The sequence below is a fragment of the Pollachius pollachius genome (assembly GCF_949987615.1).
Source record: "Pollachius pollachius genome assembly, chromosome: 2".
Taxonomy (NCBI): domain Eukaryota; kingdom Metazoa; phylum Chordata; class Actinopteri; order Gadiformes; family Gadidae; genus Pollachius; species Pollachius pollachius.
Window position 1 is genome coordinate 42,284,018 of NC_136935.1, and position 72,089 is coordinate 42,356,106.

General features: G+C 43.9%; 1 protein-coding gene across 1 annotated transcript; it reads right to left on the bottom strand.

Moving 5' to 3' along the window:
- Positions 1–6,433: 6,433 nt before the first annotated feature.
- On the bottom strand, positions 6,434–49,478 carry mad1l1 (mitotic arrest deficient 1 like 1). The gene is made up of 18 exons (XM_079730811.1): positions 49,373–49,478; positions 48,517–48,681; positions 48,272–48,412; positions 47,935–48,114; positions 47,021–47,145; positions 46,807–46,888; positions 46,596–46,726; positions 46,052–46,166; positions 45,877–45,938; positions 39,304–39,390; positions 36,358–36,502; positions 32,996–33,136; positions 32,135–32,191; positions 31,278–31,369; positions 30,932–31,022; positions 24,363–24,591; positions 17,250–17,443; positions 6,434–6,952 (listed from the first exon to the last, which is right to left on the bottom strand). The coding sequence occupies exons 2-18, from the start codon at positions 48,658–48,660 to the stop codon at positions 6,803–6,805; spliced, it is 2,166 nt and encodes a 721-aa protein (XP_079586937.1). The 5' UTR covers positions 48,661–48,681; positions 49,373–49,478; the 3' UTR covers positions 6,434–6,802.
- Positions 49,479–72,089: the final 22,611 nt, after the last annotated feature.

Consider the following 72,089-nt stretch of genomic DNA (forward strand, 5'->3'; position numbering starts at 1 on the left):
GAGACAGGGAGTGAGGGAGAGAGGGAGATGGGGAGACAGGGAGTGAGAGAGAGAGAGAGAGAGAGAGAGAGAGAGAGAGAGAGAGAGAGAAAGAGAGAGAGAGAGAGAGAGCCTCCAGCCTGCCCCTGCCACAGCCTTACACTTCAGACACTTGTCAAGACAAGTCTGTTAAAAGCGGGGGGGGGGGCTGAAGATGACAGAAAAAACATTAGTTTTACTTTTTCTTCCAGTGAGGGTCTCTATTCCTCACCATGTCTCCTGTCACTCTGCGTCGGTCGACACTGATGTTTTGTTTTCCCCCAGAAGGGAAAAGTTAAAGAAAATAAGAAATAATAAAGAAATTACAAAATTATATATCTATGGTAGAAGAGTGGGTAAGGGAAAAGCCCAGCTCACCTCAGGCACAAACATCCACCCCTTCTTCCCTACATGCCATCTACTCAGATGCCTAGGGCAAGGAAGACGGGCAGGGGAGAGAGAGGGGGAGAGAGGGGGTGAGGTCGGACTCTGATTCAAGGACAGGGGTGGAGGGAGATGGAATAAACCACAGGGAGACCAGGGTGGGCTCCACTTCCGTGGCACACTTTCCCTGCTTTTCAGTTCTCTTCAAGCCCCGGGGTCCTCTTTGTAAAACTATTCCCTTTTTAGAAGCAGAAATTAGACTCTTTCTTACCCAGGGATCCCAGTTTAATTTGGGCCAGCTAGCCTGAAGAGGTGAGATAACATTTGGTGATCGAGGTGAAATAAGGAAACGTTAACCCTCCACTTCACCACACATCTTCATCATCGTTCCTTCCACCATCCTAAATTTGAAGGAAATAGCATGACATTATATTATAATAGACAATGACATTATATTAAGGTCTCAAAGCCCACACGCACACACAAACACACACGCACGCACACACGCACGTACGCACGCACGCACGCACGCACGCATGCACACACACACACACACACACACACACACACACACACACACTCACTCACACATAAGGCCCACTGTCATCCATAATGTAGCATGTAGCACACTGAGAACAGTGTGTAAAGGTCGAGTCCAGCTGGCACTGAGACAGCCCTGCTTTATGAATGATCAGGTCATTCTGTTTTCCCCCTCTGGGTCCACAGGAGTGTGTGTTGAAGCAAACACTTCCAATTGATTAAAAAAGTTGTGGTTGTTAAAGCCATTCAGTAACAAAAACCACGGGTAATGCTTTGGAGAACTTGCTAGGGGATTTCATAGTGAGAACTCACAATATGTGATGGCCTCCTGTTTCCTGTGTGCGTACACGGAGGAGAGAGGAACACACGAGAGTTTAGCCCAGCAAAGGGTTTGGGGATACGGAGAGCAGACGGAGGGAACAGAAGGGAATTGTAGTGAGAGTATAGGTTTAAAGGAGCTTTTCTTATTTCTGTTCCAGCACAAAGACGGCAGCCTCCTGAGACCGAGTTTCTCAATAACTATGAGTATGCCTTCAATTCTTTAAAAAAAAATCACGCTGTTGCTCTCGTCGCTGTTGTCGAATCCAGACGCAAGGAAGGCAAAAACATCTTCCTCAATGAGAAAACCCTTATGTGCATATTTCGGTTCATCTTTTAACATTGCTATTTTCTCGCATCCTTTAAAACGGTTTGGATAGCAACACTTTCCTCCAGTGGCTCCAGTGCCATGATTGTTGTGAAATTGTTCGGACTGGTACTGTGTTCAAGACAAACTTGTTGTTGTGCCATGGTGGGCACCCCTGTCGTGAAATGCCTCCCTCGTAAAATATTCATAAAATATTTTCTTGGATGTTCGGCTAATATAAATGCACTTCTGAGGGAAACTCTATATTCCACTAGTGGAGTCTTCCTAAGTTGTGATTTTTGGCGCTCTCTGTTAATGTCTCATGCCTCATGTTTGTGATCCATTCTCTGTATTTCTGGAACTGATTGTTGGAGACCACTGCAGTTGAACCTATTTGTACGAAAAGCAAAGGAATTTGTAATAATAGCTGTGGTATATGTTTACTGAATGGGATGTTGTGGAATAAGACAGGTATTGGTTTGCGTCCATTATATCCGTTAAGAATTACTTTTGTTTGAAGGATTATATGTTGAGAAGAACATATTTTACTTACACACTTTAAAACTCTTATAAGGAGTGTAAATAGCAGATGCTTTTCTCTTCTCTTCTGTGTGCTTCACGACAGGGGTGAATTCCAGAGCACAATACCGGAACTTGAAAAAAACGAGCAAGAGAGAAGAAACGTGAACAGCGAGATCAGGCGCTATCACGCGGCTAGAAAGATAGCGAGCAGGGAGGGAAAGGTTGAGGAGGCGATGCATATTTATCTCTCCTTTCCCAGCTCGCTGTACAAGTTGGCAATTAACTAATTTGAGGCTGCACGGGCAGACACATACACACACACACACACACACACACAGACACACACAGACACACAGACACACACACACACACACACACACACACACACACACACACACACACACACACACACACACACACACACATAAGCACACGGGCCGTTTACACACGCCAACACTCGCGTCTGCCTGACTGAAGGGGGCCAAGACGAGAGATCAAGTCGGCACAAATTATAAGTGCTGTAATTATCCCGACTGCCAATCTGGGGCTCTGGCGGCCATGTTGGAGTGCGCTGCCAGTCGCTGGGTAGGAGGCCTGCACAGCAGAATGGAACGGAAATGTTGATGATGCATAGGGAGTCCCTCGTGGTTCATTAGAGACAACAGAAGGGGTGTCGTACACCGTCAATCTTATTACATACATTCGAAACCGAAAAAAAACCTTCCCTAACTACCCTCTTATCTTAATGAGCTATTGTTGGTTTGATAATGTTGGCGTGTGCACAGTTTGACACAATACTGTAGTATAATCAACTGGTAGAAGCAGCCGAATGTGCGTGTGAGCGTAATAACGAGGGCTAATCTAGGAAAATGAGGCGCTGTCAGCAGTGAGAACGGTGTCTTGGAGACAGTGCATTGCAGCAAAAGTCTTACAATGGGCTCTTGTCAGAGGCGAAGCAGACACCGGGTGAGTGTGGCATTATGGGATGTGAGCTAGGGTCAAATCATCTCAGCATTTCATTCCGCCATGGGGCTGTCTCTCTCCTGCCCAGGCACTAAACCAAACAATACGCCAGTGCCGAAGAGGGATTTCAACACTCTCACTGTAGCAGCAGGGTGATTATATGGAAGTTATTTTTTGGGCTTCTTCCTTTTTACTCAAATCCGTCTCTAAACATTTTCAAATTGTATTCGCAAATCCCTTGGCAATGGGCCACATGAGTAAAATGTTAATTCTGGTAACCCTGTGGTGTGTGTGGGTGTGATTATGGTTATGTTTATGTGTATAAATATATACACACACAGACAACTAAATAACGTTGGCAGCAACTCAAACCTGCAGTTCCCTCATTTGACACAGGGTGAGAATGAGCCTGTTCTAACACCCCGCCATCACATGAGCAATGGGCCAGGATGATCTCTTCCAAGCCAACGCATAATTGAGAGGTTGAGTCGCGGAATCATGGGTTCCGCTGACACCTGCCTCGTTCCCCCTCCTGCCTCAATGTCACCAGGTACAGGACAATTTTACACTCTGACAACTGCACTGACAGTAAAGTGTCTTTCTGGGTGTATGTGTGTGTAAGTGTAAGTGTAAGTGTGTGTATGTTTGCAATTGTAAGTGTGCTTGTGCGTAAGTTTGTCTGGGTGTGTGTGTGTGCATGTTTGCGTGTGCGTAAGTGTGCATGTGCATGAGTTTGTGTTCACACACCTGCCTGCATGGTGCTGTCTCTTCTCCAGTCGTTCAGTCCCCTTACTCCTCCTCTCCGGCTCCACGTCCCAGAGTACAGTACCACGCTTGTTCCCTTCAGAGGCAGCCAGAGAGGCAGAAGCCAGATCTCAACTACTGCATGACAGCTTCTCTCTCTCTCTCTCTCATTTAAATATATATATATATATATATATCTCCTATCTCTCTCCATATCTCTCTGTTTTTCTCTCTCTCTCCATCTCTCTCTCTCTCTCTGCATTGACACCTTCTAGAGAGGAGAGGGGGAATAGAAGGAGAGAACATGGGGGGGGGGGGGGGGGGGACTGAGAGCAGGGATGACTTCAGAGGGAGAATATATACCGAGCTCTTCCTCTCCTCCCTCGAGAGGAAGAATCAGGCCGATGGAGAGATTAGGGGATGGAGGGATAGAGGTACAAAAGGGCGCCATGAAAGAATGAAGTGACACCCCCTCCCTCCCCCTGCCGCTCTGCTGTCTCCAGCTGAGACCGGCGCCCTGACGTCTGGTCTCTGTGGGATTCCTTTATCAATACCTACATGTCGTAGGGGTAAAAAAGGGGGGGTAAAAAAAAAATTGCACCAAGGGTTGGGGATGTATCCAATTGCTCAATGGGTGTGTTATCGTTTTTTTGCAGTGTGGATGTGGATGTGTGTGTGTGTGTGTGTGTTTCTGTGTGTGTCTGTGAGTTCTGTCACACCTTACTTTTGAGCATGTCTTGAACTTTACATACTCTTAGACAGATGGGGTGCATAAATTAAGTTGCAGTCAAGATAAGAAGCGATTGCAAGCGAGAGAGACATGAGCTATGTCAACATGGCTCATTTAATATAATTATTTAAATCATAACACAACATATAAAATGTATGATGTTGTACGATGGGTTGGGGAGTTACATCACTTGCTAGACTATCCCTATAGTATACATATATATATAGATCATATATGATATATTTATGTATGCGGTAGGTGGTTTAGCATGAGGTGTAACTCACAACCCATTGCTTCTATCGGCCATGATACTGCAATCCATTCGGGTTGCTTTTGTTAATCAAAGCAACGTCAAAATGACTCAACCTTTTACTGCAATCTGCAAAAATCGCTCACGGCACTGAAACGCAGATAGAATGAGATCATAATTTATATAAAGACGAAGAAGAAGAAATGGTCGATACTTAAAAATACGCCTCAGGTTCCAGGCATCTTGAACTTAATGTCCCTGAGCTTAACGTCTTTTCTTGGAACTATTTTTTAAATCAGTGGCTATGCTGCGAGCAGATCTCGACAGATATAACAACAACCAAGGATTACGGATGTGGGAATAGGGCTGCTTTCGCAGACAATAAGATGTATATGCATGCATGCGTTGGGGAAAGCATGCATATTACCCAAGCTAATTAGTCACAATAGACTTGGGCTATGTTACAGGCATGTACAGAAAAAAAAATATTGTGTATGTGTGAGAGAGAAAGATAGAGTGAGAAAGTGAGTGAGAGACAGAGAGAGGCAGAGAGAGAGAGAGAGAGAGAGAGAGACAGAGAGTGAGAGTGGGGGCACGTGGTCTTTGGTGGATGTGTGTGTGTGTGTGTGTGTGTGTGTGTGTGTGTGTGTGTGTGTGTGTACATGGAGGGTGCACTGCCTTTTGTAATGCTCAAATAACTAAAAAGAATCGGTTGGTTTAATCTTGCAGTCTGGCTGCCAGTGATTCCAACCCCTACCCCCGAGGTACTGAAAATGTCGCAAACCGGTGCAGAAATAAATGGGTATACATCCGGTGCAGCACTGCTGCAGAAGCCATAACTTATCAATAGGCTATCGAGCCACGCTATAGGATGACGCATTATACAGGGAGGTGACGTTCTGAGCCGACACCCTGGGAAAACAAATGAGGGTTGGGGAGTTGTCCCATATACAAGAGGGAGACTTTCACTGTGAAACGTATAGGGAGGCACCAGCTGGGGTATTGTCAACCGTATATATTATTCTCTATATTGTGTGTTTCTGTAAGGAGGATGGGTTTGATTCTCATTTTGGTCTTTTCCAAAGTTTGTGTGCGTTATTAGATTTCTCCCTGGATCGTGCCTCCCTCCATGTTATCGGTTTTATTGGTCTCTATTGCGCCGCTCCAACTATCCCCAGTCCCTGTATTTTCCCCGCGCTAATTACGATTCAGAGCACGGTCTCTCATGTATTCTGGTCTCCGAGGTTCAGGAAAAAAAAGGCGAAATTCATGATCAACGGTTTCAAATTCCGTCGTGAGACACAGCCTGACTTTATATTGTTACAAGTTCTGAACAAATATATTATATAGATTTTATTCCCATCTGTTTTATGAGTATAAACGGGTACCCATAAAGTTAGTACCCATAAAATGTGTACTAACTATAGTACCCATAAAATGGATACTAACTGATTATTGAAATGTATAATAACATGTTGGTTACATGTTGACAACTTATAACTGCAATTCAATTTTGATATTATGGAGGGAAAATGTTATCTGTCTAGAGTATTCCGTGCCAAAACAAGAATTTAAAAAGTTAAGATACAAACTAGTTAATTCTCTTGATTACAGACATACTCCTTCTTAAACACACATGATACAATTAGAAGTAAATACTTGCACTTTATTCATAAAAATAGAAAAAAACCCACAAATCCTCAATCCCGTGATACACTGTCAAATAGCAACGACAAAATACACACATTAGCCACCTGTCTATATCAATATTGCGCGTCATTGAATTTCACACATTTCCATATCATTCTCTTTCACCAAAATGTAATCCCTACAGGTGGGGCTGACGACGAGAGGAATACAGCTTTAATTTCCTAGTGTACCAAATGACTGTTGATCCACTTAAGTGTTAAATCTGTCGACACATTTTCCTTCCACGACCACCTTCCGCATCCTGTGAAAGAAAAGGAGAGGCAATAAAAAACTAAAACCACGGGGACACAAAATCACATGCTTTGTTCTGATTGGCTCAGAAGATCGTTTGCCGGCTGAAGAGGTCAAGGGTCACGGCGGACAGGAAGGCGGGGATGCTTTTCTGGTGATGCAGGTGGAGGGCAACCATCTCCCCGAGAGTCTTGGAGAACTCCGTCTCCATCAGGTGCATGACGCCACTGGGGCCCTACACACACACACACACACACACACACACACAAAGGACATTACCTCATATATAAAAGTCAGGGTATTCCATCACAGGCTTCACATCCAGGGGAGGAAAAAAGCCACTTTGCGGTGAGGCCGGATCAATTGAAGAAAAAAAAAAAGAGTTGTTTATGCCTGTTTGGGATTGTGGGGTGCATGTGTTCGTGAGTCACACACACACACACACACACACACACACACACACACAACAGGGCGACGGTGGTGTCTAAATCTGCCTGGATTAATTAAAAGGAAAGCAGCAGCTCAGGGCGATGTATGGAAGGAGAGAGAAAAGAGGGGAATGAGGGAAACGAGGGATGAAGTAATTAAAGGATTGCACAGAGGGAGGGGACACACACACCTTCACGTACACACAGGGTTCCCTGGACACTCTGGAATAATATTAAGACATGGAGAAGTTTTCTTTCTCTATCGTGCGTGCGTGTGCATGTGTGCCCGTGCGCATGTAAAACCGTGGGCAATGAAAAAACCTTCGCCCACCATTTGAAAAACGAAATAAAGCTATCTTTGAAAAGGAAGCAAAGATAGGACTGATAACCAGGTGGGGGTGGGGTGCAACCCAGGACAACCACATCACTAACACTTTGGCGCTAAAGCGCAGACTCAGGAAAATAACACAATTTGGAGATAATACCAATTCATACTGGAGAGTAATGAGAGGAGCCGGCCGAGGCTCAACATCAGGACTATTTAGTTTGGGCGCTGGGGCGCAGGCATCATCAGCAGCCATGGGGTTGACCTATATTACCAGCTAATTTAATGAAACCAAGTTCGGTGTTGCCGCACACAAAAGCAGACAGCGCAGCAACTCTGCCGCTCCGCTGGGACGAGCCGTAACTGGTTGTTGTGGGGAGCGGGCAGGAAAACAGAACTAACCACATTTGCAATTTTCCTCGGTAGCACTGAGGACGCTCTTGACAAAATTGATATTTAGAGAAAAGGAAATGGAGAAAACAATGAACAAGCCAGGTCTAGCTTGAAGAGTCTTTCTGTTACCGAGCAGAAGATATGTTTTTTCTTAACTAAAGGTTGAGAGAAGAGGAAGAAAAGGATTGTGTATGCCACTGCTATCAGCTAATCAGAGGGACACTTCAGCATTCATTGAAGTTGTGGTCGGCAATATGTCAACAACATGTCAATGCTACAGAGCAAAACACAAAATACACCCTCAAAATCAAAACACGCCAATTTAAGTCCAAGCAATCGGATATGCGGCTCTAATTCACCAAGGAGAGAAGGAGTTACAAATTGCATATTTTCCCTCAGTCAAGAGTTCAGAGTCACACACGAGCGAGGCATTAGAAAGGATGACCCGGCTGTAGTTTGCCCTTGATCCTATTATTTTGTATAATGTTGTGAAGCCAGTCGAGCAGAGCGATCCCGGGCCTGATCCTTTTAAATTGCTCCAGCATTTCAGCTGGCTGACACAACCGGGCCCGCAGTACAGTACAGAGTGGGAGGGGGGAGTGCATCCGTCTAACCAAAAGATGTCGACCTCAGAGAGGGAGTGACTCAGCTCCAAGATGATCAAATCATCCTAAATGAACCAGTAGGAAGAAGTGTATTAAGCACTGCAGTGTAGAGTATCTGAACACACAGATAACAGTGTGTGTGTGAACGAGACAATGAAACATTGGATGAAGTTAATAAGCCAAAAATTATGTTGATGGGCTGCAGACAGAGGTGGGATGCCATAGTTGGAGCATGTCGGGGAAATTAAAGCATGACCCATCAACAATCCCACTGGCATTCCTCACTCATTCCATCTGCAATGCTCCACTTTAACTCTAATCCACCTTTGCTGCTGTATTCTCAACCTCCAACTCCTAGCCACACATACACACACGCGCACACACTGGCCAAGGTAAACACCGCAGGCTGTTACCATGGAGATGTCATTGTCGGAAACACTTTCAGGTGAAGCTGTCCACAGCGAACAAATTGAACGAGTGCATGTGTGCACGGGGGTGCATGTGTCTGTAGGTGCATGTGTATGTGCATGTGTGCACCAGTATGCATGGGTGCCTATGTGCATGTACTTCGGTATGCATCATGGTGTTGGTGCAGGTAGCAGGGGGTGAGAGGTTCATGGGCTGGAAAAGGAGCTCAACAAAGCCCGGGATAAACGCCCGGTCTTCCGGAGAACCACAGAACACCTCGAGTTCTTCACGCATGCTTGCTCGCTTGATCGCACCACGCGCTCAAGACATACCCCAGGGTGGGGCCCGGGAAAGGTTAGCCAGAGCCCAACACGGATCGCATAAGGTGAACGACACCTAACCGGGATGTTGCAGTCTATGTGGATGACATACATGAGCAGAGAGGTGTAGACCAGATGCAAGTGTCACACTCACTCTGCAAGCTTAGACCAGAGCTCCCTTGAGTCTTATTCAAGCAGCTCCAGGCTGCCTGAGCAGTATCTATAGGATTTCAGCACTCAAAAAGGATTGCGGTAAATGCGACCTTAGGAAAAGAAGAACCTGCGATTCAAGGGGATTCAATTCTTGTAGAATGTACTGGATTAGTATTGTGCAGGTCGAGGGTGGATCGCTTCAACGTAAGCTGTAGGATATGTAGGAGGTCACCAGCCGCCACAGGGGGAAAGATCGAAGAATCATAATCAAAGTCAATCAAGTCAAACACCCTTCTAACTGCCCCTGGTAGAAAACCGAAAGAACCCCGGATAGAGAGGAGCCATTAATAAAAGCAGCAGAAGCGGCTGAGATTCATTTCAGAAGTATCGCCTTCTCGCCCTTCTATTTTTTTTTTTAATATCATGGATTTTAGCTGGTGTGAATTCAGTAATTCCGCCCCTCAACCCCATTTCCACCGGTGGAATGTAACGCGTGTGCATCTCCATGTGACTGTGGAGCCAGCAGACCCAATTAACCAAACAAGTTCTACTTTCCCTTCCAGAGAATTCCCAACATACTGTCAGAAAGGTGACACACGGGCCACACCATTGAGCAAGACCCAGAAGATATGGTAGTGGCAGCAGTTTCCTCCATGTCAAATTTACAAAAAGCCCAACGGTGACGCGCGTGTTGCCGTAACAACTGGGATTTCGCACCCGAATTTTGTAAAAAATGACAAAAGTGCAACGCGACAATATCGTTTAAGTGAGTCTCCAAACATCGGTAGTCAGGTGTTTGGGTCTTTTTTAGTCTTCCAACGGGAGGATTTCAAACCACTTCACAAAGAAGGTCAAAGAAGGGTTTGTTTTTCCCTTCTTAAAAAAAACAACAGCTTTATTCAAATGCTGACCTTATCAATTCTAATTTGCATATTCACACCTTCCTAACAAACGTGTTTTAAACAATATCTGACCTTTATGAAAAAATACACCGGAATCTGTGTTGGGGGAAACGACGAAATTCACCAGGAAAATCAGCCGGGGGGATAGGACAACAAAAAGGTGCGGGTACCCGCTGATACCGGGATGGAAAAGGAATTATTCCCCCGGCGAAAGAAACCAAACTGACATCTCACGGAACAAGTTGGGAGACGGGGGGGGGGGGGGGGAAGCAACTGAAACTACCTCAGACTTTCTCAACATAAAAATCTAGCAAAGAAAAAGTGACGAAGGACAAACGTGGACCGCAACGTGGGGTTTGAGGCACTGGCCCGGCCCGGCTCCACTTTTTACTTCTGCGTCCAATTAATGGAAATCAATCGTGCCTGGCTCTGAGATTCGGGGCGGGGCTTGTGTGATGACCTCACCAGACCATGGAGTAGGGCGATGCTTTGAAACTCAATCACCCCCCCCACACCTCTCTCTCTCTCGCTCTCTCTTCCAGCCTGGACCCAGACAGTGTCACAACCGGTGGGCTAATCACACCCACTGGCAACAGGCGTTGGCGGAAATGACCAACTTCATGTGCGTGGTGCCGGTAGCAGTATGTGTGCGTGTTGGTGTGTGCAGGAGTGTGTGTGGTGGGTGACAGATGGCTCTATATGGAGGTGCTGACAGGCAGGGTCACAGAGCGGCTGACCTCTGTCTTCCACTGCCTTCTGCTAATGAGGCCACCGTCCTTCCACTCCACGCGCCTCACACGCTGGCCAGTGAGATCCGCTCTCACCGGCTCAATGTGACGGAGAGAGAGAGTGAGTGTGAGAGCGAGAGAATATCCACTCTCGTTTTAACCTTTGTTCCCTTTTTTAAATGTCCACTTGTCTCTGGCATTTCTACCGGTCTGAGACCGGGCACGTAACCCCTCTCCTGTTGGGTAGAATGAACACCGGTGCAGCACGTAGACGATGCACTCAGGCTGGATACTATAGCCGCTGATGAAGGATATATATATATATAAATAATAACTAGGAAAAAAGAGAAGAGGGATTAATTGAATAATCTGAAATCTACAAATGAATAGCTTTCAATTTAAATGCAGATTTTGGCATTTTTATGCATGCGATAGCACAATGAGTACGAAAGAGACAGGGGCCGGGGACAAGAGAGAGAGAGGCAGAGGAGAGAGAGACGGAGCGAAAGAGAGAAAAAAATGATCTGGGGACAGTTTCTGCCCACCCATTTCTACAGATCTTTACCTTGTTTACCGCTTAAAATCAATACGACCTATTGAGACGGTTGGATTTCAACACTTGCAACTGTAAGCGGCTAAACAACAACCAAGTGTCTGGTTTCATCACCTTCCCCCCCCCCGTTTGTACTCTTTAGCTCGGAAGGTCACCGGAGTGGCGGATGGCTCTCAACCGCAGAGTGCAAACACCTGCGTGACATGATGAATTGCACAGCAACGCACAGGGAGGGACGCTTTCACATTTCAAACTGAGTCCCGCAGCCTCACTCGATACAATAACGGCTAATGGCTCCTTATGAACCCTAACAACGCTGTCGTCGGGGGCCAGCCGCATCGGGGGCCAGCCGCCGCCGGCGGTTACCACGGTGCCCGTAATGCGTCCGTGAACTGGCTCAGTGTAGTTCGGTCTGCCATGTACTTCCACCCATACCTCTTCGGGGAAAATCTCATCGAAGTGTCCACACCAACTGTGGCTCATTGATGAATCGTAAAATATCAAAATCAATGGCTCTGATGAACAGGTGACGACCAGGGCAGGCCTGGTCTCTGGTGCGGCCCAGCCTTCTGGAGCTGCTCTGCTCCTCAGCGATATTCATGAAGTCGGCCGGACTTCTGGGTGCTTCAGATGTATCGTGTTACCACGGCGCCAGCTGACATAAGCTCTCAACATGCGCCCAGGGAGGAGAAGGGGCACAGCAAACACCTGCACGTACACACACACATACACGTGCACGCACACACACACACACACACACACACAGGAACCAACCCCCCCCCCATCTCCCAAGGGCAGAGGGGGCAGAATACTGTCAGGAGACATCAGAATCAACATGGTGTATTTTGCCCCAGCTCTCAGCTAGATTTGCGCTCTCTGGTTCCTCACAGAGAGGTTTGAGTAACCAAGAGGCCATCGACATAGCCACCTGAACACCACTGAATCACATAGATCTCTCCGGTTCCCCCTGTGTGGTCTGTGTTTACAGATGAGACCTTTTGTTGACTGGTGTTTATCTTAACTGATGTCCACATTGGAGCGGTAAGCATTATATTTTCTTTGTTGGTTTTTTCGAGACAGTGAGCAGAAAATATACATAATTCAGTCAATAAAATAAGCTTTCTGTCTCTTCATTACTCCACCACCCACTCAATGGTGAATTATAATCATATTTTATAATCCCTTTATAATGATCATATTGCCCATGAATACCAGAGTCTCTCTCTCCCTCTCTCTCTCTCCCTCTCTCAAGGTCAGAATCTGTCTGTAATCCTTAATAAGAAAAATGACTAACTCCACAAGAAGGATTAAGTACACACAAACGTGCACGGATATAGAAATAGCAATATCCAGAAATAAAGATGTCATTCCTTATGTCAATAACAAATGTAGAAGAATTTCTGAGAGATTCTGGTTGAAGGCTGAACATTGAGGCCCAGATGAGAGAGGTTACATGGACGCGAGGCGTTCAGCAAATTAGACCTGCTGACCTTACGAAAAGTAACTACATCGAAGTCCTTTTGGGGAGGTAATACCAGGCATTCAGATAAATGTTTGTTACTTTCCTTCGAAGGTTAAAATATACAAAGAAATAACAATTCGCTTGAGCCTTTGCTTCTTTTAACTATTTGCATTCTCAAAAGGGTGAGTGAACCCAAAACCATTTACAATATTTTAACTTTAACTAAAATAAGACTGGAATTTTGAGAAAAAATGAGTTGTCAACCAGTTTGTGAATGGTCATTTTGTGACATCAAAGGGCCTTTGAGGATACTCTGTGTCGTCACGACAAAAGGACACCGGTGATGAGGTTTGTGGAAGTATTGATCTCCGTCTGGCCAGCACTGGATTTTGATGTACGTGTCTGAGGGGATTTCATTACCCATAATGCACAAACACAACAACGGTATTATAAAAAGGGTTAGCACAAAGTTGGTGTGGTCATGGGGATAACAACCCCTCCCCCCACCTCCTTCCTAGAACTCACAGCCCAAAACATATGTTTTAAATACTCATAGTATTTGAAGTTCGAGCTGAAACAGGGTGTTCCCTCAGACTTTAGGTAAAATACCTCATCTCCTCTGACTAAAAGCCTATTCAAATACTGTTTTGTTTGAATGCTTTTTTGTTGATGGATGACATGCTTTTCATCCATTATGCTTTTCAATGTCGTTTGGGGTAGGTTTGGAAATATGTTAAATGAAATGGAACAAGCCTTGAAAATGACTTTCTCAGTATTGCATTGCTTTCCAGTTTAACTGGTTTGTTTTAATGTCTATAATATTTAATCTTTAAGACCAGATGCAGTTAAGAGCTGGATCCCATCAGCTCATGGATTTTAGTAGGTCTTTATTTTAAACTTCATTTTAAGTACATGCGCCAGTTATTGCTTTTAAATGGTATTGACATTTGGCAATAACATGAGTGGGCTACATGGAAGGAACCAAGGCATGGGTTTGTTTCTAAACGAGGATGCAGTAAATATTGCAACCCCATTCCCGGTTAGCGAGGGACCTCGCTAACCTAAAATAACCCAAAATTGTATAATCTGCACTCAACCTCAGAGGTCTACAGCGCTTCACAGTTTTAAGACGACACTACAAGCCGTCTTTAAGACCCCAATCACTCAAACAGCACAAGATGTAGACATTGCCCTTCCTTACTACTCCAACACCCCCCACCCCTGTAAAATGTCTCTCTACCCGGTCCTCTCGTTCAGTTAATGGCGGTGAGGTTTTAATGCGCTGTCCCAGATTGTATCTCGTAGTTTCATTAAGGATGAAAGAGAAGAGGAACAGTAGAGGACGGGATTCTTAGCCGTTGTTGGCGAACCTTTTGAAGCAATAAATCAGCGCTGTGTAGACATTGCAGCTCAGCGTGTGAGTGTGTGTGTGTGCTAAACGTCCGATCAACAGCAGAGGCTGTCCAACTGTCCAAGCCCAGTGGTTGGTCTGCTCTCTGAGATTGCAAAGCCAACATGGGGGAGGTCTTATATAGAATTAAGATTAATGTGGTTACTTTTTTTTGAAGCAAGCCAAGCATCATGATCCAAGCTAGAAACCGTTACAATAATAGGGAAATATATATATATATATATATATATATATTTTTTTTAACTCCTAATATCAGGCAAGTATACAGATAAAGAAAAGAGGATTTGAAAGTTGTACATCTGAAGCTTAACATAAACTGAAAAAAAGAACTGAACTGAGCTTGAATACAGAAAAAAAGCTTGGTTTGTGTTATGTCGATCGATAGCCAAATTGTTTTGTGCTGTAACGACATTTCTTAGTAGATTTTTTTACTACATCTGAACTAAAGTTTGAAGAATAGTTCTAAATCCCACCAGGTTTTCTGCAAGGATCAAGTGTGTCAAATTGCTCCCGTACCAAGCGGAGCCGTTTATCTGTCTGATGAGCATCATCATAACTACCTAATCACCAAGGCTAATCAAACCTCTCACCTAGGGGTGCGCTTCAAATACCCCTGCCACCCTACCGCACACTATTTTGTTTTTTTTCCCCACCCAAATAAAAGTATATAATATATTCATAATTGTATGTATTTAAAAAACATGTATTGAGATTTATATTTATGAATGTTTGAGTGCTTGTCCGAGGAGAAGCTGTCCTTGGGTAAAATGTGTTGGATGTTCTGCGTCAACTGTGTGACCAAACTAGATAAAACAAGACCTTTAAAATGAAACTAAGTTCATAAAACAAGCAACTGCATATAGCATCAATGTATAAATATACCTGTTTATATAACGGAAGCATGCAGTTTCATATTTCCCCTTCTTATCAAAATGTACCATACTATTATCTAATCTGCTGATTACTTCCTGACTGCGGATCATTAAACACACATTTGGTCTGTGCTGTGAGATTTATCCGCTTTAAGATAACGCCAGGGATAAAAGTGTTCAGAAGTGCACAGTAGGGATTAATTAGTTGGAGACGGTATAACAAATTAGACAAAAGGAAATGAATCTGGTTGACACTAACGCCAAACTTTTGCCATCTAATTCAAGTAAGATACAGGTCTGTGTAAGACGTAAAAGCATGGGTGTTAGATGGAGTGGAAATACATACATACAGATGTATGAGGGAAGGAAGGGGGAGACATAGACCGAGACAGAGACAGAGCTGGGTTAGACAGTTAACACTGTCAGAGAAAGGGATTAGATTGTGTTACACTACTAGAGTTGGATATTAGCGGAGGATTATCTGCTAGCTGAGGTGAGTACAAGTAATTACAGATTGGATTCAAATGTTAGAGTTCTGGTCCAAAAATCCACACTTTCCCTCTTTCTTACCGACTCGTCTGATCCCTTCCCCTAACATTAATCTGTTATATTCTGTTATTTACAAGATTAAAAATCCTGCACAAATGAATTGGCCAATAAACACCAGCTGTGCACGGTATTCCCCCACAGTGGATGTCTTGTGTGCGCACAAGTTTGCACGCACGTGTTTGCGTGTGTATCCGTGCATGCGTGTGCGTGCATGTGTGTCCTAGTCCATTAGTAGTACAGACCCTTTTGTCTCTCCTGGGTGGCCAGCCGTCATGTACACTGGAACAGCAGCGAACACACCAGGAATACTAATAGCAGAGGTGTTGGCATCTGCTGTCCGTCCATGTGTGTCCGTATCTCCGTGTGTGTCCGTATCTGTGTATCTGTGTGTGTGTGTGTGTGTGTGTGTGTGTGTGTGTGTGTGTGTGTGTGTGTGTGTGTGTGTGTGTGTGTGTGTGTGTGTGTGTGTGTTTGTGTGTGCCTGCATGTGTATACACATGCATATATATGTATATTTATGCTTAGGTCGACAGCGTTGTGAGCCAAGTCGAAGTGAGGTGTGACACTGTGTGGTGGAATTTGAGGAGGTGTGCATTTGAGCGCAACTATAAGGAATTGTGTGTGCATGTGTGCGAGTATGTGTGCGTTAGTATGGGTTAATCAGCATGCATGCATTGGCGTGGGATGGTGCTCTGAGGTTAATAAATATCGACAGTGAATTATCTCTCCTGGCAGGGTCGCAGGTGGGCTCAGTGCTCCAGATTAGACACACAACAAAGGAAACACAAACACACAACCCTATCCGCCTTATCTTCCTTTAAAGTAACAGTCCCAGCCCAAGAGCAAAGCAGTGGCAATCAACCACTATAAATATCCTGGGGCATTCCCTGTATGCAAGTTTGTGTATGCATAAGTATATGAATATGTGTGTGTGTTGGGGTAGAGATTTTATTTTGACAGTCCTTGTACTGATCCGTGTCATACCTCGCCATTGAAGCTCTTTTTGATGAAATACATTTTGAGAGCAGGAGAAAGAGAGAGAGGGAGAGAGACAAAAAGAGGAGGGAACGCAGAGAGAAAAGCAGTACGAGTGAAAGGCATTTTGGGAAGATTAAAGAGAAAACGACGGAGACAATGAGAGAAGAATGGATGAAAAGAAGATCAAAAGGGCTTCGAGAGGCAGGGAGGAGAGCACCGGAACCTCTTCAGAGGCAAGAGATACGGGGACATGCATTGTTTAACCGCACGGACACTGGCATAAAGCCAAAAACACACTCCTTTGCACACCCACTGATTTTAACCACACACACACACACACACACACACACACACACACACACACACACACACACACACACACACACACAGTGCAGAAACAGCAATTCCCATCCAATCCCTCTCACACACACACACACACACACACCTTCTTGAAGAGCAGGGAGTCGTCCATGTGCTCAGCGTACACGGAGGAGAGGCGGTACTGGTTCTCCGTGGTGACGTCGAGCTGGTAGCCTGTCAGCACGTAGCACGTAGTGCGGAACTCCTGGATCTTCCTCTGGAACACCTCCTTCAGCCGCTTGTTCCTCATCTCGGAGCTCTCCATCTGCTTACGCAGATCTGGTAGAGAGGACGGAGAATGTGTTGCGGAGTCAATGCTGGACAGAGATACCGGCGAGATTTTTTCCCGTTAGGGCTGAACAATTTGAACAATGGCAATTATTTCAACCAATATTACGATTGTGATTTACTTTGCAATTTTTCTTTTTAAAGTTCCTTATGTTCTGTATTATTCACTAAACAAGCAATAATCCTTTCTATAGTATGACCAACACAACATTGGAAGCAGTCAACATATAAACTGCTCTTTCCTTTGCTTTGTCCAAATTGCGTTCTATTGCATCGTGATGTTTGTTTGAATTTGATCAAACGTTCAGCCCGATTTCCCGTCACACACTCGAACAAGTGTTCAATATTAATTTACATTTAGGCCATATGGCAGACGCTTTTATCCAAAGCGACTTACAATAAGTACATTTGTCAGAAGAAAGAGAAACAATATATCGCTGTCGGTACAGTAGGGACGTTCATAGAACCTAGTGCCAAGCACTAACAATGTTGAGGTTAACTCATTCTCCGTAGACAAAAAAAATAGATCTGATTGTGTACATTAAGGCGCTACAACATTTAGTGCCAGAACATACACCATACATTAAGTGTGTGAGAGGGCTGTGGGGGGGAAAGTAAATGGTAAATGGACTGCATTTATATAGCACTTTTACCTGAAGCGCTTTACAAAATTGCCTGACATAAACACACCGACGGCGGAGTAAACCATGCAAGGTGACAGCTACCTCGCTGGGAGCAGTTAGGGCTAGGGGCCTTGCTCAGGGACACCTCGACACTCAGCTAGCAGGATCGAACTAGCAACCATGCGTTTGCCAGCCAACCCGCTCTACCTCCTGAGCTACTGCCGCCCTTGGTAAGTGTATATGTTTGTACTGTATTTGTGACTGATACAATACAGAGGGTTAAAGTTGTTCTTAATAACACGAAGTGCCACGGTTGTTGAAATGTGATACATTTCATAGACCCATTTCTCCAAAAGGCCTTAATATTAACACGAGAGTGCAGAGCTCGGGAACAGAGAGACATTTGCACCGACAAGCAACTTAATTCATTTGAAAACGTACGAACGCACATGAATCTTTCCTTTTATCATGTTCAACGAAAACCATGAGTGTCTCGTCTATCGACTTTTAAACATTCATTCAATGTGCCACCTGCGTGAACATGATTGCTTTTCCTTAACCAACAGCTTGGAGGTTTTAGCAGGAACAGATGTAATATACGATGTCTGAACTAAGCTCTAGTTTGCATCAAACACCAGTACCCCGCGAGAAACGACTGTTTGCACTTCATATGGCCCTCTACTCTGGATGAAGTGCTGTAATAGGAGAGCACCGATGGATATGCCAGTAGTCTCACCGACTTATTAAGTGAGGGGGTTTTGGTCAAATTGGACTGAGATCATAGGTGGTTTCGGATTCCATTATTTATAAACTATGGGGAGAAAACACATCACCGAACGATTAACATTATCCATCAGTTGTGTTTTATGCTGATGTGCGGGGTAACGTGCTGAAATCCTGACCAAGCGTATTCAGATGGCAAATGGCAGGGTAAAAATGAAACAATGCATCATGATACTAAGTAGGTGTTGGCCTTCTAGCATCAGTTTGACCTTGCTCTTATTAGAGGTATTACTCCATGCGAGTTTCATCATGACCAGTCAATTCATTCGTGCACTCAGTCATTCCTACGACAGCAAGCAACCAAGAACATCTATTGGTCAGCATTTTTCTAACACGCACACGCACACACACACACACACACACACACTTCCCCTAGAACTCCTTGTCTGCTATTTCTTGCCTATTTGACTCAATTTCCACAGGAAGGTGTCGGGGAACTATAAATAGAGTGGGGTGTGTCTCCTTGCACGTGCAGTATAAGTGTGTACGTCTGTCCGTGCGTCCCAGGGGTCCCTCCTCTCCACTGGAAGTGCGAGCTTGTCAGCGGTGATAATCACTTTTTTCCTGAGTGAGATTATGTGAAATTTGTCATTTTATGGCAGATGTCAAAATACCCACAGATTGATCATTTGCCTTTGCCTTTTGTTTTTTAATAATGGAGGCCAAAAAAAGCATGCAGACACAATGACGGGAATAAGCTTTTTAACACCGTAGATAAAACAGTCACAGAATTTCATGCTTTTCCGAATATTTATTATCTAACCCTAAGCCTGTGATTTTCTGTATATTTGCATTCATAACAGCCTTTAAAAGGGTTTCATTCTGCAGCGTGAGAGAGGCCCAGCACTTATCAGCGTTTCTGATCAGTGCACTAAACGAGTCAGGTGCAGATAAAAAAAAAGCGACTAACACACCCTGGATGAATAAGGTGGACATTAAAGGGCCCTATTCACAAAACAGACCTTTCCTTTCACTCGCCCTCCAGAAAGAGTTAATCTGAAAAAATTACAGATGTTGGAAATGCTCTTCTTACTCCAAACCGTAAAGTTGCAACAGAGAACATTTGGCCAAATGTCCAGCAGTGACGTAACTAATGGTTCTCCTCAAACACCCTTTCTGAACTGAAAAATGTTCCAGAGCACTAGTGGTCTAACTTTCTTTCAGGTCGTGAAAAAATATAGAGGTCCCTCAGACAAAGCAGACACAGAAACATGTCTGCTCTACAACAATACACTGAGGAGAGAGTGGTTGAAAGGAATTTCAACCTGTTTTCAGGTGAAGATAAGTTTTTCGGTGAGGGTCATAACAGACAATTGATTGAACCACCATATTGCGAAACATTTCAGACTCATATTTTTCTTCCAAAATGCCCCTTAAATACAATAACAAAGTTGTACATTTCCACAAGGAGAACAGAGACCCTCAAACCAAACACTGCTAGTAGAGACTTAAATTCAAGTATTTAAAGTATCTTGCTTGTATGAATTAAAAAGTACGCAATGAAATCATGTTCAATCCGTTCCACCCCTGGAAGCCACAACCATACATAGATAAAAGTAACTCACTAATGAACGAATCCCTTTGTTCCGATTAGGTTACATTTTCTGTACGCATCCAACCATGACTACCGTTGGAAAGTGCCAGATATACTATGTGACGGAGTGTACTGGCTCTAGAATCCACGTCTGGAATAACTCGTTCTGCTCTGCTTTGGCCAATGGGCACATGTGCCCATTATGTCTGATGAACAGTGAAATAATGGGAGAGAGGCACCTTCAGACGGATTCTAGGTGTGCTCCGTGTATAGGAACAATAAGTGTAATATCAGAACTAAGATTAAATAAAAAATTAGCTTTAGAAACTGTGCCCTTCTTGGCATTGAGAGATGTTTCTGGTGTAGCAGAATGTCGACCGCTTAGCCCCGTTAAACAGCAAAAGTTCATTTTAAAACCAGTTTCCTGTCTGTTTTCCATGGATCTGACACCCGCTTCTCCATATGCCTGCTCGTCCAAACATTGCTCTGTGTTCCGTAAATTAATCCATATGGATGTGAATTGGATTGTGGTATTGAAGATAAGATAATAACGTTTAACGGAACATGCTGCTGTGATATTGCCGCACCAAGCAAAGAACGAAGAGTTTTAAAGGAGATATTGCTATTAACTTTTTTTTTAATGTTTCATTATTTTAAATGAAATGTTCACTCTTTCCTCTCTCCGCCCCCTGGCCAGTGGATCTCATATTGGCCACCTAGAATAACCATGATTGTACTAAATTAATACATAAAGGCTTGCCCAAGCCTACTGGGCCTTGGTCCATGTTAATTGGGCTCGTTAAGGAAGAACATTCAGCTATTTGTTAAAAAAAATTGAATCATCCAAATCTTAGAAATAGGTATTTGGAATAGCCCTGGCTCTGGGCCATATTAAGAGATGGTAGTTATGCCACATAAGCAAGTTTACACTTGAAGGGCCACCCCGAGAAATCTGTAAATTGGCGATTGCCTATCTTAGTTAGATTCAGAAAAGTCGTTAAATTCAACAATTTACATCCAGAAGGGCAGTTTGCTTTGTTGGCATTTCCCCTAGCCGCTTCCGACTTGCAGAGTTACATTAGCCTTGCTCCTGTTCTTTGAGGAGAATACACTTTTAAAAACTTGCTACACATTTCCAATGTGCTTAGGGTAGTCGCTTGTTCAAAACGAGTGCCAGTAACAACATAAGCTAGTCTACACACACCGAGATAATTTGACGCTATTTCCTGCACTGTGATTATTAGGCTATCTGTGATGTGCCGCTGACAGGTTACCCTCTGCGGTACTACCCAGCCAGAACCAGCTGATACTATAATTGCACCAGCAGTGCATCGTGGGTACAGGCGTGCGACAGACACAGAGTCTTTGATTTATTGATTGCTGTCGGGATGAAAAGAGAATTTCAACAAATCTGGAAAAAAAAGTCTTCTAAAATTAATTGCCTCTACCCTACCTTTAGGTACAATTTCTGCCATCTATTTACTAAGAGATTTTAATTCAACCAAGCTTCAATCAGCCATATCCATTCATATTGAAATATCAAGAAATGGTTGACTCGTCAACAATCGCACACACATATTAGTTCCTTCCAATAGAGCTCTCCTCACCTCGCAAGATATAATCCCTCTGTTTGTGTGTGCATAAATAATGTACATAAATAAAGTCAATAAACGAAGACCATTAACCACACATTCAATGACCAATTATGTACCCCATGTAACAGTAGAGATTAAAGAAAAGCAGTAGAGGGTGACACACACTGAGCTCAGGGACTTGAGAGATGACAGCGACGAGAGAGATGGGGATTTGTAAAGAGGTTAATAAAAAGACAAGGTGGATGGAAATGGAGAGAATCTGAGAAGAAGAAGCCTGTTTGTGCATTGTTAGCGAAGATCTTTTGAAAAGGCTCCATGATATTTAAACACCGACCCTGTGTTCGGATGGTATGTAGCCATCTCAGTAAGCGAGAGACACACACACACACACACACACACAGACAGAGAGAGAGAAACTGACTGGGTGAGAGACATAGAACCGTTCTGACGTTTCATCGAAGATGAATTAGCCCAGCATACTTGAAGACCCTAAATGCTTGAATAAAATGAAATATTTAACCCCGTCATCTTGAATGCCGGTCCCTCTCCTGTCTTGCATTCGTTATCACTTGTGTTGAGATGTACGATGTCTGAGATGCAACTATTATGCACAAAAACAGAAGAATGTAGTTACTACTTAATTTCAAAAACTGCACCTTCAAACACAATTCAACATTGTTTGCCAGAAGCGGAGCAGAATTAACTGTATGCCTGTAGAAAAACTACACTGTAGTTAATGTAGTCATTTTGAATAAGCAACCTTTTGGAACACATCTGAGGTCTTTTACTTTAAAGTAATTAAAAGTGTATTCCATTCACATGAGCTGGAACAAGGGGACTACAGCTCTGCAAGTGAATTGAAGCAGCTAACAGAAATGCTAGTCCAGCAACTCTCCTTCTGGACGGACATTGATAAATGACACCAACAACTCGTCTGAATCTGAGTAAGAAAGGCAAACGCCAATTGACAGATAACTCTGCATGTTCCTTTGAGGACGTTGGCATCTTCCCAGCCGCTACGGGAGAAGTTTAGTTTACCAGTGTTGGCCGAGCTTGTGTTTGCTGTTGGTCAACGAGGGAGACTACAATGGGAAGAGGATCCTATTGTTTTGGTTATCAGTCCTGTTCTGAATCTGAGATGAATGTAGTGATCCATTCCATGTAAAGTACGGCTAGACATGCCAGCTTCCAGAAACATGATTGGTCGAAACAAATTTGAAGTGAAAGAAAGTTTACTGAGATTCTAGGTAGTCCGCCATCAGACATAAGATGATTTGTGAGACCACTTGCCCCACATCTTCCAACCACGCATTGCCTAAAAGCCTCTTTGATCTCCATTGAGACTAACACCACACCCTGACCCAATGTACAACACTGAACATAACATTTCCACCCGGAGGAGTCAATTTTCTCCTTCACAATGTTCAGGTCCACAAAAGCTATAGCAAATCTGTATAAGTCATTCTCACTTCATACTGAACGTAGAAAATAAAGTTAATACTGTACTTTAAAGCTTTCAACTTCAAGTACACACGCTTTAGGCGTTTATATCAGATGGAGGTCGTTTTATAGTAACTGCGTGCTTTTGGATTTTCGGGGGGAAAATGCAGTTGGATGGAAGTTATGCTGTCAGATTATTGTTAACTCTTCTAAACCTAAACAAATCGGAAATGTACGTCTATGGTGTCAAAAATTGGCTGTCTTATTCTAGAAATGTCAGGAACAGAATAGGGATTGACAAGTGACAAGATTTCCACTGAGGGGGAAAAACCAAAAACGCTGCCATGGAAAACACTGCCGTTGTCTGTGCCGAATCCTCAACTGTGTAAACCCATTAAGCCATTTGTATGTCATTTGCAAATATACTTTACATAATTATTCTATTAAAAATGACTGTTGGGGAAGGTCCATCAACATCGCTCCGTTGGGAAACGTCCACATATGGATAAGTCAGAAAAGGTCAAATTAAATCCTCAAGATTAATAACCAATGTCAGCCTTTCCCGAGCCATAAGAGGGATGCAGGAATGTTCTTTATCATATAATGATGCATGGCTCCTCTGACTCCACTTGTGTAGGGGAAGAGGGCAAATCAGGAGCTTGTCGGAGTTATACGCCAACGTGATAAGGGTGTGCAAAAATGTAAATGCCAGTTAATTTCCATTTGCCTACAAAAACGTGTGATAATTGCTGGTCTAATCCTCATTTACAAGATAATTTTCAACTGTTGGGTTAATTAGACAGAATACATGTGATGTATAAGAGTGAGTGTGTGGAGGTCACTTCACCAAACGTGAGCTATCCTCAGATATCGACTGATGAGCACTAGCAGGGCTCACTGCTCTGTGTGTCTGTGTGTGTCTGTGTGTGTCTCACCGAGCACCTCCTGTGACGGGGGCAGGCTGAGGCCCAGGCCTGGGCTGCCAGTGTGGGGGTCGTCCTGCAATGCCAGGGGCCCGGCGTCCTTCAGGGAGCGCAGGTGCTCCCGCAGTCGTGTCACTTCCTCCCGAAGAGCCTCCGTTTCCTGCTGCCTCTGTTGCTTAGCAACGTTCGTGGGATTCATCTTCAAATGAAGTACTCGGGTCTTGACTGGATCATAGTCACCCTGCAGAGGGAGGGGGAGAGGGATGGGGGTTAGAGAGAGAGAGGAGGAGAGATGAGAGGGAGAGGGGGTGAGAGTGTCAAGATAGAAAGGCAAAGAGAGCAGAAGGAGAATATAATTTGCCTTGACTTGGTTCTAATGAACTTGCCATAAAAAGACAGTGAGCCTCTGAAGTGACCTGCTGACTGATCATCTATGTATCGCTGTGTGTGTGTATAAAAGTATTCTCTTTTTCCAAATATGATCATTATTTCTCCATTTGATGTTTATCAAACTGGGTGATACAACTGGGTGCACAGCAGCAGCACTAACAAACACAGCAATGATGGATGGGTATTCCAATAGCGGAACATGAGACATCCACAAGGATCCGGTCCAGGGTTTTTTGATGTAAATCATACAAGGCTGTGTAGTTTACGGCGTGCCGTTGATATATTTAGCTCTTTATTATCGTTTTTTTTCAGTCTGAGACGTCTTTTCACGCTCACATTTAGAAGACAATTTGATGCTTTCCCCTTAGCCAGAGGCCCTGCAGCGAGCAGCGATAAGACGAAGTGGTGTTGCGGTCTGGCTGTTATTTATAGTGCTATGAATTTAAAATACAGCTACAACATCCCTTCAAACTAGTGCTTAGGACTGGGGAACCAAAACACTAAAACATACAACCCCGGGTTTGGAAGGAGCCATTTTAGGAGGTCTCGTGTGCAGATTACAGTAACTGGCCCTGTGTGGCTTGATTTCCTAGAACTGCCGTGCAGCCCTAGGAAGCACCCTAGCAAGTGAAACGCAGCCATAGTCGCAAGGATATTACATAAGAGAACCGACAATAAAGGCAGTAAGTAGGCCGAGGATATATTGCATACACTCACGAGAGGAAGCCCGCCACACAGAAATGCAATTTGATTTCCTAAAAAAATAAATAAAAACTGAATCCTTGCTTTTGCTGTAATTTTGTTTCATTCTGCCTTTGCCAGAGTATGGGGTAACTGAAAGTCTATGTTAGCTCAATGTCAATAAAAAAAAAAGGGACACGCACGTCAACAATCACTGTGTGCACAATCGCTCACACACCGACGCGCACGCAATCACACACGAGCACGCAGTGACACACACACACACACACACTCTGTTGATTACGGTTTAAATTACATTCCATATGGCCCCGAGCGACTCTTGCCAAATAAACTACAGGCCTTGACGGGAGCAGGAGGAAAAGGGGACTACAACAGAGGAGAGGCGACGCCCCCGAAGGACAAGGCGAACAGAGGCACACACAAAGGCTGTCGTGCTACAGCCCTGAGACACGGGGAGAAGAAGACAACATGGATATGGGTGAGGACGTCACACTCTCACAGAAATAAAACCTCTGAAATAAAGTCATCCATAATAGAAAAAGAGATGGCCAGTATAAGATATTTGAATGAACGGACAGAAAGCATTTATTTATACACACACACGCAAACTGAATTTCACACGCGCACGCAGACGGAAAAATCTACTACACACACACGCACACTAACGAGGTCTGGCTTTAACAGAGGAAGGGGAGCGAATTGATGTTTGTCCTCACTTTCCCCCCTTAAATCTTTGAGCCAGTTTGTCGAAGGACAGTATATTCAGGTGATATGGAAATCGGGGCAATAAATCCTGCAAAAATAAAAACAAGTCTTGAAAAGGAGCAGCCAATATTTGCATCAATGTCAAAGAGACAAAAGTTTCCCTGCCCAATAAGACTTATCCAGATTCAGGCCAATGCTCCCTGGCGGTGTTGGAGCACAGAATGTTCGGTGTATTTTTACTTATTTTATCACTTTTATCTCAACTGGCCTACAGTGCATGGGGGTTGAAGCAATACGTTTCTCCGAATGTAAAGCTACGGTAGAGGATTATCCCATTTAGAACCGGTTGGTGTTCCAGCCCCTATTGGCTACAGCCCAAATTAAGCGAGGGCAGAGAAAGAGATTAGTTGGTCGTCTCTACCCTTGAAACAAAGAAAAACAGACAGGTGTTAACTGAATGAACGTCATTGGAGGAATGAGGACGACTGGGTTGATAAACAGCCTCGAGGATTATCCTGCAAGATTGAATGATATCAACTACACGCGTGCACAAATATAGATATAATAGATGTCCCCTTGGATGTTTGACTGTGTACTACAGTGTGTCCGGTTGCCCTGTTCCGAGATCGACTACATGCACACATTCATCCCCGCTTTGCCGCTACGGCGTCTCATGGGCCCCAAGGTGGAGTGCCAGGGGCACACATCTTTTATTCATGGCGCCAACAATAACAATGAATCTAAACCCAGAACCTAGTCCATTTCTGAAGCGCACTCCTGCAGAGTGAATACACTAAGAGCTTGGGAGAGGGAGCTTGAGAGCAAGAGAGCGAGAGAGAGAGCATAAATACTCTTAGTAAAGCAACATTGACATATTGTTTTTGCTTTGCTTTATATATTCACGTTTCTTCAGTCACATTGAAAGCACAAGCCCAGACACCTGTAGTAGAACTAGCACTTCAAGGTCGGATGAAACCTACACCAGCATGATATTCTGACATTATGATGCTTACAATGTATTTATATATATATATATATATATATATATATATATATATATATAATAATAATTAGTGCATGCCTACTTATGACCTCTCAAAAGGAACCAATAAGCACCGTGACCCCAAAAATAATGTCAACTACACACAGAAATGTCATCAAGGCCCTGCTTGCTTGCTTTAAAATTTGATATAATATAATCATTCTCCGTGTAATGGGGCCAAATTGCCTGTTTGGTGCTGAGCCCACATCTCAACTATGGTACAAAAGGTACATCAACATACTAATTAGTGGCCTCACTCCTCCGTTTGCATAATCAGCCAACAACGCTGAGGCTTTGCAGCGCACACGCGCACACACACACACACACACACACACACACACACACACACACACGCGGCTGCAAGAGAAATCACACTGTAAACACAGTACCATGTTGTCCTGGGTGAAAGGTATCCTAAGCCAAGAGGGACACATAAGTTCAAGGTGGATCACCTACACAAATAAACAGCGCATGTAATGAACTATTCTTTAGTTATGGACGCTGCAGTTGACTGTATGGTTAAGGAAGGAGATCAGGGCCAAAAAAGTGAGGCGAGAGATCGCAATAAAACGTGGTAGAGAAAAGATGTGGAGCAGTGGCAGGATTAATCCAGCAGCGATGCTGCTGAGCATCTGCGGTGATCACAGTAATTCCAGTGGACAGGCGTTGCATGTTACTGTAATATGCTTCAACCGCTTGCCTTGTTTAATCTATTTAAATGGATATTTTAATTATTTAAACAAAAAGAATGAAAAAGATTCAACCTAACAAAAAAACTATACAATGAAGCTTAAAGATCTAGCCTTCACAAGCTTTATTGGTTTAGCATAAATAACAACTATGAATTAAAGCTGCATTCAGCAGGGCAGAACCCAATACAGACCAATATGACCTAATTAAGAGGGTTAATTACAATGGAATAACCTGAGGTTAGGTCTGGTGATTCGCAAACATGGTTTTACGACAGTAGGTCAAAATGGTCAGGGATATTGCTTGCCAAGTTATCCCCAAGGTGTGGGCCCTTAAAGCTGAATGGATCAATTTAGGTCTCTGGCGGCCATGTTGTTGTACATTACTGGTTCCTGACAAAGAAGTCAGGAGATATGCTTGCCAAAAGTTAGCCCTTTAGATGATTGCTATAGCACCCTCTATGTACAATCTGGATAAATTGACCCATGTATCTTTAAGAACGTCAACACCAATCATTGGAGGATGATTGGCCAAATTGTATTTGAGGAGCAAATTATGGGCTGGTTTGGTCGATTGACTTCATCTCACTTGGTCAGGATCTTCACCCCAAACGCCAAAAATTTGGTTGTGCTCAAATTAAAAAGGTCCCACGACATGCCACCAGGTTTGTTTGAAAAGTGGGGGTGTCCACCTAGATGTGCGACCGATAGACGAGCAACGTTTGCTACAGTCCACTGGGTGGGCTGGTAAACTGACCTATCCAGCACACATCTAGGTGGACACACCCACTTGTGATGTCAGTAGAGCCAGATTTTCAAAACGGCTTGTAGCGGCTAATAACACTCACACCTGGTGGCATGTAATGGGAACTTTAAACATTTGGGGCTTCTGAACAATTATTGTTCAGATTTCCTGAACAACATTTATACTGAACTCAAAGTCACAGGAGACAATTTTGATGTGTATACGCTGTGTTATACAACCAAACCCTTTCCAAATGCAGTGGCTCTTGCTTGATTTTATTTTCGTAGTTCACACTTTTCTTCTGGTATGATTGGTAGATACTGGTCCATAAATGGTATGTCGCAAAGGATTTTAACTGGGATCCTTCACAAAACTCAGAAATTCTAAATGGCGGGAAATCTAAAGGAGTCGTAGAAGTCTTAACATTATAAATGTGTTCAAAATGAGACGCATATGTCTATGAATTTTCATAACTGTAGGTCAAAGTGGGCAGGAGATGTGCCTGTTCAAAGTTTATGTTTTTGGATGATTGCTCCACAAGCTCTCTTACTCTGTGCTTGGTCCCATTATTAGAAATGTGTCCAGAATTGGCGGGACGATGGTGAGGCTTTACTTGATGAAGGCAAGAGATTGTTACGGTTATGATGGAACTCTATAAAATTTGATAATGACCTTTGTTTAACCTGTATTTAGTTTGTTGGCGCTTGATTAATGAGCTCATTGTTTAAACACCATGTTGACGACACTTGACTATGTACATAGTGGGTAGTTACAGTCTACCCAGATTGATAGGGAAAGCAACCAACCACAGATCAGGGTTACTGCAGCTGTGGAGGCGGGCCAGGTGGAAGGGGTCAGGTTGCAAGGGTTTGGATTTGCCCATAATATTTAATTCCCATCTGAAATTATAGATAATATAGGTACTATAGTACTACACGGTTATAGAAAAAAAATCAATAGATATAGATGTTCTTGGGATGAAGAGGTTAAAAAAAGAAAAAGTGTTTATACATTTAAATATTTCAAATTAATATCTTAATTACGATGGCAGGTGAGCTAGAATCTGGGTGAATGGGGGTAAGCAATATCGAAAAGCTGTTACTGTTTTGCGACTCATTCCTTTTGCATCCTTACTTGCAATAATACAAAAAGGTTGTGCTAAAAACAAAAACATCCAAAAGAAAAAAAAAAAGTGAAAGCAGAAAGAGTCTATTCCACAACATCCACATGGCGTGCAAAGCACCAATAGTCGTTCATTTACCTCTCTTCGAATCACCCACCCCTGCAATGAGTTACTCATTCGTTCACCCGAGACTGCTGGGGTTGCCGTCATCGGCGTTATGCTACCATGGAGAAGTCCAGACATCAGCTCTGGAGAACCAACCTGATCCACTTGCCAGGGCAACCTTGCCGCACCCTAAAATGGTCAATTGCCTAAAGAGGTGATGGTCATGCTCTACGAGCCGCGGATTGCTAACCCTCCGGAGCTAACTGGAGTCAGAAGGCAGCGCTCCACACCACCTCATTACGGTGCCCTGGTGGGCCGCTCTGCCTGATACACAGAGATTGGGGGGGGGGGGGGGGGGGGGGGAGGAGATACCCAATAAAGGCTGAAACAGCGTGCGCGCACACAAAAACACACAGACATTAGCGCACAGTCTGCCTCACAAACACTCAAACACTACACACACAAATGCACATACACACAGACGTGTGCAGGAAAAGGCAACGGATCAGCTGCAAATTAGGGTTTTAGTGAAGCAACTTTGCAAGATGAAAGAGGAAGGATTATAGTGTGTGCGTGTGTGTATGTGGTGTGGTGTGTGTTGCATGTGGGTGTACATTCTTTATTATTAGTTCTGCTAAAGAGAGAGTCTGTATGTGTGTGTGTGTGTGTGCATTAGAAAGTGGATTTAAGGTATTAATATGTGTTTGTCTTACATAGCCAGGGCGAGGCCCAGTCCTAGCCACCCTAAGCTCAGCTGGAAGGAGATCAAGTATTCTTTCCAGGAGTCATCCCTCAACTAGGCACCATTCTAATCCCCCGCTCTCGTCCACCAATGAGGAACCGAATTTAATCAGCAACGACAAGTTCTAGAACTTTCTAGTGAGCACTGCCCAGATACCACCTGGGTCCAATTGTGTTGGAAAATGTGTCAGATCCCGGCAGTGTTTGTTGTAAATCAATCTGCGGTGTCGTACAGGCCGGGCCTGCCACTGCCCTTGGGGGTGTTAAATTGGTTCCTTTGTGGCAGACGAGTCAATCCGTCACAAAGAGCACAGAGAGGAGGGCGCTGGGTACACCCACCTGCAGGCTGTGTCGCTCCAGTCTCATCTCCAGAATGTTGTTCTGCTCCTCTAATCGCTGTCGCTCTCCCTCAACATCCTCAATCTTCTGCCTGCAAAGAAATGGACAAGAACACATTGCTGGGCTCAATGTCTCCCGGCTGTCCGTCATACTGTGAGAGGACAGCCCGTCATCTCTTTTGAACGGGAGGGAGGGGTGCAAAAGGCACAGCTCTAATAACAGACAGGTTAGTAAAGATGGCACAGCAGCAAACTATGAATATTTGATGACTCAACTCCTACTAGAGATGAGGGCGGACTGCGTTTTATAAATGCTGGGCAGTGCGTGTGTGTGTGTGTCCCTGTACCTGAGCAAGAGGACCTCCTCTTTGACCATCCCCGAGTTGCTCTCGGCAACGGAGCTCTGCTGTTTCCTCACAGACTCGAGCTCCAGCTCCACCTGAGACGAGACACACAAAAAAACCCAGAAAAACAAAATCCAAATGAAAGGAAACGACGAAGACACACGAACATCTGAGCGCTTTGTGCCGAGGTCTCTGGCAGCATGCCTAGCAGAGAACGCACGGCTCAAACGTTGCTGATGGAATCCTACAAAATCCAGCACAGCATGTGACTATCCTCCGCAAATGTAACGCACCAGAAACTGGTGGGTTTCTTTGCAACCATTGACATCCCATAATCCTTTAATTTTCATCTCACATCTGACCCAAAATGTGTTCCGTATTTCTGTTGAGGTAACTGTGGGTTTGAATTAAAGCTCTCTCTTGCTCCCTCTCCCTCCTTGTGACTGATTATCCTTAAGTGTGTCTGTCCGTCTGTCTGCACTCATCCTAATTCTTCATCTTCCCCAGACGAATAAGTAATTACTCCTCCACCCGACAGGTGGATTTCACGCATCAATTCTCATCGCCATGACTAGGTGACGTCTCCCTGGCAACGAGAACCTATCTGGGGGGAGGGGGTGCCTCAAGAGGAAACAGCCCCCGTGAAAACAACTGCGAGTAAAAAGGTGCAGCTTACCGATTATCAGTAAATGGTCAGAGCCCTGTTGCGGCACGCATACACAAGCACAAACTCTGTAATCAATAGTGTGTGTGTGTGTGTGTGTGTGTGTGTGTGTGTGTGTGTGTGTGTGTGTGTGTGTGTGTGTGTGTGTGTGTGTGTGTGTGTGTGTGTGTGTGCGTGTGTGCATGCGTGTACTAACAGATTGAAGTTGGAGTTTGAGAGTCCCGCTTTCTTCCTGGGCTTTGGTGAGCTGGCCCTGGAGAGCATCAAGAAAACATTAGAGACGAGAGAATTCCTCAAAACTGACTTAACAACTAAACAACTAGAAATGTTCTAAGTGAAGGCTGCAAAAAAATTCAGCCATAAAGAGGCTCTTTTGAGTTCCTTAAGTGAATTGTGAGATTGACATTCTCCAGGGCAATCACGTGCATTGAATATGAATATGTAAGAAGCAGAGACGATAGTGGGAGAGTGCTTTGGATTGTAAATGATGTTGACTGACTTTCTACGCTGTCAGCAAGTTGACAACAGTAACTGTAGCTGGCAAGTGTGAATACGAAAATGACTCGACTACGCCTCCACAGTCGCAGCTGCAGCGGCCCGGAGTTCGGTATCCCCACTGTTCCTTAGCTTAGAGTTAGCACACTACATCCAAAATGATAGTGAGGCAAGTACATTGTCTTGCTAACTAGAAGATTGTAATTACAGCACAACGATTAACTAGTGTTCGGGGATTTCAGAGGAGAACACACTCCCACATTTTTCTCGGCGGCTCTGAAGTGCTGCACATGTTTCATAAGCGGTCATCGGATTCGGCATTAGATTATGCAACCGAGGTAGAAACCACGGAATTCTTTTTTTTTTTCCTCTTTCAAAAAGCCACCAGATCTGATATTTATAGGATGAACGTGTGCTAACTCTATACTCCTTCGCGGCTCAAAGTGAAGCTCTAATAAAAAAAAATCGAAAAAACCTCCAAAATACTAAATCACTGTTGGTTAAGCACACCGATAAAGAAGATGAATGCGTTGAAAAACCAACGGCGCTCTTTTTCCTGTACCTCCATCTCCACATGGTGGCTCTGGGTCTTCTGCAGGATGTCCTCCGCCTCCCTGAGCCGCTTGCTGAGCTGGGGAGAGTAGTCGGTGTGGGACAGCTCGCTGTCGTACGACTCCAGGATGGAGCGCATCCCGTCCCGCTCCTGGAGAACAGACAGACACACACACACACACACCGTAACTCATCTCCACGACACGCACAGCAGCATATCCAACAACAGAGGTACACAAACGGGGAAGAAACGTGTGTGTGTGTGTGTGTGTGTGTGTGTGTGTGTGTGTGTGTGTGTGTGTGTGTGTGTGTGTGTGTGTGTGTGTGTGTGTGTGTGTGTGTGTGTGTGTGTGTGTGTGTGTGTGTGTGTGTGTATGTATTTCAAAGTGGAGTTCTACTGGTAGTGGATGTATGCATGCATGGAAAAATCAGTTAAGTCCATTTATCCATTAAATCCACGTTATTCCGTCCATGTAAATGTGTACATATGGTTGATGGATGTCTCTGCGATTGTACGAGGAGGAGGTTACGGCCGCGTGGTTTCAGCAGCGATGACAGGATGAGTTTGAGGCGGTGGCAGCGCTCATCTGCATCTCCTCGCCGTGTGATATTCAAATCAGAGGCGGGGATATAAATCACATTTAATCAATGAGTTATGACAGACAAATGTCTTGTCGTAAATGAAGCATTTAAAATGAGCCCGCTCCTTTGGTATCTCGCCGTGTCCCTCACACTTTGACAAGATGATTTTGGCTTGGGGGGGGGCGAGGGGGAGGGGGCCTGCCCGTGCTCGTCAAAAGAGACTCTCCAGGGCGGAGGTGTGTGAAGTCGGCGTCACCGCCACGGCATAGACTCTAGTCAATCAGCGCTGTACCAAGAGCTGCCTCCACCGAGGGACGCACAGGAGGGCAGTCCCAACCGAGCACTGTCTCTCTCTCTGTGCTCAGGTGTCACTCCACCGGATGAGGCCTACCTCAGTAACAAAAACACTCTCTCTCTCACTGTCACTGTCAGCGTGTCTTTTTGTTCCTGGTCTCCATGGACCAAAACGTACATGCTTCAGACATGAAGGTAAAAAAAAATATATATATATGATTTATTAATAGATCTATATCTATCCATTTACAATATACCTTATTTATATAAAATACTTACATAATTTAAAACAAATTTGTTCCACATGAAACGGTGATGCATATTCAAGCATATATAATTTTCAATTACGTTAGTAATTGATGCCCACCAAGGGGTTGTTTGCTTGCATAGCCTTTGGACACACTGTAGCACCTGCCAGACCAGCAGAATCGATGGGATTCCCAGAGCAACTCCAACAGACCTGATAAACACAATACAGCTGTTTATTTGTGGTGCACTTCCCCCACTAATTACATTAAAACTGGTTTCTTATCCCTGCCGCTACTCTGCATTCTAGTTGGTTTTTTATAGTAATTTGGAAACTTGTGTAGTCGCTCCAATATTGATTATTTGCTTTGATTGCGCTCAGCCTTAGCTAGAATCTGCTCGCTAACTAAAAGGGGATAAGAGCAACTGCTAAATGAATACAACGTACAAAACTTTGTTTGATGATGGATGATCATGCCTTAAGGTTGCTCTGGGTGTCTTGTTTTCATTTAAACTTCAACTACCTACTCTACAAATTTCGTTGGGCCTTTTGTGAAACACTTTTTGCCCGGTGAAGATGAAGTCTGCTGACCCAGGGAAAAGTAGATTTTAAATAACCGCAGTAGAGAAATTATGCTTTCCTCGTGATACTTGCGATGTTGGAAACAAGGCAACAACCAAAAATCCCAGAATTACGACTGACTTGTCATTCTGATTGTAGTGTCTCTTTATGGTGCCTGATCATGATGAGACTGCCGTTTGGGACACATTTCAGAAGAAAGCCACTGATGGGCCTCTCCATGTGCAAGCTGAGACAATCAGGAAGCCTTTGTGTCAAGTCAAACAAGATGCGAACGATCAGACTCAACCAAACGTTGTCGAGATGTCCAACCACCCATAGGCGCCTGCTTACCCAGAATACTGATTATCGTCGAGTAGATAACAAAGTATTATACAGTTCAAAGGGGGCTTCTACAAACGATACACTCTTCAGAACGCCCCAATACAAGCTACTAGATGTATTGTGGCTATGGGTCAAGTAAGTTGGTGGCGCGTGTGTGTGCCTGTGTGGCGCTAATGCTAACGACAACCCCCACGGCTGTTTACCGCCTATTAAGGTGCAATGAAATTCACATACACATAATCTAAATGAAAAATCAGCCTCTATTTGTGATGGCAACTCTCCATTTATACGCACAAACTGAGAGATAAGAGAGAGCGAAAACAGAGAGATGGACGCAGTGGGACGGAGAGACACAGAGAGGGGGGAGACAGACAGAGAAAGAGATAAAACAATCATAGTTTTTACCCCATTTTCTCTAAATTGCTTTTGGTCAACTCCTATCTAGCAGAGGAGAGAAAAACCAATTGTGCTTCCATTAGGTGAGCCGGCCATGCACGTAAAGCGCTGCAACAGCCTTCACACCGCTAGCGTTGCGGTAAGCTCAGTCGTCCTTGCGGTAAGCTCGGGGCAGGTCACACCTTGAGACACGTATGTGAGATGTGAGAAATACAACACTGCGCTGTCACTTCCGCCACACACAGCCCGCCAGGAGGAGCAGAAGGGGGATCACCGATGGCCAAAACACTGAAGGATGAACCCATTTGCATTGTGTTTCCTCGGAACCCAAAGGCCTGCATAGAAGGGAATAATGGGATCCTGTATGCGGAATCATTACTCGCACCTCAATTTGTCATCCGCGTCAAAACAGCGTGAAGCTGTGAGTTTTTTTTAACCGCACCGGTATAAAGCGCCCTTGATCCCTCTTGGGATTTATGGGCTTGATATGTATAGAAGTGTGTGTGTGTGTATATGCATGTGAGTGTGTGTAATGTTTGTGTGTTAGGACAATGATCATGTTGACCTGGGAATTGGACACACTGAAAAATCGATACCGAACTAAGTCCCAGTCCAAGGCAGTGCAGGGGGAGAGAGAGAGAGAGAGAGAGAGAGAGAGAGAGAGAGAGAGAGAGAGAGAGAGAGAGAGAGAGAGAGAGAGAGAGAGAGAGAGAGAGAGAGAGAGAGAGAGAGAGAGAGAGAGAGAGAGAGAGAGAGAGAGAGAGAGAGAGAGAGAGAGAGAGAGATCCCCTTGATGTTATTCGACGTTCCAGCTCGAAAGGCATCGGTTGCGAAGATTTGTGGAGGGCCGTCGCGGTTCTCGTTTGTATGCATGCTACCGCGGTGGCGGGTTTGAACACATTCTGCAGGGGTGCATGAGTGTGTGCGTGCGTGTGCGTGCGTGCGTGCACCTTGGTCAGCAGCAGCACCCTCTTCTGCAGCCTGCGGACCAGAGCGTCCTGCGTCTCCCTCTTCTTCTGCTCCTCCAGGGCCCTGCTGCGCTGCTGGGACGCCTCACCCTGCAGCTGGGACTGGGAGCGGTCCACGCTACGCACCCTGGCACACGGACGGACAGATGGGACGGTTAGGAGAGGGCAAATGGACGAGACTACTGGTGGGACTACCGGACCCCTGATGCTGGCCAGCGCCGGTGTCCTTTTTGAACATGCATTACATATCGACGCATTCGATCCAAATGGATCAGACTGGGTGGCATACTGCACATTTTTAATGTGCACTTTATGATGCCCTTGTTTATTGTCTGTCTGGAGGGCCGGTTATGAACATATACCATGAGCTCATATAAACTTCTCCAAATTAACCACCAAAAATGTTTTTTTATGTGGTAATTTGTCTTATATGATCGTCAACATAGTAATCTATGCAATTTTATCTCTGTTGCTGAAATTAGTCCCCAATTTAGAGAGAAAGGGGGAAAAATCCTATGTTTTTGCCATTCTCCCCAAAACACTGAACATTCAACTCTGCTGCGCATGTAGGTGGCGTCAAGCAACCAAGTCAACCAAGGGGCACCGACGGCACAGTTTGAGAAAGGAAAACTTATGCCGGAAATTTCTGTACACCGGTACGGTTTGTGTAGATGATGAAGCTGCAGCGATTTATTTAATACCTGCGTCCGAGCTACGCTACGGTGTGTGTGGATGGTGAACCTCTGTCTGAGCAGCGATGTATTTAATACAGACTTCCGAGGGTTATGCTTCCTGGATACCTATAGTATAAGGCTACGGTCTGTGTGGATGGTGAAGATCCGTCCAAGCATTGATTCATTTAAAACCCTCTTCTGGGGGGTTAGGATTGCCGGAAATCTATAGTATATCGCTACGGTGTGTGGCTCATGTTATATACAACACCACTCGTTATAACCGTAAAGGTGACAACAGGTATCACAAAGTTGCCGTGGGACGTAACCATGTCGATAACACGCCCCGCTCTTTCCTAGAACTCTCAGCCCTCTTTTAGGATCTTAAAAGTATTAGAATTCCCACTGAAACAGAGGGTTCACTGGCTCTTTAAACTGTAATGTATTAACAACTTGTATCGGTAAGTACCCAATGTAAGTACTTGTACTGAGAAAAAGTGGAATCGTACATCCGTACCACAGATATATTCTAAACAAGAGAAATTCCCCAAAAGAAAAGTTATTTGAATTTAATTGAAGGGCGTGCATGCATAAGTTGAGGATAAAAGGGACATGCAGCCGCTATTCAAATGAATTAATTCATTCAATTAATCTATCAAAATAAGAGATGGACCACTTTAACAAATGCATCTCTGGAATGGGGATTCATTCATTCATTAAAATAATAATGAAACAGTTTTAATCTCCTTCACATCACTATAAAACGTCACAAATATACGTCCATTCAATTTTCTAGGTTTCTTTATTTTTTTCATTATGTGTATTGGAGAAACGTACTTTCGCCATTTGCGGTTGCTATGTCGTGAAGACTCGTCTCTGATCTGCTCCAGTGTTACCCAAGACGCCTCTCCACCCAACCCCCCCCGCCTTGTGTGAGCCTTGATACCAAGGTTGAAGCTGTACAGGGCTGACGGCAAGGCTAGAAGTGTTAGCGCGTCCCCCTTGCTAAATCACTGATTACTCTCGGTTGGAATATTGCAATAAGTGGATTTGCAGCGATTCTTACACAGAACGCCTGACTTGTTGTCGCACCTAGGGGGATTAAACTAATATCCGAATCACAGGGTGGATGGCTGCAGCACATTGAAGACAACTATTAAAACTCCAATGTGGGCTGACTGTAAGCACTGCTTCTGTGGACAAAATTGAGTTTAATGGTGGAAGTGTAAAGAATTGCACACCAACCATAATATGGTAGGACTTAGGCTGCATTGCACAGTACCAACAGCAAGTGTTTCGCTCCTTCGGTTGCTCATGTAAATACATGTTTTTTTCCTTAACTAAGTTTATGCAATTACATTTATTTTGAACATAGAATGAAGATGTGTTGTGTGCGTTTTATTAATTTTTTTCATTCTTTTTTCTTTTCTTTGACTTGCACTGTTCTTTGAACTGCAGTAACCCCTTTATCTCCCTTTTGTAAATCTAAGCGTTTCCCTTTGGGGGGGTAATAAAGTGCTATATCTCATCGTATTCTTTTACGCTAGGACAGAGCATTGTTTGATGCTCCGAATCAAACAATGTCCACCGACTCGGAAATGGCATTCTCCCTAATGGGAGGAAGAACGCCATTCAATGGATCCCGATTAACCACAACTTGGCCCGGACACCGTCGGGTGTTGGCTGGATCACTGGTCACCAACAACAACCTTCCCTCTCCAACCTTTAAAACACACTCTGCTCTGCCCTCCTCCTCCACCACCACCACCACCACCTCCGCCACCAGCCTCCCAGCCAGGAGCTCAACACATTCATCAGAGAAGCGGAGCTCGTTAGATAATGAAAGTCTTCCGTGCTAGACGTAGCCTCCACGTCGATGCTGCCAAGTGCATGAGCAAGGCCCTCTCAACACACATACTCGCAATAGAACCAGTCTCATTACTCCTTTCCCCTTGCTATTGCAGACCCACTATTGCAGGCACACGCACGCACATGCTCAGACACACACAGAGCCCAAGTGCGGCTCTTCTATTTAATTCTGTGTGTTTCTTGCCTGTTTTATCCATCTCTCGTGTTCTTCACCCATGCATTTAGCGGAGCGTATCTCTGAACAATCCTTAATTGTCACAAAGTTAATTAAACTGGTCCAGAGTCTGATGGGGTGTGTGTGTGTGTGTGTGTGTGTGTGTGTGTGTGTGTGTGTGTGTGTGTGTGTGTGTGTGTGTGTGTGTGTGTGTGTGTGTGTGTGTGCTCTTACCTGCTAGAAAGTGTGTAGTTCTGCTCTTTCAGGGCAATTTCCCTCTGCTGAATCTGAACCACTTCCCGAGACAGATCTTCAGGCTTCCTACCGAGAAACGCAACACAGAATGGTTAGCACGCACACACACAATGAGAAATCAATAGGGCTGTGAGGGAGAACGCGATTCGGACGGCGACTAGAGGGAAACAGCAGAGTTCCTCCAAGGTGTTAGCATGGCCAACGAGGGGTCCGGATTAAGATGACAAGAGAAGCGGTAAGAGTGATTAAGGGTGAGCGGGGGAAGGATCTGCTAAACTAGGATCTGTGGCAACTAATGTACTGAATGAACTCACTGCATGGGACAGATGGATAAAATGAACAAGCAGCCAGAAAAAACAACAGGGGCCGGGGTTGACACAGAAGAGCGGGAACAATCAAGCAGCTTCTCGCAGACTTCCGAAGCGCATTAACAGTCTGCCTCACAAACACACATGCACTTCAGTGCACAGCACAAGTTATTGCAGCTGGAGAGCATAGGCTACAGGTTGGCAAATAAAGACGGACGTAAGGCAACGTTAGGTTTTTTCCAGAGGTTGCCACAGAAGTTTTGTTGTCGTGACCAATGATTGGAGTATAACATTAAGTGGTCTGTGCAAAAGGCAGAGCAATATTGGCAGACAAAGCTTAATTAGGCTAGAACACATCAAATCTAGTGCTACAGACAGACCCCAATCTCGTTGATTAGTATACAATTTAAAAATTTATAGGAATCCATCTTTAGTATCTTTAATGCAACATGTTTGGTAAACGTGTCACAGCACAGCATTAAGGGCGATTTGTGCATTACTGTTAGCAGACTAGCGTAATATAAGATCACAAGCATAGTAGTTGGTTCAGTATTATTACGATGCAGGATTTTGATCTGCCAGTTCCGTTGCAAAAGGTCAAAATGGATGATCTACTGTCCATATTTTGCTTGTGTGAGCTTTTCAAAAGAGGACATAGATCGCATCGTGCTGTACATTCTCTAATTGCAGCCTGCCATTCTTCAGGAGCGTGACAGTCTAGCCATTACAGACCTTCAATACCGGAAATTACTAGTTCTCCTGCTCTCAACTATTGTATGTCTAGCCAGCCCCAGACAAGTTTTGTTCTCAACCACTCAATAGACTGCCACTGTTGTTTTAAACGCACATCAAAACATGCCACAACGTTTTCAGGGTAGACTGGTTTACAGAAAGTTGCCAGTCTTATAATTCTCTGCACCATTTGATTAATTGCGCCATTGTGCATTTATTTCCCTCCTCTAGCTCCCATCATTGAAGAGGGAAAAGTAGGTAACCTACAGCACAGCACATTCATTACGCACAAATCTGCACTGTTATGCTTAGCACAGCTTTCTTAATAAATAAACTGAATACATAAATAATAAATACAGCACAACTGGACTTTGTTCATCAGTCAGAGGCAACCGAGAGCCAGAGACATACGTGATGAATTCTAAGGGCCACGTGTGGTGTGGAAGGCCAACGCTGTCGATTGCTCTGCCATTGCATTTCAACAGCAGGGGCCTGGCGTCTTCTTAAAATGTGAGGAACTTGTTTGGGAGAAAGTTTGGTTGCGTCAGCAGAGGAATGATCCCAAGCGCCAGGTCGGGTTAACCCCGGAGTGGGTTCCCCGGCAGAAAGGTGAATGTCCTGCAATGGCTAGTCAAGCTGGAGCCCGGTTCTCACTCCCGGTGGTTTGAAAGTGGAGCGCCGTTTGAGGCGCGTCAGTCCACAAGAGGTGTGCCGACCGACCTGAACACCTTGCTGCCAATATTGCAAGAACGGAGAAGGAGTAAATATAACCTCTGAACCGTGTATAGAGCCGTTTGCTACTGTATTTCAAAAACACTTAAAGCAGTCCCTGCAGCAGCCTTGAGCTATACCAAATATTAATGAGTAGAATTCCAATTCCAATATGCGTAACTCAATGTTCTTTCCAAGTTCTGCTAACATAATTAAGAAATTGCACTTGTATAAAATAAAAATAAATAAACATCAGAAGACTTTTAACGGTGTTAAATAATTTTACACCACACACACAGGTTATTTATAGAACATGCCGTCACAAGATACAGTCAAGGTCATGTTTATTTGTTGTACTTTTTAAATGCCAGTAGCAAATCTGCACTGTTGTTAAGCCATTTGGTAAACCTGTGCCAACGCAAACATACACTTATAAAAAAAATGAAGACTTTAATCAGTCTTTTAGAGAGAGCCATAACAACTACCACTTAAGACTACAGGCTTCTCCTTTTGGCTTTAATAAGTCTCTTAGAGAGAGCCATTACAACTACCACCTGAAGAGTACATGCTTCTCCTTTTGGCATCATTTTAATAGCAGACATAAAAAAGGCTTTTGGAAACAGACAAAGCCATCACTGAGAACAGAAACTTGCCTTGCCACGAGGCAGACAATAATCTGGTTATTCGTGTCTGTGCGATCAATAATACAGCACACTAACAATGCAGTGTTATTACTACAGACAATCTAGTTCGGTAGACCCTGGTGCTTTGGTGATCAACCATCCTGACAGATGCATGGAAACCTCCTTCAACACTGGTGTGTTTGCTGTGACCGTGCAGGTCAAATAAACGGGAGATTCAATTGGATGAATGCGCAATTTCCCCATATTATTTCCTAAGTCCCTGCTGCTACTTGTGACAGAAGCCTTGATGGAAATAAATGGTTTAACAATACATTATAATATATATTGTATTGTTAATAATAAGACTCACTATTATGTTGTAGTCCGTACAACTTTACTCCAGCCTCATTCATATCATTACCAGTTTGCGCATGTCTGTGTAGTTACTCTATTATAATTATAGACTCTTGGACCTATACATCTAATAACTTCGATATCTGTGGGTGAGGGTTGGATTCAGGACTTTGTTGTGGTGTCATCTGAAAAAGTCTCTGCCTTCTTGCACCTCTCTCCAATATCTGCGCGTACCTTTGCTGCATTTCACCCAGATTGGCCACTATGCTCGTCTTCCCTGCATTTCTTCTTTTGTTCTATCCATTTGTCAATTTTCTTGCCTTTCTCACAGGGTCTGCATTTTCCCCCTGCCCTGTATTGCAGCGCTTATCAGCTGCCGACAGCTTTATCTACCCAGAACATCAATTATAACATTTCCGTAAACTGGAATGGTATACCACAAATGCACTTTTTACAGTTAAATGGCTCAGAATCCATAATGCATTTAAAATAAGGCAAAATGCTTGAATTTAATTGGGAAAATTTGACTCTGTTGCTTAAACTCAACTCCGTTATCGGTCAACATTTTAAAAGGTTGAACAAAGGTTGTAGTTTTATAAACTACATACAAATCTGCCCAAAAAATGCAATGTTCATTTTCAATTCATTAATTGTGAATTTCTCTAAGTATGAATTGTGCCTAAAATTTAAATGAAGCATTATTATTAGGGAAAGTATAATATAATTATTATTATTAGTAGAAGTTAATATCTACATTTGTTATTTTAGTTTATCCGGAAGATGCAAAAACTTACCCCCAATACTAGAACCAACGATACACTCATAAAATTTGAGGAAAATGGTCTTACTAGATGCAAATGTATCTGAATTAGCTCAAACCTTTAAAATCACAAAGCCACACCCAATGTACTGCTTAACCTACATTTTTTAAATTATTGCACTCTCAGTACAAATATAATCTCTCCACACCCCTTACAAATGGAATTCATTTGTTTGTTAAGTGTTGTTCAAACAAATTCACAAGGTCTATTCTTACAAACAAATTATATCCTGCTCAGTCTCAGTAGAAAATAATATTTTTAATACAATTGACCAACCAACAGTATCTAAATAAACTCTTCAAATAGCCTTTTCCAGTGAAAACCAAATAAATTCACTACAAAGTAAGGAATGATTTCCCTTTGATTACCCTTGGATTGAATTTTTAAGAACTTGGCTTTGGCTTTGAGAGGAATGCATGTGTTCTTTTTTAAGGTGATAATGAAAAAACAGTGCATCTTTTCTTTCATTCTCTCATACCAAGTTGTTCCGTAAACAATTAAAGGTTAGCTAATAAGCATCACCAGCAGCAAGGCCTGCTTCAGATCATAATAGTATTATTTGTGTGTCTTATTAGAAGACCAAACGTTTTGCCCAATGGTAAATGTTTACAAATTGTAGCCAGTTTTTGTATTCATAAGTCTAAATTTGAAAATACCCCGACCATCTTCACATGCTTATAAAATGAGCTCAACTCTATGTTTAGTCACTGAAATATGATGATCTATCCAATGGTGTAGCATTAAGTTTCAATCTTTAAGACCTCCGGATCTTCCAGTGATAGGTACCGCAATTCCGTGCGGTGGCACAATTGCAAAGAAACTATACGCCATTACACAATCAAGTGAGTTGAAGAGCAGATTTTGTTGCAGGAGCTACGCCATACCCTCACTGGCAGGACAGCCACTGCTGGGTGATGGAAAACGTGTCACCTTTAGTGCGCCGCATGGGACTTGAATTCATGGTGGGAGTGTCCCCACCTACGCCCGGTTCATAACATTCATAATAATGCATATAAAAGTGTCCTGTTCGTACAACAGGAAGTGTAACTTTTCAGCCTTCCATAACAGCTGTTGCTCTCTACAGCCAAGGAAAATAACCATTGGTGGGCTGCACAAAGAACAGGCCAAGAGCAACATCCAAAATGGATTTTCTCTTGTCGAGCTTTTAGAATTCTAATTAATAAGTGTGACTCTAAGTAACATTAAGTTAGCAGGAATGGCAGTGTGCTTGACATTGTTGTCAAATTATACAACAAATTTATTTTTAATCACAATATGGAGACTAGATCTTTAAGGGACACATTAACCCAAATTATGTACTCAGCCGATGATATAATTTATGCAATTTATACAATTCTAATTGGCCCCAGACTTAAGTTAATCAGACTTCTTCATTCAGTTAATGAATATGTAAATAAGGTAATCTGCATAAATACATCTTAGCTTTTCCCATTCATTTAACCAACCCATCTATCAACGTTCCACCACATAACTGTAGAAAAGATTTTAAAAAATATTAGTTTTTGTAAATTCCTATTTAAAAATTGTAGGCACAGCCTGACAAAGCCTTTGCATTTATTTGTTTAGTTTTGCATGGTGTCATTTGGCTGGATACTGTTCAAAACCAAAGTCATGGAAACATTGTGATGGAATATGGAATAATGATTTACTGAAACAAAGTAGAAACATTAACCAGTTAGTTATCTTCTAGAAAACATCCAGGCTGAAGTTTTGATTGGCCCTGTGGAGAAAAGCCTTGCCACTAATGAGTATCACGAGTGCATTGTATTCACACATGCTGGTTTCTTTTTACCCTCCTCCTCTACAATTCCAACTTGAAGTTACATTTTTGAGTCTTTTTACAACACATTTGTTAAAGCTTGGCACATTTTGATTGCCCAAAGAAGTGAGTGGCAAGCTTAAATTGGGTGTTTTTTGTGGTTGAAATGCCAGGTGCAGACACTATTGTGCCCTGCATTTAGTAGGTTGGTCATCAGCTCTTATAAGCTCATCAGTCTGATAAGCGTTTGGTCGGAAATAACTTGATTTATGAGAACGTTCCAATAATAAATGTACTGTCCCTTTAAATTTATTCAATTTAGCTGCAATTTGGCACTTGGATGGTTTTTCACCACTCGATTTAGCCTCCCACTGCTTCACTAAGCTCTTTTGACATTGCTACAAACAACTGAAAAAACTTTTCCTATCAATCTTTTTTTTCAGAAGGTAATGGACTGGCAGTTGTGACAACATGCAGAGCACGCCAATATATAATGTCATGACACTATTAACATGTTAAAATGTTGACATTATGATTTAAATTAAGAAGATGCCTGTGCTAATATTGTAATTAAACACATCGTGTATCAAGAAGATATTATGGTTCATTTTACACAAGCATTGTGTTAAGGTCTTCAATCATATTATTGTATATGTAATATAATTAAGTAAAAATAATTAACAAAATTTCACCCAGATCATTGCTCGCTAGATTTAGCTAAATAATATAACACATGTTGGTACAGGAAGCATATCATCAGGAGAGTCAAAATGCTTTGTTTTTAGCGTGTGGGAAATTTTTAATAAACACTTTCAGTGCCAAAGCAATAATTTATTTTGTTATAATGTCTTCACGTACTCACTTACCAAGGCTGAATCATTTTCCATCACATAGCTCTACTTGGAGCAAACCAATATTGACTCATTGGTAGAAAACTGTTCGATGCTTCCACTTCATAACAATGTTAGTTTCTCTATGCACTTATAACAAGATGATGACCTTGTTGAATAGAAGATGTTGTATATTACCATTACCATGCAGTTAAAACATGTATGTCAAAAAAGTGCATGACACAATCATGAGGATTCAATAAATGTAAAACCCAGCAACTGCAGGCTTGGGCGACATATTTAGAAATGGCCACAGCTCCCCCTACTGCATCATCAGATTCAGCAGGACAAAACTAAAAATGGAGCCACATTTCGCACCCTAAATTCACTTACCTTATGTTCAGTCCGGTAGATTGTCCAAGGTTCTCCCAGGCCTGAAGCTTTTCAATCAGCCTCTGTTTTATTTGTACAAAAAATACAACGTATAAGAAACGCGTAACACACACACACACACACACACACACACACACACACAAACACACACAAACACACACACACACACACACACCTCTTTCTCCAGCTCTGAATTGACAAGGTCTTCCTTGGTCTTCTCCATCCTCTCCAGTTTCCTCCTCAGCCCTTCAACCTCCTCCTTCAGCAGGCTGCTGTTCTCTCTGCTCTCCCTGATCAAACAAAAAGAAGATATCATGCAACGTTTTTTTTTAAGAAAACGAAAAGACCACTAGTTTCTGGACCGTTCTAATTACCAGCCCAACACCAGGAAAAAATACGGTCAATTGAAGGATGTAATACCAGGAGCCCAACTTCATATGCACAATATGAGGCGAAAGTTATCTAGTGGTCTTTAGTAAGTTAGGGAAGGAAGGGTAATCTCGATCCAAGGCCCTCGTGTTGGATAAAGTAATGCTAAAGATATGTAGCTTCATCTCTGTGTTGCGGCTAACAGGCTAACTTAGACTTCATCAGGGTCTTATCAGATGCCAGCAACAGCATAACATTCAGGATCAGTGGGGAAGGCCTACCAAGCATGTTTGGGCTGTGAAGATCACCTGTTAGTGCCCTTCATAGCACTGACCGGCAGCACGGATTACCTGAGGTAGGCGTTGTCTTCCCAGAGGCGGCGCACCTCCTTGTCCAGGTCTTGAACCCTGGCGACCTCTGACCTCATGGTCCTCACCAACGCAATGTCCTGCTCCTGAAGTGACAGGCGTCTCTCCAACTCCTGGCCGTGAGCATCAGTTAGTGAGTGAGTGAGGTGAGTGAGTTGAGTGAGGTGAATGAGGTAGTGAGTGAGGGACAAACCTGGATCTTATTCACATGTTCGGAGCATGAGGACTGGGCAGACTGGAGACTTTGGCAGAGCTGCGACATCTCCTGGTACCTCCTAAAATCATAGAAGTGAACGCAACAGAGTGGACGGAACCATTATTAGCTTTAGCTTTATTATAACAAGCCAGATTATATAAATTCCTTCTGCTCTGTGTTTCCTGCCATGAGGGAGTGAGTGAGTGAGTACCTGCGTTGCAGGTCCAGTTGCTCCTGCAAGGACTGGATCTCCAGGTTCTTTGTGGAGATGGTACAGTCCTGATTCTGAACCGTCTGTTTCAGTTCTCTGATCTCATCATTCAGAGAACTGATCGTCTGTTGCAGGGCACAGAGGATGAAATAACATCAACACATATTGCTGAGGAAGAAACACTAGGGCACATAAGGTACAGTGTATGTGTGCATTAGGGCTGGGCGATATACCTTTATTTGAAATACATCGATATATTTTCAAATGAGATATGAAAGACGCTATCGTCAACATCTATATAGTTTAATTTGCATTGAAAGTACAGCACATTTGTTCCAAATAACAGCAGTTTCAAACCGCGACTGCCGCCTGGTATTTCGTAACTCTCCTTATCTCTCTCCCGCTCTGCCTCCGGTTCACACACGCTCTGCCTTGCCCCCCTTCCACTCACATCACTTTTTTAAAACCCCTACGGCGCGAAACATGGAGTCCACCGGCAAACGCGGCGCAGAGGAGCTTGTATGTAAGCGGAAGACAAATGGCCCCATAGTTTGGAAATGGTTTGGGTACGAGGTGTCTGACGAATTACAGAATCTGGTATTTTGTAGAGAGTGCTTCAAATCTGTCGCAACTAAAGGGTCGAGTACGACCAACCCCTTCCATCACTTGCAGCAGGACTACAAGGTACAATATGAAGAGTGCTCAAAAATGCGTGCAGCGACGCAAAATCTCAAACTGTCTCGAAAATGTATTCTTTTTTATTCCGATAAAGGCAGTACAGCAATTGTCTCAAAATTATTGCGGACTGCCGGACACCCGCCGGAGCTGAGCTCTTGTTTACATTTAAAACGTAAACAAGTAGCCTAGCAACGGGGCCAGCACCCCTGAACCCCCCGCGGGTTTTTTGTATTTACCTGGTTTGCAGTGTTTAATCTCACATCTCGCTCCAACACCTTCTTGTTCAGGTCATCGAAGTTCTTGCGCAGAACTCTGTTATTCCCAGACTGCTCTGAAAGGGTTTTGGCAGCATCTCCCTCCTTCTCCTCCAGACGTTTGATTCTCCCCAGGAGGTCCTGATTTCGGTCCATCTCTCGCTGGAAAAACAAAACGTAAAAAAGGTTTGCTTTAATAATCTGCTCCCTCTACCTTTTGCGCATTTGTCGAACTGCATCCATTTTTTTTTATAATAAGTATTCCCAAGGACAATAACAACACAAACGACAACAACAACACAGCAGTAGCCTACTATACCTCCAGATCCCGGGCGCTATCAGTGGCAACCTTCTCAAGCTCAAAGCGAGCACGCTTGTGACTCAACTCCATCTGTTTCTTCTCCTGGTCCAACTGAATGTACTGGCACTTGGACTGAACCCGTTCTGCTGCGTCTAACAGCTGAGAGATAGCAGGCCATTAATGGGGTTTCCCTGAGAGTGCTGTGTGTACACATTAAGGTTATAAATGGTGTGCCTGCCGTGGATGGATGGATGGATGGTTACCTCCATGCTGCGTTTGTAGTTTGTCTGCAAGTTTGCACCTTCTGCTGGCTGCTCGGAGAGGAGCTTGGGAGGCTCGGGGTGAGAGATAAATGAGTTGAAGGACTTGAGGGTTGAGAACACAGTGGTGTTGTCTTCCATATCCATCTTGAGACCACCTGTGTATTGCTATGTGAAACACAGAAGAATCTTGATACCATCAAACCATGTAGGAAGTTCAGATTTAAGGTGACAAGAGCAGGTATGATACAGATTACTACACTGTAACAACCCTCCCCATCAGAAGCTCATCATTAAAGTCATCCCTATAGCGCAGATAAATAGCATGTTACATGAAGTGTAACCAGGTGAATAAGTTACTGTGAAACCGGCTGTACTGAAGCGTTGCCGGGTAATGGCTAAATCAATGCAACGATGTTATTATATATTAACAACCGTTGTTAACGGCAGTAAACTCGTTTAACGGTGTCTGAAAACAACTTGAAGGCTTTTACTTTTGAGGTTGTCCGGAAATGCCTGTCGTTACGCTGGCCAGCTTTATTTCAAACATCAACATTAGCTAGACAGGCTGTGTTTACTGACAGTTTGGACTGCAGGCGACCATTTAAATTCATCTTGAATTTAATCAGATAGCTGTGTCAACAATCTGGGCTGATCTCCTATTGCATTTTTTTTCAAGAGAGAAGATATTATTTGTTATCCTACAGCCCGGTCTATCGTTGGTGATGTTTACGCTAATGTGATCCGCAGATGAGTGTCAGAACAAGTTTATAGAGCGAAAATTTTTCATGCAAATTGAACTGGTAAAATGGTGCTCTAAATGTCTTATAGCCTTGGTAATGTCCAACAAAATCCTTACCCTTATTTTCTTACTTGTAGTAGTTAACGTTAATGCTATCCGTAGCTATCCAGCAGCATGCCAAAAATCCCTCCAGTTTACTTTGACGTGAACTGTGAAATATCACGAGACTTCAGCGTAAGATCCTAAATGTGTGAAGCAGCACATGGAACTGACAGTTGTATAAATATTGGGTGTACCAGATTGATACATCACGCGCAACGATGTTTTGAATAAAAAACAAATAAAGTAAATAATAAATAAAAACAATTAATACGCCGTTGCATTACTTAACCAACATTATCCATTTCGTTGGTTGGAGTAGCCAACAAAACGGTCCACGTTCAATAATACGTGACAAAAGGGATATTGTCTAGGACTTGTGAAGAACCGTTGAGATACAATCTTCAACACAAGTGTAGTTACATATCTTCCCAGCAGAGTGCATCCCTGAGACGGGTCTATATGGGGCCAGAACAGTCATTAATAATGAATGCACAGAGAAGGATTCACAAATGCATTTTGTGATTTATATATAAATTACTCTCTTCTCACAAATACATTTCAATGCACACACAAATGGATATCGGTATGTATAAATGTAAAATAAATCCATAAACAAAAATAAGTTTCACAAACACATTTCCGATCCACACACAAATGTGTCTTGTTTTAAATAAATGTAATATAAATCCATAAATATATTAATTAAAAAGATATTTGCAATTTTCATCAAAAATGTATTTGGATGTTGTTACATTTATATACAAACTGTTAAACTTGAATTAACAAGACGCTTTTCATTTGTAAACTTGTTTGCATTTGTGTGTGAACTGGTCTGTATTTATATGTGGATTTTTGAGACTCTCCTGACGTGGCTGGATCCACAAATGCATTTTTTTCAACAAGGAACTCTCTGTAGCCAATCACATGCCTCCCTCGTTTTCAGCCAATCACATGACTGCAGTCCCAACCTCTGAAGAATCAGTCCAGCCTCCGAACCTCCCGGTTCCCTCGGACAAATGTCTATGGCAGGGATTTTCAATAGAATGAGAGTGACCCCCCCCCCCCTCAGAGAACAAATTTCAGCTGAGCCCCCCCCACAATTTTTTTGTTTCTAAATCCCTGTGTTTTTGAAACATTTTTGAAACATTTTAAACATATTTTTGAAACATTCTAAAAATCTTTGTGCATTTTTAAACACATTTAACACATTTTAACATCTTTATCTAAGCATGTTTTTGCTTAACGTTTTTGAAATATATTTGAACATCTTAATCTGTAAACTGCCAGTTTAGCCTCCTTTTTTAGCTCACCTCAACTTTAGTAGGAGCAATGAGTTTGCGTAGCTGTGTTCGAAATCGTTCCCCATCACGGACATAGTGCACTATATAGGGTGCTCGCCATTTTGTAGTGGTGTTCGAATTCTCAGTGGTAAATTTCACGCACTATACAGTAGACTTAAAATACCCAAAATTTGACACGCTACACGTTACTCCCGTATACCACAATGCAATGCGGTCGTGTTTTTCCGGAGAAGAAGAAGCTGAATAATAACGAAAACGTATACATTTAACGATGGAGTCTCCGGCTTTCGTTTAGAAACGTCAACAATTTGTTTGGGATTTAACATAGAAAATAAAACATTCAAAATGAATTAATAAAACTTGATCAAGGAAATGTAACAATCAACATCAATACAACCTCCAGCTTACCTCGTGGGTGCCCGGTTTGTTTACATGATGTGGGCGCATCTGTCTGCGTCACACAAATACCCGGCGCATTTACTGACGCAAAAGACGTTTAGAAATGTTCAGCGTAGTGTCCGAATTGTCGTTTGTTCGTTCCCTATATAGTGCACTATATCATAAACACTATATAGGGAATAGTAATTGAGTGAATAGGGACGACGCGTGTCTGTTTTTTCTGTTACTTTTTCTGGTTTATTTTTTTCTCACGTCGCGCACCCCCTGAAGAACTCTGGCGCCCCCCATGGGAGGCGCGCCTCACAAGTTGAAAACCACTGGTCTATGGGAAATAACGGGGCTTTTGAATAATCGTACATAAAAATCTCTAGATGGCGAAGAAGTCAAAGCTGCGTCACGTTTTGAACTACACACTTTTTCCATCTAGTTTCGACTGGGTTTGGGGTTGTCGGTGCCGTTAAAGTAGTAAACGGCACCGACAATGTAAAAACCCAGTCACTGCAGTCATGTGATTGGCTGAAAACGAGGGAGGCATCTGATTGGCTACAGATAGTTCCTTGTTGAAAAAAATGCGTTTGTGAATCCAGCCACGTCAGGAGAGTCTTAAAAATCTACCTATAAATACAGATCAGTTCACACACAAATGCAAACAAGTTTACAGGTGAAAAGCATCTTGTAAATTCAAGTTTAACAGTTTGTATATAAATGTAACAACATCCAAATACATTTTTGATTTGAAAATTGCAAATATTTTTTTAATTAATATATTTATGGATTTATATTACATTTATTTAAAAATGACACATTTGTGTGTGGATCAGAAATGTGTTTGTGAAACTTATTTTTGTTTATGGATTTATTTTACATTTATACATACCGATATCCATTTGTGTGTGCATTGAAATGTATTTGTGAGAAGAGAGTAATTTATATATAAATCACAAAATACATTTGTGAATCCTTCTCTGCGCATTCATTATTAATGAGACTGTTCTGACCCCATAGGTCTAGACTAGACGACAAACGGACAATAGAGCTCAATAGAGGTTTCTCGCAAGGCATCTCTAGATGTTGTTCATTCATTTTCTACAGGCGTATTCGGGTATGCCGACTGTTGTGCGACCTCTTGGTCATATGGCCTTCAATGGAGTGCCCTATCTCTGAAAATATAAGTTTTATCTGATTGTTTTTGATGGCGATGAACTCAACAATATGGCAACTTTCCGGACAGTTTAGGTCATCCTCTTTAGATTCATGAATATGGCACTCTATGGAGGGAATTGCGGAATTGAGAAGTTGTGATGCGAAAGTCGCTTTGCTGGGCTACCTCATGTCTATTTCTGTGGTTGTTTTTTATGAAAATTTATAAGCGACATAACAATAATTCCCCTCGGGATTAGTAAATTACTCTGGTAAAAAAATGAGGGAGATGAACTCAAACAGATTATAAATTTAATAAGCATGCAATACGAATAAGAAGAAGCATAATTATTAAAGTATTTGAATTGTTTTATTATGTTGGCATGCAAGAAGTAGAATAAATGGGATAATCAGTCTCATTAAAAGGGTTTGTGCAACTAACTGCAAAACAAGACATGATTGCGGCTCTTGGCGCTCTCGTCTCTTTCTGCCAACGACATGCGCGTAGAGCGGGGGGGACGTAGAGTGACGTAGACTGATAATCCCTCTATAGTGGCCTAGAGTCACAAGAGGGGGTTCTGATATCACTCCGCATGTATAAAAACTTCATTTCGTTTGCGATATAATTGACATCATATCCCAAACGAGTGCTTAGCATCTCCCATAGCTGTATCTTGGTTTATTCAACACAGGTAAGTTCATACGAACTGCCCTGGCTGTGGAGCTTTCTCCAATAGTGCCCACAAAACCACAAATCCACATGTTTCGATCTGTGTTTACAAGCCACTACGCATATTCACAGAGACTGAGGCGCGCAGTTAGAATTAGGTAAAGATTAAAGTAAAGATAAGTGTAATAATTCCGAATTCTGAATGCAGAGCCGTATTTTCATCAGTCGCGAGGGTAAGTGTCGGAGGGTCTGTTTTATTTAACTGATTTGGGATATACTGGATTTCAATTGATGGCCAACCATTTCGAATGCGTCTACACCTCAAGGTGAGGTGAGTTGAACCAAAAGCATGGCTGATTTACATCCTTACATATACAATGTCAACATTTAACCTGGGTTTTTAAACCATCCAAAAACTTTAACAATCAAAGTAAAATTGAAGTAAATGCTTGTTGGATACAGAAGCTCTAGCATCCCATTAAATATATCCTGTCAGGATGTTGTAAGAACAGTGGTGGGCTTGGGCTGGAGAGGATGAGATAAAAAAAGCTTCACTCTCTATTTCTCTTTCCATCCCTCTCTCTCAATCTCTCAATCTCTCTCTATGTCACTGCTTTCTTCTCCCCCCTCCCTGTCTCTACCTAAACCATTAGATATCTATTGTCTAAACTCCAGCACTCATTCACACACACACACACACACACACACACACACACACACACACACGCACTTAGCAAGTAATCATCCTTTCCCCTTACTCTGCAGCAAAATTTTGCCTGAATGCAACAGCTTTTGAAAATGAAACGAACACTGTATGTGTAGGAACACACACAGACACATACACACTTAAACTCATTAAGTCATTCAGCAGAAGTGGCTGCAGATGTGACCTTCAATGCAATCTGCCATGCAGATTGCAACAAACCAGAGAAGGGAGCATTAGTCGCTGTGCCACACACGTCTTCACACGTCGGCTTGCCATTTGTGATATATACGTGTAATTAATATGTTTCATATCCTGCCTATTGACTACATTGGATAATATTAAATTCTGGCGAGTTAAGACCGTTTCTCCATGGGGCCAGCCATAAGATAATAGTGACAGTTAGTTCCAAGTATTCTTCTCTCCACTGTCTTCAGAAACACACACACACACACACGCACACACACACACACACACACACACACACACACACACACACACACACACAATACTGTACCTATAGTCCCTGTATTATTTGAAAAGCTACCATGTAGGAATCTACTTGAAACAGATTTTTATTTTAGCCAACTAAACAGACTGTTAAGACTGCGACTAAGGTTATTTACTAATCACAAGCATTTTCAGCAATCTGCTTGCATTCCTTATTTTATTATGTCTCTGGAGTAATTTGTGTTGGTTTAAAGGTCAATCATCTCAAAACATATCAAAAGTTTCTAAAAACCTATGTTATATGTTACGTTGAATTGTGTACATACATAATGTAACGAGCTGGGTTAATGTGGTTCGGTTATTATGCGTTCAGCAGCAATGCAAATGTTCTCATGTGTTGGGTTATGCACTAATGTTATTAGTGGGGGTTAATAAGGGATTGTCTCGCAAGAATGGGGGGGGGGGGGGGGGACAACGTGAGGGAGGGTCCGGAAGCGGGGGGTGGTGGTAGTGAGACCTGTGTTACGGCTAGAAGTACAAGTGGTCACGGCCAACAGTGATCGGAGATAAACTGTGGATTTATCAAATAAATAGCAGGATTGTAAGCCGGACATCGACTGTTTATTCAACGCTGCACCACGTGAGGTGGTCGTTACACTGGTGTCAGAAGTAAAACGACGGACTGGTTCTTCTCCGGTGTTCGCCATTATCCTAGCGTCTTGCGGACACACCACGGGGTGCTGCTGTTTGTACCGCCAACGGACATGGCACACGGGAGCGGAGCGTGGCCGAAAGTTAAGGAGGAGGAGGGGAGCTACGGTTATGCCCTTGCGGGGGGTCTGGCGGCGGAGTTTGAGCGCGCTGGGGAGACCAGGGCCCGCTTGAGGGAGACGGCGAGGCGCATGGCATGCGACGCGGGAATGGGCTCCACCGACCCCCAACGGAGCAGAGGATATGGCGGAGGCTCGGTCGCAGGCACGTCGGCTCCTCCAGAGCATGACAGCGGAGGGAGTGCACAGCCTGCGTGTCAGAGGGGCGGTGCCTATACTTCCCGGGCCCCGTGTAAAACACCAAAGTACTCCGGTAAGGCAGACTGGCAGGCGTTTCATGCCCAATTCGAACTGTTGTCACAAGCTGCAGGCTGGTCGGAGGATGATAAAGCGCTACAGCTAGCGTTATGCCCTACGGACGACGCACTGGTATGCCTGTTACTGCTCAGCCCAGAGGAACGAAATTATTATGAGGCTCTTGTTGGGGCTCTGCAGAGGCGTTTTGGACATTGCGAACAGCCCGGTCTCCTACGCTCTGAACTTTCCATCAGGCGCCGGTGGCCTGGGGAGCCCCTCCGTGTGCTAGCTAATGACATTGAAACTCTAGCCAGGAGGGCTTATGCCCACATGCCCCCGGAAATACAGACGGAGCTTGCCAGGGACCAGTTCGTCCAAGCCATAACCCCCAGGGAGCTGCGCATTCAGACCCAGCTCGCCCATCCCCGCTCCATACAAGAGGCTCTGGAACTGGCTCTGGAGAGGGAGATTGTGGGGGGCGGGACCATGGGAGGCAGCCCTGAGGAGAGTGGTCCTACAGTGAGAACCGCTGCATGCACTGATGCAGCCGAAGTAAAGCCTGCATGGGTGGCTGAAATTACCGAATTAATACGGGCTGTCTCCATGCATTCGCCGCAAAGTGCCACACAACATCACCAACGCCCCCTGGTCTGCTGGGGATGCGGACAACCAGGCCATCTCCTCAGACAGTGCTCCAAGCATTCCAAAGACCAGGGAAACGGCCCGGGGCCCGTATAGATGGGACAGTACGGAACCCGGGCACGGTGTCCCGTGCTGTTGCCGCAAAGGATAGAGGGGCCCAACAGCACAGACGGGGGAGAGGGGCTCCACTCCCCCCTGAAGCAGACGATAACACAGAATCCACGATGGTGGTGGGTTGGACTCATTCGGGGAATTTCTTCCATGTTCCCGTCACCATGCACGGGGCCCCACATACAGCCCTTGTGGACACGGGCTCCACAGCAACACTGATGAGGCCAGATGTAGTTCCGGCAGGGACACAGTTGGAGCAGACTACAGTGCAGCTGAGGACAGGGACTGGTGAGTTGGCCCCTATGCTTGGTAAGGGGAGGGTGACGTTGAATGTGGGAGGTCTGTCAGTGGATTTCACTGTATGGGTGGCGCAGGTGCAGGACCCCTGCATACTGGGGCTGGACTTTTTGAGGGCTGCGCGCTGTCTGCTGGACCTGGGGAAGAACACATTGACATTTCCCGGGGGCCCCAGTGTTAAGCTGATACCGCCCACCCAGTCCCCAAAGCCACACCCCCTGGTCAGGACAGCCATGGAGACACACTGCCATGACACAAAAACCCCAGTAGAGAGAAATACCCCCCCTGTTAGCAGCTTCCTGCCACTAGTGCCCCATGCCCCCAGCAACGGTCAGCCCCCCTCTGCACATGCCGAATCATCTTCCCCAGCCCAGTCAACTACGGTGGGGGAAACGGACAGGATGTCGGCGGTGAGAGGGATATGGAGACAGAACTGTGGCCAATTGGAGCAATGGCAGCAGGAGGAGCTGTGGAAGGTGTTATCTGACTTTATGGAAATTTTTGCACTAACAGACAATGAAGTGGGCCTGACACACCTGGTTCAGCACGAAATAGACACTGGGGATGCACGGCCGATCAAGACGCGTCCCCGGCGTCTCCCCATGGCTCACCGTGAGGCTGCAGACAGAGCGGTTGAAGAGATGCAAAGAGATGGCATTTTTGAACCGTCGGTCAGCCCCTGGGCCTCGGGAGTGGTGATGGTGTCGAAAAAGAGGAGCACCAAGATGAGATTCTGCGTGGACTACAGACCGCTGAACAGTGTGACAAAAAAGGACTCATATCCATTACCCAGGATCGATGAGTCATTGGACTTGGTGTCTGGCTCTTCCTGGTTCTCTTCACTAGACCTGCGAAGTGGATACTGGCAGGTGCCCCTCAGCCCTGAAGCAAGACCAAAGACTGCCTTCTGTACGGACAGGGGGTTGTGGCAGTTCCGGGTCCTCAGTTTTGGCCTGTGCAGCGCCCCAGCCACCTTCGAGAGACTCATGGACAGGGTGCTGGCTGGCATCCCCCGTCAGAGATGTCTGGTGTATTTGGACGACATCCTGGCCCATGGGAGCTCCTTCCAAACGGCCCTGGAATCGCTGAGGCTGGTGCTGCAGAGAGTGGCGGCGGCGGGCCTAAAATTACACCCGAATAAGTGCAGCTTCATGAGGAAGGAGGTGGAGTTTTTGGGTCACAGACTGGGGGGAGAAGGCATCAGCACACTGGAGGAGAAAGTGCATGCAGTGAGAGACTGGCCGACACCAACTGACCAACGACAGCTGAAGAGCTTCCTCGGCCTGGCCTCATATTACAGAAAGTTTGTGCGAGGTTTCTCCTGCATAGCTGCCCCACTGCACCACCTGCTGCAGAAGGACAGGGACTTCACCTGGACGCCACAGTGCCAACAAGCCTTCAACTCCCTCCAGAAGGCACTGACTGAGGCCCCTGTCCTCACCCCCCCCGGACCCTGGGTTGCAGTTTACTCTGGACACGGATGCCAGCGACTTGGGAATGGGTGCAGTGCTGGCTCAGGCGGGGCCAGAGGGGGAGAGAGTGGTGGCGTATTTCAGCAAAACCTTCAACAAGGCTGAGCGCCGCTACTGCGTCATACGCCGAGAGCTCCTCGCCATGGTGGCGGCGATTAAGCACTTCAAGTACTACCTCGGTGGCCGGCCCTTCACTGTCAGGACAGATCATTCGGCACTGCAGTGGCTGATGTCCTTCAGAGAACCAGAAGGCCAAGTTGCACGCTGGATTGAAACGCTGCAGTCCTATGTCTTCACAGTGGTACACAGGGCCGGAGCCAGCCACGCCGATGCCTTGTCCCGCCGCCCCTGCGCAGTGGGAGGGTGCCAGTACTGTGAGCGGAGAGAAGCACGTGAGAGAGAGCTCCGTATCGAGGAGGAGACATGCCCCATGCACGAGGGGGCCGGACCAGTCTGCCGCGGAATGCAGATGGTTGACGCGGCCGAGTGGCAGACACAACAGGAGCAGGACATGGACATACAACCGGTGCGACAGTGGGTTGAGGCAGGAAAGAGACCACCCTGGGAGGAGGTGACTGGGAGCTCCACTGCATCGAAAGGCATGTGGACTATGTTTGAGGCGCTGAGATTGAGGGATGGAGTGCTGCAGAGAGCCTGGAAGGAACCTGCTACTGGAGAAGAAAGGTGGCAGGTGATAGTCCCCAGTTCACTGAGAGACGCTGTGCTGAGAGCATCCCATGGGACTGCAGGAGTGGGGCACTTCGGAGTAGCAAAAACACTCCGCCGGCTTCGTCAGGGGTTTTGTTGGGGGCGGGTCAGAAGGGACGTAGAGGACTTTTGCCGCCGCTGCGACCTCTGCGCGGCCTACAAAGGACCCCCAGATCAGTCCCGCGCGCAACTACAACAACAGGCGGTGGGGGCTCCCATGGAAAGAGTAGCTGTGGACGTCATGGGCCCATTCCCCCGCACGGACGCAGGCAACCGGTATGTTTTGGTCGCCATGGACTATTTTACAAAATGGCCTGAGGCGTACGCAATACCAGATCAGGAAGCAGAGACGGTGGTTGACGCTCTGGTAGAGAGCATGTTCAGCAGGTTCGGGGTGGCAGAAACCATCCATAGTGACCAAGGGAGGAACTTTGAGTCGTGGGTCTTCACCGCCATGTGTGAGCGCATGGGCATGCATAAGACCCGGACCACAGCCCTGCACCCCCAGAGCGATGGTCTCGTCGAGAGGTTCAATAGGACCCTAGGAAAGCAGCTGGCAATCCTCACAGCGGAACATCAACGGGACTGGGACACGCACTTGCCCTTCGTCCTCATGGCCTACAGGTCCGCTGTTCAGGAGTCCACCTCATGTTGGGGCGGGAGATACGAACGCCAGTGGAGATGGCCTTTGGCAAGCCCCCTGACACCCCTGCTGTTCCTCCAGGGAGAGAGTATGCCAGGAGACTCCAGGATCGGATGGAGTCCGCCCATGTCTTTGCCCGCGACCAGCTGGAGAAAGCGGGCATGAAACAAAAAAGGAACTACGACATAAGGTCGAAGGGAAGACACTTCCAAGCTGGAGAGCTGGTGTGGGTGTACCGCCCCCGCAGGAAGAAGGGACGGTGCCCCAAGTTGGATTGTCATTGGGAGGGGCCTTGTCAGGTGGTGGAGCGGCTGGATGAAGTAGTGTACCGGGTCCAGCTGCAAGGAAGGAGAAAGAAGGTATCGCTCCACCGAGACAGGTTGGCCCCGTACAGAGGGGATTCTCTCCCTTCCCCAAGCTCGGAGTCCCAGGTGTCCGCCCGGAGGGGCGACGGCGCAGCTGCTGCACGCGCCTACACAGGGGCACACGAGCCCTATCGAAGTCCCATTTCCCCTGCACATACCTCCCCAGAGACAGTGACTAAACCCCCTGTTCACATCCCTCCTTCCCCCTTCCCACCACAGTTACCTTTCACTGCACAGGGGCGTTGCCCCAACCACCCGGCAGAAGCGCCTGCGTCCCCCACGCGGCCGCGGAGACAGGGACATCGGCCGGCCCGTTTCAGAGACTTTGTGTAGTCCCTCGGGACGAGGGGCTTTGTTGGGGGGGAGCTGTGTAACGAGCTGGGTTAATGTGGTTCGGTTATTATGCGTTCAGCAGCAATGCAAATGTTCTCATGTGTTGGGTTATGCACTAATGTTATTAGTGGGGGTTAATAAGGGATTGTCTCGCAAGAATTGGGGGGGGGACAACGTGAGGGAGGGTCCGGAAGCGGGGGGTGGTGGTAGTGAGACCTGTGTTACGGCTAGAAGTACAAGTGGTCATGGCCAACAGTGATCGGAGATAACTGTGGATTTATCAAATAAATAGCAGGATTGTAAGCCGGACATCGACTGTTTATTCAACGCTGCACCACGTGAGGTGGTCGTTACAATAATATAAAATGTTTCCAACAATGTAAAAACCTTGAGAAATCTGTAGTTGAATTTTTCGGGAGTTCCGGAGAAACACGTCAAAACAGATATCCAATAGAGACCTTATTTATTTATATGATATTGTAGTAATAAATTGGCTTATTAAGAGTTTCCCCCAGCTGTCTATAGGCAAGGCCCAGCGCCTCCGCTAAATGATCGACTACCTTTCCAACAAATTCACTTTCACAATGACGACGTGTACACTTCGGTTCATTGGTTTTTGGTCTGTCTATGTTGTTTTATAATGGTGTCTTGTAAGCCCTTGTGGGCTGGGCATGCTAATGCATGACACAAAAATAAAAATTCTAAAAAATAAAAATAAAAAAACAATGATGATCATAAATCAGGGTGAAGTCTGTTGATCTCACGTTCTTGCTTGTGACCTACTTTTTTCGGGTAACGAGTACTTTTCACGTTCCTCGTTTCAGTCGTAATTTTGCTCTTACTTGAGTAACTACTTGACTTAGAATTCTACTCTTTATTCAATTACATTTACCATTGTGCCTTCATTAAAATGAGTATTTTGAAAAACACATTATCTTCGTTGACTGTAATAAAACCGTACACGTTAGCGACGCGCCCTCCCTAGGTTGCAACATTGTTGCGATTCCATAGCCGAGGAGACGAGTCGACCGTTACGTTGGGACTGAGGACTAGAAACGCCATGGATGCAGACGCGCAGGAAGATATTCGGCAGGGGGTGCGGGGTTACGGTCCACGTAGAGCAGGGGTCTCAAACTCGCGGCCCGGGGGATGATATTTTGTGGCCCTCTACTTGACATAAAAATTTAGTGTTACGCCTCGTGCCCACTGCACCGTCAGTCAAAGGACGTCGGAAGGCGTGGCTGACGGATGGGGGAGCTTTCCAGGGTCGTCAGAGCCCGATTAGTGTCACAGTGCTTACATTTGCATACGCGATCTGATTGGATTAGCACATTTCTGCTGAGTCTCCTGCCATGCTTTTTTATCACTTGTGGTAGGGTGACCAGATGTCCCGGTTTTGCCGGGACAGCCCCAATTTTGAGTTGCGTGTCCTGAGTTCCGACAAAAGCCAAAGGACGCTAAAATGTCCTGGTTTCCACCAACGACTATGGATTGTCCCCTGTTGCCAGCGATTACATAGCCAACGTTATCTAATTATAGCCCGATCATTAACTTAGATTGGGTCAGTTGTGCTCCTTTTTTCTGTGGAATACTTGATGCGGCCCAGCCTGACCCAGACTCTACCTCCAGCGGCCCCCAGGTAAGTTGAGTTTGAGACCCCTGACGTAGAGTTTATATAATTCCAAAGCTACTATATTACACAGGCTCTGTATTCTGCCGACCACTCTAGAACTTGTTCTTCATTGTTGTGTCTGGCTGTGAGTGTGCGTGCATGCTATGCGTAGGCTGGATTGCAATCGCGTGAAGACAAATCTGATTGGCTAATCAGCTAACCAAGCCAGCCTGGTTGGTGTTCCATTGGTTGTGTTCCTACAAAACTCTTGCCTTTTGTCATATGCACAGAGCTGAAATTAATTTAAGGTTTTAGTGTCAATTTGTTTGAAATTAAATTACATTTTTTGTTGTACGTATTGTTGTATGTTTGTTTAATGAACAATACACACAATGAAGCAACTTGTGAAGAAATGTTTTAAGAGTGCATCTCTTTCTCACTCACTCATTCACACACGTTATGTCTTTTTCACTGATCCAAGCACTCCAATACAAAAATGTAAAGTAACTTGTAATTTGAGTAACTTTATAGCAAAATACTTTTTTACTCTTACTCAAGTAGGTTTTCAAATTGGAATATTTACTTTTACTCAAGCAGATTTCGAAGGAAGTAATTGTACATTTACTTGAGTATAGATTTGTGTGTTATAGGCTTTGATATTATAGGCTGGCTGTGAATGAATGAAACTTTATACATCTTCTAAGTAACATGTACATACCCAAACTTTCTGGCTATGTTAGAAAAACACCTTGATCCCGTGTTGATTTTAATATGCTCTCTACGCGATCGTGTTCGAACATGTTCATGTAAAAACTGATATCCACATCCATCTACTTCTGGTCCATCTACTTTGGACATGATTGGTGTGGCATCACACAGGAAATTAATCTCTTCCCTCTGTGACCTTTACAAGTCTGATAGAATTGACTGGTTGACAGATGGAGTTTGACAAATCACAGGGTCTGAGACGTGAGGCCAGAGAACTGAGTAAATATAGGTGGGAACCATCTGCTACCAGTGATTAGAAGCCTGGCCCACATCTCAAACAACCACCTCATAAATCGCCAACTCTATTATTGATTTATTTTCTGTCCCTGGCTTCCCGTTTACATGATTCAGTTCTGCATTATGTGGCTCGCTGTTTCCTGCTCATCGAAAGGAGGTGCGCGTTCATGCAGACTTTTATGAAGCATTACAGTAGCGGCTGCCCGGGATGCTTCCGTGAGGACAGAAACAAAGGGAATTATGTGAAAGTCATGACTCAACACCCCCCTCGTTAATCAAATTACCTCTGATTTACTAATCTTGTTTAGCCATTTAATCCTCTATTCTCTGGTTTCAATAAATTGCACAATCAATAATTACTGCATGAGCTATTCCACTCCATATAGCTATTTGGCCTGTTACAGTCACTGCAGTATAGTTTTTCTTGGCTCCGGTGCTCCTCAGAAAAATGAGACCATTGTCATGGAGTGGGTGCTGGTGAGTTGAACGGATCCGGGATCTAGGACGTTGTGAGTCTCGCAGCTGGTCGGTCCTAGTATTCTGTACCATCTTCAAGTTCACATGTACTTATAGATTAAATAAAAAGCAGTTTGAAATGAAATAAGATGAAATAATCATGGTCTGTGTTGTGATTATCATATGCTCAAAATGAGCAGGTGGGGTCATCCTGAGTTGTCAACCTCCAGCACTGCTTAGCCAAGCAGTCATGCTTCCTGAACATTAATTATTCTACTCCTCCTTCACATCAATACATTATGGGGGGGGAGGAAAAAGAGAGGGAGAGGGAGCCAATGGCCTGATACGGACTGTGGCTACATATAGAAAGCACTGTAATTAGCGTGGCTTTTTGCTTCACTGTCTTCCAATTAAGTGATAAATCGGCCAGCCATTTCTTAGGGTAAACATGTGCGTGGGCTTCCTGGTTAGTGAGGCCATCCATTAGTATGTGTATCCTGTTAGCCTCTGTTAGCCTCTGGACATCAACAATAGATGTTTGCACTGATTGTAAATGGTACGATGTTGGGTTTAGTTTGTAGTCTTTGCCTTATACATTTTGATGCCAGACTCACAGCGATTTAAGTCTGGCTATGCAGAAGAATAATGTGTGTTTTTAATTGATTGCTTTATTGAAGTGCATGGATATGTTTCTAGAGACATTTAGATTATAATTAGGAAGGTATGAAATATTCCTCATCATAATTCATGAGTACAATATTTTGATGTACGAAAGAAAGAAAAAGAACAAAATTTGTCCTTTTGACTATAAAGTTGTATTATACTCATGTAAAGTAGGACATTAAAAAGACAGATCGGCCAAATGTAAATGTAAAAATACCAAATATGCTTGAGATAACACATTTTTCAGCATTGTAGCATTATCAACCATGTGTGTGTTTGTGTTTGTGTGTGTGTGTGTGTGTGTGTGTATTTTGTGTGTGGGCGTGTTTGTGTGTGTATGTGGGGGAGGAGGGGGGTTGAGTGTATAGCTAAACATTTTCCTTGTATAGAAAACACTATGGATCTGCAACCAAGATCGCAACACAATGATGATGCACAACTTCCCTCAGAATATCGATTTCCATATCATATACTTTCTGCTTGCTGGATCCACAGGCCATAGGGTACTTTCAGTCTTATCTGAATCCTATCCTAAACCCCAAAAATCTATTCATTTTGAAAGACGGACTGATCTACTGATCCTCCATCGAACGTAGCGAGTATCTCCAGTTCTCTAGCAGTTCTCTCAAGGAACAAATAAATTCAAGTTTTCTGTATGTGTTATAACAGGACTAGCCCTGTCTTTGCTTGGTTCTGAATAGAGTGTATGTTCGGCCCTTATTGCTTTTCTATTTCCACTGTTTTCCTGCTCTATTATTCTCCGTATGCCAGCTAGGTTGTACTAACTTTTTCCCAAGTCCCCTGCTGTGTTCAGTTTCAGTTCAGTTTCAACGTATGTTCGCTATCCGCACACAATTAATAAATCATTGCCAATCGCTCTTTGAAGCCAACTCACAAGTTATAGTAACACAACACAGTATAACATTGATTGTATTAACCCATTTGTGCCGGCTGCTGCGCGGCGCAACATTGTATCTACTAGATACAATGTTGCGCCGCGCAACAGCCGGCATAAATGGGTTAAGACAGAAAGACCCATATGAACGTGCACTTTCCTTTCTAGCTTTTTGTGCATCGTGCAAGCAGTAAGACTTAATAGTAGTAATTTCCATTAAAATAAACCACATTTGAGTAACCTTCATTGTAACAATTTGCTTTCAATTAATTTAATTTATTATCTCATTAGACCCAGTGGTCTAACACAATACAAGGTTAAACCCAACTCAACTGTCTGGTAAACTCTCTTCTCAGTGTCTGAGATAAACCTGACCTTATAGAGGTGACTTCTTTGTCATGCCATCCTTCCTAATATGCTGTACATTATAGATCTTCCTCCGTCCCAAAGATGCTTTATGAACCACCTCCAGAGTACACGTCCGCTAACCTTGTATCTCTGAATAAACCGATTTTGTGTTGAACCATTACTACTCTTCATGGTGGTAACTATATACCCCGATACCAGAGGCAAACATCGAGACTCTGCTTTAACATTTGGCAAGCTGTTTGATAGCTGTAATTTTGTGTCTATTTCAAACAAGGCAAATGTGGGCCACTACAGAAATTACCCCTGCGATGATGCAGATGATCTCAGTGGTAGCTCGAGGCGTTTGGTGAGTTGAACGTCTTCAGTTCTTCCCTCTTTTTCCTCCTTAGGCGCGAGCAGTATGCTGCATGGGTTGTGTTTAGCATTCTATGTGGACACAGCAGGCCCAGAGTCTACTGAAGACAGCTGGAGCCCCATTAGAAATCACCGGTGAAGAGTTGAAAATAAGAATGACTCCATTTAACCTGTTCATTTTGCATTCTCTCTCTCTCTCTCTCTCTCTCTCTCTCTCTCTCTCTCTCTCTCTCTCTCTCTCTCTCTCTCTCTCTCTCTCTCTCTCTCTCTCTCTCTCCATACTTATCCAAGGTCAGGGTCACCACAGGCTGAAATCTATTCTGTCACGCTGGAAATGAAATTGAAGTACACTGCAAGAGAAAAATGGAGAGAATGGATGAAAAAAGGAACCAATTCAAAATAAAGGGCACCCAATTGTCACGGCTTCAATAACACGAGGGTCGGAATATAATGCGCCCTAAAATTGAAGCTAGTAAATGTGAGTCGACAATGCTTTTTCATCATTCCATTGTATCAAATGTTCATACACACATTCATACACACATTAACAACACTCAAACCTATAATGGGAACATCAGCATTAAGTGCATAGTGTTAATGATGGTGGGGGAAAACTAGGGCACCCAAACATAGATTGATCACCCAATCTAATGCTGTTGAGCACCATTACCCCATGCACATATGCACATGGTAATCCCTATCCTTATGATTGCTTATATCTATCTACCTCCTCAACATCCCTTGATGTATTGAATGGAGTAAAACAAACAGGGAAATAGATGGCAAGAAGCAAACTGCCATAGTCTTCATCTAAATACTTTGACTGCTTATAGGACTGCAGATAATAAACCAAGAGATCTTACGAATCAATAGCTACAGCCATTCTAAAGATGAGAACCTCCAAAGCAACTTCAATTTACATTTCTCTAAGATTGACAACATATCCTTCAGGAGCAGGTAGGGGTGGCACTATGGACATTGGGATTTGGAACCAGTACTTTTGGTCTAGGAATCAAACACCATCTCCATTATCCTGTTCCTCCTTCACCTCGGTGACCTGTAGTAACACTTTTTAACACCGTTTTTAAGGCTTCACAAGCCTATACACATTGTGTGACCGATAATTTGTTGTGAAAATGTCGATCCTCTCATTCTATGGCAGGATACTAACACCAAGAGAGAGAGAAGAAAAATAACAACAACAAAGCTGAAACTATAATACCCTAAGGAGTTTTCAACAATACTACAAACCTCAGTGTCCTCCTTGCTGAATTCAAAACAAAACATATAGGATAGACAAATGGGCAATCCCAAACATGAATATATGAATAAACAATGCAATACAATTCAACTTTGTTGTCCACACAAGGGGAAAAATGCCTTTTGCTTCAATTGGCATACACAAAAACAAAATAAGCACATTACACATAACCACCAAGACCTGATAAAAATGTTCCTAAACATTACAAAGCAGCAATATGGAAATACCTGGAGTTGTGTAAAGAATGTGCATCTTTCAAGGGGGAGGAATATATACGTGGTCTAAAGCTGTCTGACTACTCTCTGGTTACTGAGTCCCGTTTGGAATCATTTCTACAGGGAAAAATACACCTTTCCAATACATGCAGTGAATACACTTTCAAATGCTGCCAAACGTGTCAAATCTTGATCCCAGCTGTGAGACACATACAGGGCCTTATGTACGCTTTACCAATAATGCATATTGACGAGATGAGTGTTTAGAGGCAGTTGCCATAGGTAACAGAATCCAGACCTTTTTTTGTGTTTCAAAAGTTCAGTGAGTAAAAGCCATAGCTTTGGTGCATTGCAACCTTGATAAAGGTTATATATGAAGGTATATCGGAGACCAACTCGGAGATCCTGCTCAGCATACAGCCTCTACTGTTTCATATGGAGTGGAGGTGTCCGTTTGCACTCACTGTGTCGTATATTCTATTGTGTGTGTGAGCTATACCAAGTTGTGTTGCACGTTTCTCCTCCATGAGGTGTTGATTGTATGATACCAAATACTACCATAATGGACACATCCTTTTAGTTATCGATTTTCAAATATGGCCACGACCTTAAGATGTTCAAATTAATCCAACCAATTAGTTGGACCCTCTCGCTCACTTCACTTCTGCCAAATCTGGTTTATAGTTAAGCAAAAACATATTCTACTCTGTTTTCATGGCAGAATAGATTTGGTCAACTGACCAAATGTGAGCCAACGCTAGATCCTTGAATGTGCTGAGTTCCATTTCCTCATCCGTGACTTGATTTGGCAACGAAGACTTCCACAGGTCTTTGAATGGGTCTGAGAAGCCATCTTCTTTCACGTAAGTAGCTGTAGATGCACAGGATATGTTCTCAACTGCTCTTTGAGCATATGTAACAAAGAAAACTAGGAGAATGCTGAGTGTTTGGCAGAGGTGGAAGTAACGATACTGCCATTAAGGCGCTATTTCGTGTACTACTTTGTTTTTTAAAGTCAGTAAATTTATTTTTACTTCAGTTTGGTTTAAATTAAGATAAGACGTTCAATACATTTGTACATCCCATGTTATCTATTTTTGCTTTAAAATTATTTACGGAAAAAATAAAACTGACTAGACATCAATCAAATGCTTCCGTCAAAAACCAGCCAGCCAGATCCAGATGTCATGCATCGTGCCAAAACAGCGCTGCCCCGTGCCGGTGGATTTTCGAGGATTCCAATCCGAAGAAGGAGAGCTCCAGTAAACAGCACAACGCTTAGTGGAGCATGGGTCAGATAGAGGAGAGTTTGGAGGAAACAACACCAGTGGTTGAACAGGCCTTTGCAACGGGGAAACACAAGGCTGTGGCGCAATGAGAGCGTAATCCAGTAAAACAGGATATCAGTATGTCCCGGGATGATAGAATCATTCTGGGAGGTTGTTTAGCATTTCTTTGCGATAGCAGGCTATACGTATAGATACTTATCATACCACAGACGACAGACTGCCTTTCTGCCGCATAATATATTTTATTGGTGTTTTTTTGACCAGAAATACTAGGGTTCCATGATGTTAAGCTAGCTTTTCTGGTTGGCCTTCTTAAGATAATTGCCTGCAATGATTACCATTTTCTCATTAAACTATGCTTCTTGCTGATGACTTCATAAAACAATCGCCCCAAACATAGAACCCTTGAAATAAATCCAATAAATACGAAATAACAATAGCAACCTACAATTAGGTTTAATCATCATTTAATCATTTCATCATACTAATATAATTTCATGTGATGCTCAAATTAAATGATAAGAAGATACATATCTGTACATCCTATAATAATGTAATTTCTCTCCAAAGTACATCTGATTGCGATGCTGATACATAATTAATGCGAAGGACCACAGGTCGTGTCGCAGGAAAAAATCCAGCGTAAAAGTCAGACCAATGTTCCATACATCTGCATTGAGGACCAGGGCGGCATGGAAGCCGATTTGGCAGTTTTCTTTTGATAAAGTGCAACTGCCAACTGTAATTTACTTCTAAACACATTGAGCACCAAGAACACCACTGAAAATAGGCTACAACTGTTTTAATCTGTCACAGACAGGATTTTGGTTGTTAAGTTGTTTGTTTTAGTCAAGTACATTTAAGAATATTTTCTGTATTCTACCCTGTGTATGATACAGCATACATACTATCTTTAAAAGAAAAGGAGCTCATTTCAAACAAGGTTGATGGAAAATAAGACAGAGACACCAATCAATTCCCCAGAAGATTTGTGTCGGAATAATATTGTTTTTGTAGCCAACATGAACATGAACGGAATTGCTTATCACGGCTCACATTTCCCCAGCCTTTGATACAGAGGATAGAGAAGAGTTGGCGGGATACACAAAGATAAGTGACACGGAAGGCAATGACTCCCGCACTCTTGTTCTCTAGACGGCGCCCCTGGAGACGGCGCCTTTGCCGGTAGCCAGCACGAGTGTATCTGTCAGCTTGTGTATGCAGTCAGGTTGGCAGTCACACTAAGACATGCACGCACACACTCACACCTCCAAAAAAACACAAAAAAATAGGCATCAGCTAGGTTTGTCTGTCTCCAGGCCTGAATACTTTATTATTTTGACATTTGATGAATCTCTGTTTGTGTTCAATTCATCTAATAATGACTCTAAAAGTCGCATTATGGAGTTAGTATCAGCCCGTAGGACGGAGGGCCCATCTGTTACTAGTGCCGTACGTGTATAGCTTGGCGAGCACTGCTTTTACTTAATGAAAAGTGATAGCACACCGTTTAGAACTGCCCTGGGGGGGGCAAAGAGTCCTGGGAAGGATTAGACACGTCTACATGCATCCCCTGAAGCCTCCTTAATGTCAAAGGTGTGATAATGATAATCTGTGGCATAACCTCCATGTCTTGTTTACATTGAGTCTGGGGCCAAAAACCCACACTGTTCTTGTCGCTATTTAATCAGAGAAGGCTGAAGGTGAAACAGTTTTTCTTGGAAAGTATTTCATGAAATTCTCCTCTCCTCTGCTGGAGTACAGGAAGGAGCTCTGGGAGGGAATCGTTAGTCTCAGTTAGTTTGTTGTCATGAGGACTTCAGCCTCCACTGAATCAGGAAGGACATCTGACCATTTCTGACCTCTCTCTTTTATTTTTTTATTCTTTTGGCGCCATGTCAGTGGACCTTGAGTCTCCTGCTAAACATGTTCCAGAGGGCAGCTATTGGAAATCAATGAGAATACGCGGGTGACAGAGACTGCTTCTTGCTGGGGCCAGGAAAAGCCTGATTCTTCTGAAAATTGAAAAGTGGAGTATAATTATGTGCCGTGGACATCTGGATGACATACAACAGACAACATAAGCATATATAATCTAAACACAACTTAACAACGAGGTGCAAACACACACCAAGCAAAGATACATTAGTGACAAAATGTATGACGGGGCCCAAAGGGTGATTTTGCTTTGATTTCTGTTGAAGAAGTAATGAATGATAAAGCAAGTAAACAAGATAGAACGAAAGTTCGAAAGACAAGAAACAAGGGGAAATAAGTAGATATATTTAGTTGCTGTTAAATGTTATAGTGACAGTTAAAAGTGCATGCAGTATGGATTTCTTCCAAGGTTATTCATGTTTTAGAAAGCAGAGTAAGACGTGTAAACGAGAATATACTGCAACAATACACAAACTGTTTGGGTAAGCGTCAGCCCAAAATGGTAAAGGGACTACGATTAGCGGCGAAACTGACCATTTGTCAGTGCTTCTCCATTGGCACATTGGGAACAAAATCAAGTCAAACATCAAGCAAAAAAAACAAATTTACCAACTAAATTATTATTTGCTGACTCATCCAAGTGAAGTGGCATATTATAAAATCCATAACTTGCATACTGCAATCTCAAAATTCCCAAATGTGTCTCACTCAGTAACTTCAGGCCTGTCTTTCCTTCAAATAGATGCAATCTTGGAAATATCTGATTTGAAGACAATGACAGCTAATTTTACAGTCTGATTGACAATGTTGATCAGTTACAGCGATGCCTTTTCAGGCTGTTCTTTTTCAACAGCGCTGAAAGAACCCCATTTATATTTCAAATGTGTGCTGCGCTATTAATCAGACACAACACGCAGAAGAAAAAGCCAAAGTACATGAAAGTCAAACAACCCCTGAATTGCTGCCAAAATCTAGTTAAAGTTAAAGAAAGAGACGAAGATTTAAAAGTCCCCTATTATACTACCAGGTGAGAGGGTGATAAGCCATTAAAAGCCGTTTGAAATTCTGACTTTTCCTCTGCCTTCGAGACATTACAAGTGATTACTAGATGTTTGCCGAATAGGTCAGTCTACTAGCTTAATCAGTGGATGTAGCAAATGTTGTTTAACTTTCCAGCAAACATCTAGTGGGCGCGCCCACTTGTGATGTCACCAAGGCACAGAAAAAGGCTTTGTAATGGCTAATGACACTGACGCCTGGCGGTATAATAGGGTCCCTTTAAAGCCATGACCCCAGCTTCATGCCCACCATTGTGGAGGTGGGACTTGGTCACGTGGCATGAATTTATATTGTTTCTTTCCCTTTGACGTTCATAAATTCAGAGCGTTTCCTGTATTCAGCGGTCGCCTCTGGCCTGGAGCTCTGCTGCCAAATGGCCCATGAACTGCAACCCCTACTTCCAGAAAAAAGAAATCAAGTGAAGATAAAAGATGGCAATAAAGAGCAAGGGTGTTGGTGGTGGTGGTGGCTGGGAGAATGGTGGTGGTGGGGTTGAGTGTGTAATGGAAAAAGAAACATAGTCTATTGTTAGCACCGTCTTCTCACACTGATGCAGTGGTGACGCAGGGTGTGGCGTTGGGGGAGGGTGTGTGTGTGGGTGTTTGTCGGTGTGTGTGAGTGTAGAGGGATCTGTACATATGAGACGGACAAGGCAGCAAACAAGCTGGATGAGGTGGGGGGAGATGGGGTGCTGGCAAGAATTGAAATGAAAAGAACAGTGAGACAGAACCAGGAGATAACATGTGAACGAGGCCAGAGGAGCAGGCTGTGGTGCAAAAAAACAGTGTGGATTTAGATTAAACAAACACGAAATGACACAGACAAAATCAACACAGATCAAATGAACGATTGCAGTGCACAGTATGGACTGCACACCTTTCTAATCAGCATCCATGGGGTATGGATGCCGATTAGAATGTTGTACAAACTCTAACTTCGTTTTCTCTGGTTGGCAAAGGGTGAAAGGCAGAGCATTTGAATGGAAATACCATGAAATGTTGCATCATGCCTGAGGACATGATGTGCTCTGGATTTGGAGGGTCCAACTGGCTCTTTCGAACCCCAAGGACAAGGCCATTAAGCATGTGATGAGCTGTGAAATGTGCGGGTGATAGTGAAATAATTCACTATTGCCGATACAATTTCACTGTACATTGAACAAAATAGGAATGTGTGTGTGTGTGTGTGTGTGTGTGTGTGTGTGTGTGTGTGTGTGTGTGTGTGAGGGAGGGAGGGGGAGGGGGGGATGTCATGGTGACACAATAATAATGTTTTCGAAGAAAATACAAAACCACAGAAAATCGGTCCAGGATAT

Coding starts and splice junctions, on each gene's coding strand:
- mad1l1 (XM_079730811.1), bottom strand. CDS start 48,660: ATGGATATGGAAGACAACACCACTGTGTTCTCAACCCTCAAGTCCTTC. Junction 48,115..48,271: donor ATAGCGCCCGGGATCTGGAG/GTATAGTAGGCT, acceptor TTGTTTTTCCAG/CGAGAGATGGACCGAAATCA. Junction 31,023..31,277: donor GAGGAGGTCCTCTTGCTCAG/GTACAGGGACAC, acceptor ATTTCTTTGCAG/GCAGAAGATTGAGGATGTTG.